Source organism: Platalea leucorodia (genome assembly GCF_965183815.1).
Source record: "Platalea leucorodia genome assembly, chromosome: 9".
Classification (NCBI taxonomy): domain Eukaryota; kingdom Metazoa; phylum Chordata; class Aves; order Pelecaniformes; family Threskiornithidae; genus Platalea; species Platalea leucorodia.
In genome coordinates, this window is record NC_138831.1 from 27,069,503 (window position 1) to 27,138,453 (window position 68,951).

Below are 68,951 nucleotides of genomic sequence, written 5' to 3' on the forward strand. Positions count from 1 at the left end.
CCAGGCAGATAGGATTGCACTTTGGGAGGCTGTAGAAAGAGGGCGCCGCAGCGTTTGTGGGGCTGTGAATGGGGTTGCCTGGACACTTGAAGAGCAGCAAGAGCTTCTGGTCGTGGCCCCTTTGCTGTGGGAGGAATCCCTGGACGTTCGCAATTGCTGAGTTGTGCTCTACTCATTGGCCCAGGTAGATAGTATTGAACTTTGGGAGGCTGTAGAAAGAGGGAGCCGCAGCGTTTGTGGGGCTGTGAATGGGGTTGCCTGGACACTTGAAGAGCAGCAAGAGCTTCTGGTCGTGGCCCCTTTGGGGTGGGAGGAATCCCCGGACGTTCGCAATTGCTGAGCCTGTCTATGGCTCTACTAATTGGCCCAGGCCGATAGTATTGCACTTTGGGAGGCTGTAGAAAGAGAGAGCCGCAGCGTTTGTGGGGCTGTGAATGGGGATGCCTGGACACTTGAAGACCAGCAAGAGCTTTTGTTTGTGGCCCCTTCACTGTGGGAGGAATCCCTGGAAGTTCGCAATTGCTGAGTTGTGCTCTACTCATCGGCCCAGGCAGATAGGATTGCACTTTGGAAGGCTGTAGAAAGAGAGAGCCGCAGCGTTTGTGGGGCTGTGAATGGGGATGCCTGGACACTTGAAGAGCAGCAAGAGCTTTTTGTCATGGCCCCTTTGGTGTGGGAGGAATCCCTGGACGTTCGCAATTGCTGAGTCTGTCTATGGCTTTACTCATTGGCCCAGGCCGATAGGATTGCACTTTGAGAGGCTGTAGAAAGAGAGAGCCGCAGCGTTTGTGGGGCTGTGAATGGGGATGCCTGGACACTTGAAGAGCAGCAAGAGCTTTTGTTTGTGGCCCCTTTGGGGTGGGAGGAATCCCTGGAAGTTCGCAATTGCTGAGTTGTGCTCTACTCATCGTCCCAGGCAGATAGTATTGCACTTTGGGAGGCTGTAGAAAGAGAGAGCCGCAGCGTTTGTGGGGCTGTGAATGGGGATGCCTGGACACTTGAAGAGCAGCAAGACCTTCTGGTCGTGGCCCCTTTGCTGTGGGAGGAATCCCCGGACGTTCGCAATTGCTGAGCCTGTCTATGGCTTTACTCATTGGCCCAGGCCGATAGGATTGCACTTTGAGAGGCTGTAGAAAGAGAGAGGCGCAGCGTTTGTGGGGCTGTGAATGGGGTTGCCTGGACACTTGAAGAGCAGCAAGAGCTTTTGGTCCTGGCCCCTTTGGTGTGGGAGGAATCCCTGGACGTTCGCAATTGCTGAGTTGTGCTCTACTCATTGGCCCAGGCCGATAGTATTGCACTTTGGGAGGCTGTAGAAAGAGAGAGCCGCAGTGTTTGTGGGGCTGTGAATGGGGTTGCCTGGACACTTGAAGAGCAGCAAGAGCTTCTGGTCGTGGCCCCTTTGGTGTGGGAGGAATCCCTGGACGTTCGCAGTTGCTGAGTTGTGCTCTACTCATTGGCCCAGGTAGATAGTATTGAACTTTGGGAGGCTGTAGAAAGAGGGAGCCGCAGCGTTTGTGGGGCTGTGAATGGGGTTGCCTGGACACTTGAAGAGCAGCAAGAGCTTCTGGTCGTGGCCCCTTTGCTGTGGGAGGAATCCCCGGACGTTCGCAATTGCTGAGCCTGTCTATGGCTCTACTAATTGGCCCAGGCCGATAGGATTGCACTTTGGGAGGCTGTAGAAAGAGAGAGCCGCAGCGTTTGTGGGGCTGAGAATGGGGTTGCCTGGACACTTGAAGAGCAGCAAGAGCTTCTGGTCGTGGCCCCTTTGGGGTGGGAGGAATCCCTGGACGTTCGCAATTGCTGAGTTGTGCTCTACTCATTGGCCCAGGTAGATAGTATTGCACTTTGGGAGGCTGTAGAAATAGGGAGCCGCAGCGTTTGTGGGGCTGTGAATGGGGTTGCCTGGACACTTGAAGAGCAGCAAGAGCTTTTGTTTGTGGCCCCTTTGGTGTGGGAGGAATCCCTGGACGTTCGCAGTTGCTGAGCTGGTCTCTGGCCCTACTCATCGGCCCAGGCCGATAGGATTGCACTTTGGGAGGCTGTAGAAAGAGAGAGCCGCAGCGTTTGTGGGGCTGTGAATGAGGTTGCCTGGACACTTGAAGAGCAGCAAGAGCTTTTGGTCGTGGCCCCTTTGGTGTGGGAAGAATCCCTGGAAGTTCGCAATTGCTGAGTTGTGCTCTACTCATTGGCCCAGGCAGATAGGATTGCACTTTGGGAGGCTGTAGAAAGAGAGAGCCGCAGCGTTTGTGGGGCTGTGAATGGGGATGCCTGGACACTTGAAGAGCAGCAAGAGCTTTTTTTTGTGGCCCCTTTGGTGTGGGAGGAATCCCTGGACGTTCGCAGTTGCTGAGCTGGTCTCTGGCCCTACTCATCGGCCCAGGCAGATAGTATTGCACTTTGGGAGGCTGTAGAAAGAGAGAGCCGCAGCGTTTGTGGTGCTGTGAATGGGGTTGCCTGGACACTTGAAGAGCAGCAAGAGCTTTTGGTCGTGGCCCCTTTGGGGTGGGAGGAATCCCTGCACGGTCGCAATTGCTGAGTTGGGCTCTACTCATTGGCCCAGGCAGATAGGATTGCACTTTGGGAGGCTGTAGAAAGAGACAGCTGCAGCGATTGTGGGGCTGAGAATGGGGATGCCTGGACACTTGAAGAGCAGCAAGAGCTTCTGGTCGTGGCCCCTTTGCTGTGGGAGGAATCCCAAAACGTTCGCAGTTGCTGAGCTTGGCTCTACTCATCGGCCCAGGCAGATAGTATTGCACTTTGGGAGGTTGTAGAAAGAGATAGCCGCAGCGTTTGTGGTGCTGTGAATGACGTTGCCGGGAAACTTGAAGAGCAGCAAGAGCTTCTGGTCGTGGCCCCTTTGGTGTGGGAGGAATCCCTGGACGTTCGCAATTGCTGAGCTGGTCTCTGGCCCTACTCATCGGCCCAGGCCGATAGGATTGCACTTTGGGAGGCTGTAGAAAGAGAGAGCCGCAGCGTTTGTGGGGCTGTGAATGGGGATGCCTGGACACTTGAAGAGCAGCAAGAGCTTTTGTTTGTGGCCCCTTTGGGGTGGGAGGAATCCCTGGAAGTTCGCAATTGCTGAGTTGTGCTCTACTCATCGTCCCAGGCAGATAGTATTGCACTTTGGAAGGCTGTAGAAACAGAGAGAGACGCAGCGTTTGTGGGGCTGTGAATGGGGATGCCTGGACACTTGAAGAGCAGCAAGAGCTTCTGGTCGTGGCCCCTTTGCTGTGGGAGGAATCCCCGGACGTTCGCAATTGCTGAGCCTGTCTATGGCTTTACTCATTGGCCCAGGCCGATAGGATTGCACTTTGAGAGGCTATAGAAAGAGAGAGGCGCAGCGTTTGTGGGGCTGTGAATGGGGTTGCCTGGACACTTGAAGAGCAGCAAGAGCTTTTGGTCCTGGCCCCTTTGGTGTGGGAGGAATCCCTGGACGTTCGCAATTGCTGAGTTGTGCTCTACTCATTGGCCCAGGCCGATAGTATTGCACTTTGGGAGGCTGTAGAAATAGGGAGCGGCAGCATTTGTGGGGCTGTGAATGGGGTTGCCTGGACACTTGAAGAGCAGCAAGAGCTTTTGTTTGTGGCCCCTTTGGTGTGGGAGGAATCCCTGGACGGTCGCAATTGCTGAGTGTGGCTGTACATATCGGCCCAGGCAGATAGTATTGCACTTTGGGAGGCTGTAGAAAGAGAGAGCCGCAGCGTTTGTGGGCCTGTGAATGGGGATGTCTCGACATTGAAGAGCAGCAAGAGCTTCTGGTCGTGGCCCCTTTGCTGTGGGAGGAATCCCTGGACGGTCGCAATTGCTGAGCTGGTCTCTGGTTCTACTCATTGGCCCCGGTAGATAGTATTGCACTTTGGGAGGGTGTAGAATGAGAGAGCTGCAGCGTTTGTGGGGCTGTGAATGGGGATGCCTGGACACTTGAAGAGCAGCAAGAGCTTTTGGTCGTGGCCCCTTTGGTGTGGGAGGAATCCCTGGACGTTCGCAATTGCTGAGTTGTGCTCTACTCATTGGCCCAGGTAGATAGTATTGCACTTTGGGAGGCTGTAGAAATAGGGAGACGCAGCGTTTGTGGGGCTGTGAATGGGGTTGCCTGGACACTTGAAGAGCAGCAAGAGCTTCTGGTCGTGGCCCCTTTGGTGTGGGAGGAATCCCTGGACTTTCTCAATTGCTGAGCCTGTCTATGGCTCTACTCATTGGCCCAGGCAGATAGGATTGCACTTTGGGAGGCTGTAGAAAGAGAGAGCCGCAGCGTTTGTGGGGCTGAGAATGGGGATGCCTGGACACTTGAAGAGCAGCAAGAGCTTTTTGTCGTGGCCCCTTTGGGGTGGGAGGAATCCCTGGACGTTCGCAATTGCTGAGGTGGTCTCTGGCCCTACTCATCGGCCCAGGCCGATAGGATTGCACTTTGGGAGGCTGTAGAAAGAGAGAGCCGCAGCGTTTGTGGGGCTGTGAATGTGGTTGCCTGGACACTTGAAGAGCAGCAAGACCTTTTGGTCGTGGCCCCTTTGGTGTGGGAGGAATCCCTGGACGTTCGCAGTTGCTGAGCTGGTCTCTGGCCCTACTCATCGGCCCAGGCCGATAGGATTGCACTTTGGGAGGCTGTAGAAAGAGAGAGCCGCAGCGTTTGTGGGGCTGTGAATGAGGTTGCCTGGACACTTGAAGAGCAGCAAGAGCTTTTGGTCGTGGCCCCTTTGGGGTGGGAGGAATCCCTGGACGGTCGCAATTGCTGAGTTGTGCTCTACTCATTGGCCCAGGCAGATAGGATTGCACTTTGGGAGGCTGTAGAAAGAGACAGCTGCAGCGATTGTGGGGCTGAGAATGGGGTTGCCTGGACACTTGAAGAGCAGCAAGAGCTTCTGGTCGTGGCCCCTTTGCTGTGGGAGGAATCCCCGGACGTTCGCAGTTGCTGAGCTTGGCTCTACTCATCGGCCCAGGCAGATAGTATTGCACTTTGGGAGGTTGTAGAAAGAGATAGCCGCAGCGTTTGTGGTGCTGTGAATGACGGTGCCGGGAAACCTGAAGAGCAGCAAGAGCTTCTGGTCGTGGCCCCTTTGGTGTGGGAGGAATCCCTGGACGTTCGCAATTGCTGAGCTGGTCTCTGGCCCTACTCATCGGCCCAGGCCGATAGGATTGCACTTTGGGAGGCTGTAGAAAGAGAGAGCCGCAGCGTTTGTGGGGCTGTGAATGAGGTTGCCTGGACACTTGAAGAGCAGCAAGAGCTTTTGGTCGTGGCCCCTTTGGTGTGGGAGGAATCCCTGGACGGTCGCAATTGCTGAGTTGGGCTCTACTCATCGGCCCAGGCAGATAGGATTGCACTTTGGGAGGCTGTAGAAAGAGACAGCTGCAGCGATTGTGGGGCTGAGAATGGGGTTGCCTGGACACTTGAAGAGCAGCAAGAGCTTCTGGTCGTGGCCCCTTTGGTGTGGGAGGAATCCCTGGATGGTCGCAATTGCTGAGCTTGGCTCTACTCATCGGCCCAGGCAGATAGTATTGCACTTTGGGAGGCTGTAGAAAGAGAGAGGCGCAGCGTTTGTGGGGCTGTGAATGGGGATGCCTGGACACTTGAAGAGCAGCAAGAGCTTTTGTTTGTGGCCCCTTTGGTGTGGGAGGAATCCCTGGACGTTCGCAATTGCTGAGTTGTGCTCTACTCATTGGCCCAGGCCGATAGTATTGCACTTTGGGAGGCTGTAGAAAGAGAGAGCCGCAGCGTTTGTGGGGCTGTGAATAGGGATGCCTGGACACTTGAAGAGCAGGAAGAGCTTTTTGTCGTGGTCCCTTTGGGGTGGGAGGAATCCCTGGACGTTCTCAATTGCTGAGCCTGTCTATGGCTCTACTCATCGGCCCAGGCAGATAGGATTGCACTTTGGGAGGCTGTAGAAAGAGAGAGCCGCAGCGTTTGTGGGGCTGTGAATGGGGATGCCTGGACACTTGAAGAGCAGCAAGAGCTTTTGTTTGTGGCCCCTTTGGGGTGGGAGGAATCCCTGGAAGTTCGCAATTGCTGAGTTGTGCTCTACTCATCGTCCCAGGCAGATAGTATTGCACTTTGGGAGGCTGTAGAAAGAGAGAGCCGCAGCGTTTGTGGGGCTGTGAATGGGGATGCCTGGACACTTGAAGAGCAGCAAGACCTTCTGGTCGTGGCCCCTTTGCTGTGGGAGGAATCCCCGGACGTTCGCAATTGCTGAGCCTGTCTATGGCTTTACTCATTGGCCCAGGCCGATAGGATTGCACTTTGAGAGGCTGTAGAAAGAGAGAGGCGCAGCGTTTGTGGGGCTGTGAATGGGGTTGCCTGGACACTTGAAGAGCAGCAAGAGCTTTTGGTCCTGGCCCCTTTGGTGTGGGAGGAATCCCTGGACGTTCGCAATTGCTGAGTTGTGCTCTACTCATTGGCCCAGGCCGATAGTATTGCACTTTGGGAGGCTGTAGAAAGAGAGAGCCGCAGTGTTTGTGGGGCTGTGAATGGGGTTGCCTGGACACTTGAAGAGCAGCAAGAGCTTCTGGTCGTGGCCCCTTTGGTGTGGGAGGAATCCCTGGACGTTCGCAGTTGCTGAGCTGGTCTCTGGCCCTACTCATCGGCCCAGGCCGATAGGATTGCACTTTGGGAGGCTGTAGAAAGAGAGAGCCGCAGCGTTTGTGGGGCTGTGAATGAGGTTGCCTGGACACTTGAAGAGCAGCAAGAGCTTCTGGTCGTGGCCCCTTTGGGGTGGGAGGAATCCCTGGACGTTCGCAATTGCTGAGTGTGCTCTACTCATCGGCCCAGGCCGATAGGATTGCACTTTGGGAGGCTGTAGAAAGAGACAGCCGCAGCGATTGTGGGGCTGAGAATGGGGTTGCCTGGACACTTGAAGAGCAGCAAGAGCTTCTGGTCATGGCCCCTTTGCTGTGGGAGGAATCCCTGGACGGTCGCAATTGCTGAGCTTGGCTCTACTCATCGGCCCAGGCAGATAGTATTGCACTTTGGGAGGCTGTAGAAAGAGAGAGGCGCAGCGTTTGTGGGGCTGTGAATGGGGATGCCTGGACACTTGAAGAGCAGCAAGAGCTTTTGTTTGCGGCCCCTTTGGTGTGGGAGGAATCCCTGGAAGTTCGCAATTGCTGAGTTGTGCTCTACTCATTGGCCCAGGCAGATAGTATTGCACTTTGGGAGGCTGTAGAAAGAGAGAGGCGCAGCGTTTGTGGGGCTGTGAATGGGGTTGCCTGGACACTTGAAGAGCAGGAAGAGCTTTTTGTCATGGCCCCTTTGGGGTGGGAGGAATCCCTGGACGTTCGCAATTGCTGAGTCTGTCTATGGCTTTACTCATTGGCCCAGGCCGATAGGATTGTACTTTGAGAGGCTGTAGAAAGAGAGAGGCGCAGCGTTTGTGGGGCTGTGAATGGGGTTGCCTGGACACTTGAAGAGCAGCAAGAGCTTCTGGTCGTGGCCCCTTTGGGGTGGGAGGAATCCCTGGACGTTTGCAATTGCTGAGTTGTTCTCTACTCATTGGCCCAGGTAGATAGTATTGCATTTTGGGAGGTTGTAGAAAGAGGGAGCCGCAGCGTTTGTGGGGCTGTGAATGGGGTTGCCTGGACACTTGAAGAGCAGCAAGACCTTTTGGTCGTAGCCCCTTTGGGGTGGGAGGAATCCCTGGACGGTCGCAATTGCTGAGCTGGGCTCTGGCCCTACTCATCGACCCAGGCCGATAGGATTGCACTTTGGGAGGCTGTAGAAAGAGAGAGACGCAGCGTTTGTGGGGCTGTGAATGGGGATGCCTGGACACTTGAAGAGCAGCAAGAGCTTCTGGTCGTGGCCCCTTTGGGGTGGGAGGAATCCCTGGACGGTCGCAATTGCTGAGTTGGGCTCTACTCATCGGCCCAGGCAGATAGGATTGCACTTTGGGAGGCTGTAGAAAGAGAGAGCCGCAGCGTTTGTGGGGCTGTGAATGGGGTTGCCTGGACACTTGAAGAGCAGCAAGAGCTTCTGGTCGTGGCCCCTTTGGTGTGGGAGGAATCCCTGGACGTTCGCAATTGCTGAGTTGTTCTCTACTCATTGGCCCAGGTAGATAGTATTGAACTTTGGGAGGCTGTAGAAAGAGGGAGCCGCAGCGTTTGTGGGGCTGTGAATGGGGTTGCCTGGACACTTGAAGAGCAGCAAGAGCTTCTGGTCGTGGCCCCTTTGCTGTGGGAGGAATCTCCGGACGTTCGCAATTGCTGAGCCTGTCTATGGCTCTACTAATTGGCCCAGGTAGATAGTATTGCACTTTGGGAGGCTGTAGAAAGAGAGAGCCGCAGCGTTTGTGGGGCTGTGAATGGGGATGCCTGGACACTTGAAGACCAGCAAGAGCTTTTGTTTGTGGCCCCTTTGGTGTGGGAGGAATCCCTGGAAGTTCGCAATTGCTGAGTTGTGCTCTACTCATCGGCCCAGGCAGATAGGATTGCACTTTGGAAGGCTGTAGAAAGAGAGAGCCGCAGCGTTTGTGGGGCTGTGAATGGGGATGCCTGGACACTTGAAGAGCAGCAAGAGCTTTTTGTCATGGCCCCTTTGGTGTGGGAGGAATCCCTGGACGTTCGCAATTGCTGAGTCTGTCTATGGCTTTACTCATTGGCCCAGGCCGATAGGATTGCACTTTGAGAGGCTGTAGAAAGAGAGAGCCGCAGCGTTTGTGGGGCTGAGAATGGGGTTGCCTGGACACTTGAAGAGCAGCAAGAGCTTTTTGTCATGGCCCCTTTGGGGTGGGAGGAATCCCTGGATGTTCGCAATTGCTGAGTTGTGCTCTACTCATTGGCCCAGGTAGATAGTATTGCACTTTGGGAGGCTGTAGAAATAGGGAGCCGCAGCGTTTGTGGGGCTGTGAATGGGGTTGCCTGGACACTTGAAGAGCAGCAAGACCTTTTGGTCGTGGCCCCTTTGGTGTGGGAGGAATCCCTGGACGTTCGCAGTTGCTGAGCTGGTCTCTGGCCCTACTCATCGGCCCAGGCCGATAGGATTGCACTTTGGGAGGCTGTAGAAAGAGAGAGCCGCAGCGATTGTGGGGCTGAGAATGGGGTTGCCTGGACACTTGAAGAGCAGCAAGAGCTTCTGGTCATGGCCCCTTTGCTGTGGGAGGAATCCCTGGACGGTCGCAATTGCTGAGCTTGGCTCTACTCATCGGCCCAGGCAGATAGTATTGCACTTTGAGAGGCTGTAGAAAGAGAGAGGCGCAGCGTTTGTGGGGCTGTGAATGGGGTTGCCTGGACACTTGAAGAGCAGCAAGACCTTTTGGTCGTGGCCCCTTTGGTGTGGGAGGAATCCCTGGACGGTCGCAATTGCTGAGCTGGGCTCTGGCCCTACTCATCGACCCAGGCCGATAGGATTGCACTTTGGGAGGCTGTAGAAAGAGAGAGCCGCAGCGTTTGTGGGGCTGTGAATGGGGATGCCTGGACACTTGAAGAGCAGCAAGAGCTTCTGGTCGTGGCCCCTTTGGGGTGGGAGGAATCCCTGGACGGTCGCAATTGCTGAGCTGGGCTCTACTCATCGGCCCAGGCCGATAGGATTGCACTTTGGGAGGCTGTAGAAAGAGGGCGCCGCAGCGTTTGTGGGGCTGTGAATGGGGTTGCCTGGACACTTGAAGAGCAGCAAGAGCTTCTGGTCGTGGCCCCTTTGGTGTGGGAGGAATCCCTGGACGTTCGCAATTGCTGAGTTGTGCTCTACTCATTGGCCCAGGTAGATAGTATTGAACTTTGGGAGGCTGTAGAAAGAGGGAGCCGCAGCGTTTGTGGGGCTGTGAATGGGGTTGCCTGGACACTTGAAGAGCAGCAAGAGCTTCTGGTCGTGGCCCCTTTGCTGTGGGAGGAATCCCCGGACGTTCGCAATTGCTGAGCCTGTCTATGGCTCTACTAATTGGCCCAGGCAGATAGTATTGCACTTTGGGAGGCTGTAGAAAGAGAGAGCCGCAGCGTTTGTGGGGCTGTGAATGGGGATGCCTGGACACTTGAAGACCAGCAAGAGCTTCTGGTCGTGGCCCCTTCGCTGTGGGAGGAATCCCTGGAAGTTCGCAATTGCTGAGTTGTGCTCTACTCATCGGCCCAGGCAGATAGGATTGCACTTTGGAAGGCTGTAGAAAGAGAGAGCCGCAGCGTTTGTGGGGCTGTGAATGGGGATGCCTGGACACTTGAAGAGCAGCAAGAGCTTTTTGTCATGGCCCCTTTGGTGTGGGAGGAATCCCTGGACGTTCGCAATTGCTGAGCCCGTCTATGGCTTTACTCATTGGCCCAGGCCGATAGGATTGCACTTTGAGAGGCTGTAGAAAGAGAGAGCCGCAGCGTTTGTGGGGCTGTGAATGGGGTTGCCTGGACACTTGAAGAGCAGCAAGAGCTTTTTGTCATGGCCCCTTTGGGGTGGGAGGAATCCGTGGATGTTCGCAATTGCTGAGTTGTGCTCTACTCATTGGCCCAGGTAGATAGGATTGCACTTTGGGAGGCTGTAGAAAGAGAGAGCCGCAGCGTTTGTGGGGCTGTGAATGGGGTTGCCTGGACACTTGAAGAGCAGCAAGACCTTTTGGTCGTGGCCCCTTTGGTGTGGGAGGAATCCCTGGACGTTCGCAGTTGCTGAGCTGGTCTCTGGCCCTACTCATCGGCCCAGGCCGATAGGATTGCACTTTGGGAGGCTGTAGAAAGAGAGAGCCGCAGCGTTTGTGGGGCTGTGAATGGGGTTGCCTGGACACTTGAAGAGCAGCAAGAGCTTTTGGTCGTGGCCCCTTTGGGGTGGGAGGAATCCCTGGACGGTCGCAATTGCTGAGTTGTGCTCTACTCATTGGCCCAGGCGGATAGGATTGCACTTTGGGAGGCTGTAGAAAGAGGGCGCCGCAGCGTTTGTGGGGCTGTGAATGGGGTTGCCTGGACACTTGAAGAGCAGCAAGAGCTTCTGGTCGTGGCCCCTTTGGTGTGGGAGGAATCCCTGGACGTTTGCAATTGCTGAGTTGTGCTCTACTCATTGGCCCAGGTAGATAGTATTGAACTTTGAGAGGCTGTAGAAAGAGGGAGCCGCAGCGTTTGTGGGGCTGAGAATGGGGTTGCCTGGACACTTGAAGAGCAGCAAGAGCTTCTGGTCGTGGCCCCTTTGCTGTGGGAGGAATCTCCGGACGTTCGCAATTGCTGAGCCTGTCTATGGCTCTACTAATTGGCCCAGGTAGATAGTATTGCACTTTGGGAGGCTGTAGAAAGAGAGAGCCGCAGCGTTTGTGGGGCTGTGAATGGGGATGCCTGGACACTTGAAGACCAGCAAGAGCTTTTGTTTGTGGCCCCTTTGGTGTGGGAGGAATCCCTGGAAGTTCGCAATTGCTGAGTTGTGCTCTACTCATCGGCCCAGGCAGATAGGATTGCACTTTGGAAGGCTGTAGAAAGAGAGAGCCGCAGCGTTTGTGGGGCTGTGAATGGGGATGCCTGGACACTTGAAGAGCAGCAAGAGCTTTTTGTCATGGCCCCTTTGGTGTGGGAGGAATCCCTGGACGTTCGCAATTGCTGAGTCTGTCTATGGCTTTACTCATTGGCCCAGGCCGATAGGATTGCACTTTGAGAGGCTGTAGAAAGAGAGAGCCGCAGCGTTTGTGGGGCTGAGAATGGGGTTGCCTGGACACTTGAAGAGCAGCAAGAGCTTTTTGTCATGGCCCCTTTGGGGTGGGAGGAATCCCTGGATGTTCGCAATTGCTGAGTTGTGCTCTACTCATTGGCCCAGGTAGATAGTATTGCACTTTGGGAGGCTGTAGAAATAGGGAGCCGCAGCGTTTGTGGGGCTGTGAATGGGGTTGCCTGGACACTTGAAGAGCAGCAAGACCTTTTGGTCGTGGCCCCTTTGGTGTGGGAGGAATCCCTGGACGTTCGCAGTTGCTGAGCTGGTCTCTGGCCCTACTCATCGGCCCAGGCCGATAGGATTGCACTTTGGGAGGCTGTAGAAAGAGAGAGCCGCAGCGATTGTGGGGCTGAGAATGGGGTTGCCTGGACACTTGAAGAGCAGCAAGAGCTTCTGGTCATGGCCCCTTTGCTGTGGGAGGAATCCCTGGACGGTCGCAATTGCTGAGCTTGGCTCTACTCATCGGCCCAGGCAGATAGTATTGCACTTTGAGAGGCTGTAGAAAGAGAGAGGCGCAGCGTTTGTGGGGCTGTGAATGGGGTTGCCTGGACACTTGAAGAGCAGCAAGACCTTTTGGTCGTGGCCCCTTTGGTGTGGGAGGAATCCCTGGACGGTCGCAATTGCTGAGCTGGGCTCTGGCCCTACTCATCGACCCAGGCCGATAGGATTGCACTTTGGGAGGCTGTAGAAAGAGAGAGCCGCAGCGTTTGTGGGGCTGTGAATGGGGATGCCTGGACACTTGAAGAGCAGCAAGAGCTTCTGGTCGTGGCCCCTTTGGGGTGGGAGGAATCCCTGGACGGTCGCAATTGCTGAGCTGGGCTCTACTCATCGGCCCAGGCCGATAGGATTGCACTTTGGGAGGCTGTAGAAAGAGGGCGCCGCAGCGTTTGTGGGGCTGTGAATGGGGTTGCCTGGACACTTGAAGAGCAGCAAGAGCTTCTGGTCGTGGCCCCTTTGGTGTGGGAGGAATCCCTGGACGTTCGCAATTGCTGAGTTGTGCTCTACTCATTGGCCCAGGTAGATAGTATTGAACTTTGGGAGGCTGTAGAAAGAGGGAGCCGCAGCGTTTGTGGGGCTGTGAATGGGGTTGCCTGGACACTTGAAGAGCAGCAAGAGCTTCTGGTCGTGGCCCCTTTGCTGTGGGAGGAATCCCCGGACGTTCGCAATTGCTGAGCCTGTCTATGGCTCTACTAATTGGCCCAGGCAGATAGTATTGCACTTTGGGAGGCTGTAGAAAGAGAGAGCCGCAGCGTTTGTGGGGCTGTGAATGGGGATGCCTGGACACTTGAAGACCAGCAAGAGCTTCTGGTCGTGGCCCCTTCGCTGTGGGAGGAATCCCTGGAAGTTCGCAATTGCTGAGTTGTGCTCTACTCATCGGCCCAGGCAGATAGGATTGCACTTTGGAAGGCTGTAGAAAGAGAGAGCCGCAGCGTTTGTGGGGCTGTGAATGGGGATGCCTGGACACTTGAAGAGCAGCAAGAGCTTTTTGTCATGGCCCCTTTGGTGTGGGAGGAATCCCTGGACGTTCGCAATTGCTGAGCCCGTCTATGGCTTTACTCATTGGCCCAGGCCGATAGGATTGCACTTTGAGAGGCTGTAGAAAGAGAGAGCCGCAGGGTTTGTGGGGCTGTGAATGGGGTTGCCTGGACACTTGAAGAGCAGCAAGAGCTTTTTGTCATGGCCCCTTTGGGGTGGGAGGAATCCGTGGATGTTCGCAATTGCTGAGTTGTGCTCTACTCATTGGCCCAGGTAGATAGGATTGCACTTTGGGAGGCTGTAGAAAGAGAGAGCCGCAGCGTTTGTGGGGCTGTGAATGGGGTTGCCTGGACACTTGAAGAGCAGCAAGACCTTTTGGTCGTGGCCCCTTTGGTGTGGGAGGAATCCCTGGACGTTCGCAGTTGCTGAGCTGGTCTCTGGCCCTACTCATCGGCCCAGGCCGATAGGATTGCACTTTGGGAGGCTGTAGAAAGAGAGAGCCGCAGCGTTTGTGGGGCTGTGAATGGGGTTGCCTGGACACTTGAAGAGCAGCAAGAGCTTTTGGTCGTGGCCCCTTTGGGGTGGGAGGAATCCCTGGACGGTCGCAATTGCTGAGTTGTGCTCTACTCATTGGCCCAGGCGGATAGGATTGCACTTTGGGAGGCTGTAGAAAGAGGGCGCCGCAGCGTTTGTGGGGCTGTGAATGGGGTTGCCTGGACACTTGAAGAGCAGCAAGAGCTTCTGGTCGTGGCCCCTTTGGTGTGGGAGGAATCCCTGGACGTTTGCAATTGCTGAGTTGTGCTCTACTCATTGGCCCAGGTAGATAGTATTGAACTTTGGGAGGCTGTAGAAAGAGGGAGCCGCAGCGTTTGTGGGGCTGTGAATGGGGTTGCCTGGACACTTGAAGAGCAGCAAGAGCTTCTGGTCGTGGCCCCTTTGCTGTGGGAGGAATCCCTGGACGGTCGCAATTGCTGAGCTTTTGTCTACTCATTGGCCCAGGCAGATAGTATTGCACTTTGGGAGGCTGTAGAAAGAGAGAGCCGCAGCGTTTGTGGGGCTGAGAATGGGGTTGCCTGGACACTTGAAGAGCAGCAAGAGCTTTTTGTCATGGCCCCTTTGGGGTGGGAGGAATCCCTGGATGTTCGCAATTGCTGAGTTGTGCTCTACTCATTGGCCCAGGTAGATAGTATTGCACTTTGGGAGGCTGTAGAAATAGGGAGCCGCAGCGTTTGTGGGGCTGTGAATGGGGTTGCCTGGACACTTGAAGAGCAGCAAGACCTTTTGGTCGTGGCCCCTTTGGTGTGGGAGGAATCCCTGGACGTTCGCAGTTGCTGAGCTGGTCTCTGGCCCTACTCATCGGCCCAGGCCGATAGGATTGCACTTTGGGAGGCTGTAGAAAGAGAGAGCCGCAGCGATTGTGGGGCTGAGAATGGGGTTGCCTGGACACTTGAAGAGCAGCAAGAGCTTCTGGTCATGGCCCCTTTGCTGTGGGAGGAATCCCTGGACGGTCGCAATTGCTGAGCTTGGCTCTACTCATCGGCCCAGGCCGATAGGATTGCACTTTGGGAGGCTGTAGAAAGAGAGAGGCGCAGCGTTTGTGGGGCTGTGAATGGGGTTGCCTGGACACTTGAAGAGCAGCAAGACCTTTTGGTCGTGGCCCCTTTGGTGTGGGAGGAATCCCTGGACGGTCGCAATTGCTGAGCTGGGCTCTGGCCCTACTCATCGACCCAGGCCGATAGGATTGCACTTTGGGAGGCTGTAGAAAGAGAGAGACGCAGCGTTTGTGGGGCTGTGAATGGGGATGCCTGGACACTTGAAGAGCAGCAAGAGCTTCTGGTCGTGGCCCCTTTGGGGTGGGAGGAATCCCTGGACGGTCGCAATTGCTGAGCTGGGCTCTACTCATCGGCCCAGGCAGATAGGATTGCACTTTGGGAGGCTGTAGAAAGAGGGCGCCGCAGCGTTTGTGGGGCTGTGAATGGGGTTGCCTGGACACTTGAAGAGCAGCAAGAGCTTCTGGTCGTGGCCCCTTTGGTGTGGGAGGAATCCCTGGACGTTCGCAATTGCTGAGTTGTGCTCTACTCATTGGCCCAGGTAGATAGTATTGAACTTTGGGAGGCTGTAGAAAGAGGGAGCCGCAGCGTTTGTGGGGCTGTGAATGGGGTTGCCTGGACACTTGAAGAGCAGCAAGAGCTTCTGGTCGTGGCCCCTTTGGGGTGGGAGGAATCCCCGGACGTTCGCAATTGCTGAGCCTGTCTATGGCTCTACTAATTGGCCCAGGCAGATAGTATTGCACTTTGGGAGGCTGTAGAAAGAGAGAGCCGCAGCGTTTGTGGGGCTGTGAATGGGGATGCCTGGACACTTGAAGACCAGCAAGAGCTTTTGTTTGTGGCCCCTTCGCTGTGGGAGGAATCCCTGGAAGTTCGCAATTGCTGAGTTGTGCTCTACTCATCGGCCCAGGCAGATAGGATTGCACTTTGGAAGGCTGTAGAAAGAGAGAGCCGCAGCGTTTGTGGGGCTGTGAATGGGGATGCCTGGACACTTGAAGAGCAGCAAGAGCTTTTTGTCATGGCCCCTTTGGTGTGGGAGGAATCCCTGGACGTTCGCAATTGCTGAGTCTGTCTATGGCTTTACTCATTGGCCCAGGCCGATAGGATTGCACTTTGAGAGGCTGTAGAAAGAGAGAGCCGCAGCGTTTGTGGGGCTGTGAATGGGGTTGCCTGGACACTTGAAGAGCAGCAAGAGCTTTTTGTCATGGCCCCTTTGGGGTGGGAGGAATCCGTGGATGTTCGCAATTGCTGAGTTGTGCTCTACTCATTGGCCCAGGTAGATAGTATTGCACTTTGGGAGGCTGTAGAAATAGGGAGCCGCAGCGTTTGTGGGGCTGTGAATGGGGTTGCCTGGACACTTGAAGAGCAGCAAGACCTTTTGGTCGTGGCCCCTTTGGTGTGGGAGGAATCCCTGGACGTTCGCAGTTGCTGAGCTGGTCTCTGGCCCTACTCATCGGCCCAGGCCGATAGGATTGCACTTTGGGAGGCTGTAGAAAGAGAGAGCCGCAGGGTTTGTGGGGCTGTGAATGAGGTTGCCTGGACACTTGAAGAGCAGCAAGAGCTTCTGGTCATGGCCCCTTTGGGGTGGGAGGAATCCCTGGACGGTCGCAATTGCTGAGTTGTGCTCTACTCATTGGCCCAGGCCGATAGGATTGCACTTTGGGAGGCTGTAGAAAGAGGGCGCCGCAGCGTTTGTGGGGCTGTGAATGGGGTTGCCTGGACACTTGAAGAGCAGCAAGAGCTTCTGGTCGTGGCCCCTTTGGGGTGGGAGGAATCCCTGGACGTTCGCAATTGCTGAGTTGTGCTCTACTCATTGGCCCAGGTAGATAGTATTGAACTTTGGGAGGCTGTAGAAAGAGGGAGCCGCAGCGTTTGTGGGGCTGTGAATGGGGTTGCCTGGACACTTGAAGAGCAGCAAGAGCTTCTGGTCGTGGCCCCTTTGGGGTGGGAGGAATCCCTGGAAGTTTGCAATTGCTGAGTTGTGCTCTACTCATCGGCCCAGGCAGATAGGATTGCACTTTGGAAGGCTGTAGAAAGAGAGAGGCGCAGCGTTTGTGGGGCTGTGAATGGGGATGCCTGGACACTTGAAGAGCAGCAAGAGCTTTTGTTTGTGGCCCCTTTGGGGTGGGAGGAATCCCTGGACGGTCGCAATTGCTGAGTTGGGCTCTACTCATCGGCCCAGGCAGATAGGATTGCACTTTGGGAGGCTGTAGAAAGAGGGCGCCGCAGCGTTTGTGGGGCTGTGAATGGGGTTGCCTGGACACTTGAAGAGCAGCAAGAGCTTCTGGTCGTGGCCCCTTTGGTGTGGGAGGAATCCCTGGACGTTCGCAATTGCTGAGTTGTGCTCTACTCATTGGCCCAGGTAGATAGTATTGCACTTTGGGAGGCTGTAGAAAGAGGGAGCCGCAGCGTTTGTGGGGCTGTGAATGGGGTTGCCTGGACACTTGAAGAGCAGCAAGAGCTTCTGGTCGTGGCCCCTTTGCTGTGGGAGGAATCCCCGGACGTTCGCAATTGCTGAGCCTGTCTATGGCTCTACTAATTGGCCCAGGCAGATAGTATTGCACTTTGGGAGGCTGTAGAAAGAGAGAGCCGCAGCGTTTGTTGGGCTGTGAATGGGGATGCCTGGACACTTGAAGAGCAGCAAGAGCTTTTGTTTGTGGCCCCTTTGGGGTGGGAGGAATCCCTGGAAGTTCGCAATTGCTGAGTTGTGCTCTACTCATCGGCCCAGGCAGATAGGATTGCACTTTGGAAGGCTGTAGAAAGAGAGAGCCGCAGCGTTTGTGGGGCTGTGAATGGGGATGCCTGGACACTTGAAGAGCAGCAAGAGCTTTTTGTCATGGCCCCTTTGGTGTGGGAGGAATCCCTGGACGTTCGCAATTGCTGAGTCTGTCTATGGCTTTACTCATTGGCCCAGGCCGATAGGATTGCACTTTGAGAGGCTGTAGAAAGAGAGAGCCGCAGCGTTTGTGGGGCTGAGAATGGGGTTGCCTGGACACTTGAAGAGCAGCAAGAGCTTTTTGTCATGGCCCCTTTGGGGTGGGAGGAATCCCTGGATGTTCGCAATTGCTGAGTTGTGCTCTACTCATTGGCCCAGGCCGATAGGATTGCACTTTGGGAGGCTGTAGAAATAGGGAGCCGCAGCGTTTGTGGGGCTGTGAATGGGGTTGCCTGGACACTTGAAGAGCAGCAAGACCTTTTGGTCGTGGCCCCTTTGGTGTGGGAGGAATCCCTGGACGTTCGCAGTTGCTGAGCTGGTCTCTGGCCCTACTCATCGGCCCAGGCCGATAGGATTGCACTTTGGGAGGCTGTAGAAAGAGAGAGCCGCAGGGTTTGTGGGGCTGTGAATGAGGTTGCCTGGACACTTGAAGAGCAGCAAGAGCTTCTGGTCATGGCCCCTTTGGGGTGGGAGGAATCCCTGGACGGTCGCAATTGCTGAGTTGTGCTCTACTCATTGGCCCAGGCCGATAGGATTGCACTTTGGGAGGCTGTAGAAAGAGGGCGCCGCAGCGTTTGTGGGGCTGTGAATGGGGTTGCCTGGACACTTGAAGAGCAGCAAGAGCTTCTGGTCGTGGCCCCTTTGGGGTGGGAGGAATCCCTGGACGTTCGCAATTGCTGAGTTGTGCTCTACTCATTGGCCCAGGTAGATAGTATTGCACTTTGGGAGGCTGTAGAAAGAGGGAGCCGCAGCGTTTGTGGGGCTGTGAATGGGGTTGCCTGGACACTTGAAGAGCAGCAAGAGCTTCTGGTCGTGGCCCCTTTGGGGTGGGAGGAATCCCTGGAAGTTTGCAATTGCTGAGTTGTGCTCTACTCATCGGCCCAGGCAGATAGGATTGCACTTTGGAAGGCTGTAGAAAGAGAGAGGCGCAGCGTTTGTGGGGCTGTGAATGGGGATGCCTGGACACTTGAAGACCAGAAAGAGCTTTTGTTTGTGGCCCCTTTGGGGTGGGAGGAATCCCTGGACGGTCGCAATTGCTGAGTTGGGCTCTACTCATCGGCCCAGGCAGATAGGATTGCACTTTGGGAGGCTGTAGAAAGAGGGCGCCGCAGCGTTTGTGGGGCTGTGAATGGGGTTGCCTGGACACTTGAAGAGCAGCAAGAGCTTCTGGTCGTGGCCCCTTTGGTGTGGGAGGAATCCCTGGACGTTCGCAATTGCTGAGTTGTGCTCTACTCATTGGCCCAGGTAGATAGTATTGCACTTTGGGAGGCTGTAGAAAGAGGGAGCCGCAGCGTTTGTGGGGCTGTGAATGGGGTTGCCTGGACACTTGAAGAGCAGCAAGAGCTTCTGGTCGTGGCCCCTTTGCTGTGGGAGGAATCCCCGGACGTTCGCAATTGCTGAGCCTGTCTATGGCTCTACTAATTGGCCCAGGCAGATAGTATTGCACTTTGGGAGGCTGTAGAAAGAGAGAGCCGCAGCGTTTGTGGGGCTGTGAATGGGGATGCCTGGACACTTGAAGAGCAGCAAGAGCTTTTGTTTGTGGCCCCTTTGGTGTGGGAGGAATCCCTGGAAGTTCGCAATTGCTGAGTTGTGCTCTACTCATCGGCCCAGGCAGATAGGATTGCACTTTGGAAGGCTGTAGAAAGAGAGAGCCGCAGCGTTTGTGGGGCTGTGAATGGGGTTGCCTGGACACTTGAAGAGCAGCAAGACCTTTTGGTCGTGGCCCCTTTGGTGTGGGAGGAATCCCTGGACGTTCGCAGTTGCTGAGCTGGTCTCTGGCCCTACTCATCGGCCCAGGCCGATAGGATTGCACTTTGGGAGGCTGTAGAAAGAGAGAGCCGCAGCGATTGTGGGGCTGAGAATGGGGTTGCCTGGACACTTGAAGAGCAGCAAGAGCTTCTGGTCATGGCCCCTTTGCTGTGGGAGGAATCCCTGGACGGTCGCAATTGCTGAGCTTGGCTCTACTCATCGGCCCAGGCCGATAGGATTGCACTTTGGGAGGCTGTAGAAAGAGAGAGGCGCAGCGTTTGTGGGGCTGTGAATGGGGTTGCCTGGACACTTGAAGAGCAGCAAGACCTTTTGGTCGTGGCCCCTTTGGTGTGGGAGGAATCCCTGGACGGTCGCAATTGCTGAGCTGGGCTCTGGCCCTACTCATCGACCCAGGCCGATAGGATTGCACTTTGGGAGGCTGTAGAAAGAGAGAGACGCAGCGTTTGTGGGGCTGTGAATGGGGATGCCTGGACACTTGAAGAGCAGCAAGAGCTTCTGGTCGTGGCCCCTTTGGGGTGGGAGGAATCCCTGGACGGTCGCAATTGCTGAGCTGGGCTCTACTCATCGGCCCAGGCAGATAGGATTGCACTTTGGGAGGCTGTAGAAAGAGGGCGCCGCAGCGTTTGTGGGGCTGTGAATGGGGTTGCCTGGACACTTGAAGAGCAGCAAGAGCTTCTGGTCGTGGCCCCTTTGGTGTGGGAGGAATCCCTGGACGTTCGCAATTGCTGAGTTGTGCTCTACTCATTGGCCCAGGTAGATAGTATTGAACTTTGGGAGGCTGTAGAAAGAGGGAGCCGCAGCGTTTGTGGGGCTGTGAATGGGGTTGCCTGGACACTTGAAGAGCAGCAAGAGCTTCTGGTCGTGGCCCCTTTGGGGTGGGAGGAATCCCCGGACGTTCGCAATTGCTGAGCCTGTCTATGGCTCTACTAATTGGCCCAGGCAGATAGTATTGCACTTTGGGAGGCTGTAGAAAGAGAGAGCCGCAGCGTTTGTGGGGCTGTGAATGGGGATGCCTGGACACTTGAAGACCAGCAAGAGCTTTTGTTTGTGGCCCCTTCGCTGTGGGAGGAATCCCTGGAAGTTCGCAATTGCTGAGTTGTGCTCTACTCATCGGCCCAGGCAGATAGGATTGCACTTTGGAAGGCTGTAGAAAGAGAGAGCCGCAGCGTTTGTGGGGCTGTGAATGGGGATGCCTGGACACTTGAAGAGCAGCAAGAGCTTTTTGTCATGGCCCCTTTGGTGTGGGAGGAATCCCTGGACGTTCGCAATTGCTGAGTCTGTCTATGGCTTTACTCATTGGCCCAGGCCGATAGGATTGCACTTTGAGAGGCTGTAGAAAGAGAGAGCCGCAGCGTTTGTGGGGCTGTGAATGGGGTTGCCTGGACACTTGAAGAGCAGCAAGAGCTTTTTGTCATGGCCCCTTTGGGGTGGGAGGAATCCGTGGATGTTCGCAATTGCTGAGTTGTGCTCTACTCATTGGCCCAGGTAGATAGTATTGCACTTTGGGAGGCTGTAGAAATAGGGAGCCGCAGCGTTTGTGGGGCTGTGAATGGGGTTGCCTGGACACTTGAAGAGCAGCAAGACCTTTTGGTCGTGGCCCCTTTGGTGTGGGAGGAATCCCTGGACGTTCGCAGTTGCTGAGCTGGTCTCTGGCCCTACTCATCGGCCCAGGCCGATAGGATTGCACTTTGGGAGGCTGTAGAAAGAGAGAGCCGCAGGGTTTGTGGGGCTGTGAATGAGGTTGCCTGGACACTTGAAGAGCAGCAAGAGCTTCTGGTCATGGCCCCTTTGGGGTGGGAGGAATCCCTGGACGGTCGCAATTGCTGAGTTGTGCTCTACTCATTGGCCCAGGCCGATAGGATTGCACTTTGGGAGGCTGTAGAAAGAGGGCGCCGCAGCGTTTGTGGGGCTGTGAATGGGGTTGCCTGGACACTTGAAGAGCAGCAAGAGCTTCTGGTCGTGGCCCCTTTGGGGTGGGAGGAATCCCTGGACGTTCGCAATTGCTGAGTTGTGCTCTACTCATTGGCCCAGGTAGATAGTATTGAACTTTGGGAGGCTGTAGAAAGAGGGAGCCGCAGCGTTTGTGGGGCTGTGAATGGGGTTGCCTGGACACTTGAAGAGCAGCAAGAGCTTCTGGTCGTGGCCCCTTTGGGGTGGGAGGAATCCCTGGAAGTTTGCAATTGCTGAGTTGTGCTCTACTCATCGGCCCAGGCAGATAGGATTGCACTTTGGAAGGCTGTAGAAAGAGAGAGGCGCAGCGTTTGTGGGGCTGTGAATGGGGATGCCTGGACACTTGAAGAGCAGCAAGAGCTTTTGTTTGTGGCCCCTTTGGGGTGGGAGGAATCCCTGGACGGTCGCAATTGCTGAGTTGGGCTCTACTCATCGGCCCAGGCAGATAGGATTGCACTTTGGGAGGCTGTAGAAAGAGGGCGCCGCAGCGTTTGTGGGGCTGTGAATGGGGTTGCCTGGACACTTGAAGAGCAGCAAGAGCTTCTGGTCGTGGCCCCTTTGGTGTGGGAGGAATCCCTGGACGTTCGCAATTGCTGAGTTGTGCTCTACTCATTGGCCCAGGTAGATAGTATTGCACTTTGGGAGGCTGTAGAAAGAGGGAGCCGCAGCGTTTGTGGGGCTGTGAATGGGGTTGCCTGGACACTTGAAGAGCAGCAAGAGCTTCTGGTCGTGGCCCCTTTGCTGTGGGAGGAATCCCCGGACGTTCGCAATTGCTGAGCCTGTCTATGGCTCTACTAATTGGCCCAGGCAGATAGTATTGCACTTTGGGAGGCTGTAGAAAGAGAGAGCCGCAGCGTTTGTTGGGCTGTGAATGGGGATGCCTGGACACTTGAAGAGCAGCAAGAGCTTTTGTTTGTGGCCCCTTTGGGGTGGGAGGAATCCCTGGAAGTTCGCAATTGCTGAGTTGTGCTCTACTCATCGGCCCAGGCAGATAGGATTGCACTTTGGAAGGCTGTAGAAAGAGAGAGCCGCAGCGTTTGTGGGGCTGTGAATGGGGATGCCTGGACACTTGAAGAGCAGCAAGAGCTTTTTGTCATGGCCCCTTTGGTGTGGGAGGAATCCCTGGACGTTCGCAATTGCTGAGTCTGTCTATGGCTTTACTCATTGGCCCAGGCCGATAGTATTGCACTTTGAGAGGCTGTAGAAAGAGAGAGCCGCAGCGTTTGTGGGGCTGAGAATGGGGTTGCCTGGACACTTGAAGAGCAGCAAGAGCTTTTTGTCATGGCCCCTTTGGGGTGGGAGGAATCCCTGGATGTTCGCAATTGCTGAGTTGTGCTCTACTCATTGGCCCAGGCCGATAGGATTGCACTTTGGGAGGCTGTAGAAATAGGGAGCCGCAGCGTTTGTGGGGCTGTGAATGGGGTTGCCTGGACACTTGAAGAGCAGCAAGACCTTTTGGTCGTGGCCCCTTTGGTGTGGGAGGAATCCCTGGACGTTCGCAGTTGCTGAGCTGGTCTCTGGCCCTACTCATCGGCCCAGGCCGATAGGATTGCACTTTGGGAGGCTGTAGAAAGAGAGAGCCGCAGGGTTTGTGGGGCTGTGAATGAGGTTGCCTGGACACTTGAAGAGCAGCAAGAGCTTCTGGTCATGGCCCCTTTGGGGTGGGAGGAATCCCTGGACGGTCGCAATTGCTGAGTTGTGCTCTACTCATTGGCCCAGGCCGATAGGATTGCACTTTGGGAGGCTGTAGAAAGAGGGCGCCGCAGCGTTTGTGGGGCTGTGAATGGGGTTGCCTGGACACTTGAAGAGCAGCAAGAGCTTCTGGTCGTGGCCCCTTTGGGGTGGGAGGAATCCCTGGACGTTCGCAATTGCTGAGTTGTGCTCTACTCATTGGCCCAGGTAGATAGTATTGCACTTTGGGAGGCTGTAGAAAGAGGGAGCCGCAGCGTTTGTGGGGCTGTGAATGGGGTTGCCTGGACACTTGAAGAGCAGCAAGAGCTTCTGGTCGTGGCCCCTTTGGGGTGGGAGGAATCCCTGGAAGTTTGCAATTGCTGAGTTGTGCTCTACTCATCGGCCCAGGCAGATAGGATTGCACTTTGGAAGGCTGTAGAAAGAGAGAGGCGCAGCGTTTGTGGGGCTGTGAATGGGGATGCCTGGACACTTGAAGACCAGAAAGAGCTTTTGTTTGTGGCCCCTTTGGGGTGGGAGGAATCCCTGGACGGTCGCAATTGCTGAGTTGGGCTCTACTCATCGGCCCAGGCAGATAGGATTGCACTTTGGGAGGCTGTAGAAAGAGGGCGCCGCAGCGTTTGTGGGGCTGTGAATGGGGTTGCCTGGACACTTGAAGAGCAGCAAGAGCTTCTGGTCGTGGCCCCTTTGGTGTGGGAGGAATCCCTGGACGTTCGCAATTGCTGAGTTGTGCTCTACTCATTGGCCCAGGTAGATAGTATTGCACTTTGGGAGGCTGTAGAAAGAGGGAGCCGCAGCGTTTGTGGGGCTGTGAATGGGGTTGCCTGGACACTTGAAGAGCAGCAAGAGCTTCTGGTCGTGGCCCCTTTGCTGTGGGAGGAATCCCCGGACGTTCGCAATTGCTGAGCCTGTCTATGGCTCTACTAATTGGCCCAGGCAGATAGTATTGCACTTTGGGAGGCTGTAGAAAGAGAGAGCCGCAGCGTTTGTGGGGCTGTGAATGGGGATGCCTGGACACTTGAAGAGCAGCAAGAGCTTTTGTTTGTGGCCCCTTTGGTGTGGGAGGAATCCCTGGAAGTTCGCAATTGCTGAGTTGTGCTCTACTCATCGGCCCAGGCAGATAGGATTGCACTTTGGAAGGCTGTAGAAAGAGAGAGCCGCAGCGTTTGTGGGGCTGTGAATGGGGATGCCTGGACACTTGAAGAGCAGCAAGAGCTTTTTGTCATGGCCCCTTTGGTGTGGGAGGAATCCCTGGACGTTCGCAATTGCTGAGTCTGTCTATGGCTTTACTCATTGGCCCAGGCCGATAGGATTGCACTTTGAGAGGCTGTAGAAAGAGAGAGCCGCAGCGTTTGTGGGGCTGAGAATGGGGTTGCCTGGACACTTGAAGAGCAGCAAGAGCTTTTTGTCATGGCCCCTTTGGGGTGGGAGGAATCCCTGGATGTTCGCAATTGCTGAGTTGTGCTCTACTCATTGGCCCAGGTAGATAGTATTGCACTTTGGGAGGCTGTAGAAATAGGGAGCCGCAGCGTTTGTGGGGCTGTGAATGGGGTTGTCTGGACACTTGAAGAGCAGCAAGACCTTTTGGTCGTGGCCCCTTTGGTGTGGGAGGAATCCCTGGACGTTCGCAGTTGCTGAGCTGGTCTCTGGCTCTACTCATCGGCCCAGGCCGATAGGATTGCACTTTGGGAGGCTGTAGAAAGAGAGAGCCGCAGCGATTGTGGGGCTGAGAATGGGGTTGCCTGGACACTTGAAGAGCAGCAAGAGCTTCTGGTCATGGCCCCTTTGCTGTGGGAGGAATCCCTGGACGGTCGCAATTGCTGAGCTTGGCTCTACTCATCGGCCCAGGCAGATAGTATTGCACTTTGAGAGGCTGTAGAAAGAGAGAGGCGCAGCGTTTGTGGGGCTGTGAATGGGGTTGCCTGGACACTTGAAGAGCAGCAAGACCTTTTGGTCGTGGCCCCTTTGGTGTGGGAGGAATCCCTGGACGGTCGCAATTGCTGAGCTGGGCTCTGGCCCTACTCATCGACCCAGGCCGATAGGATTGCACTTTGGGAGGCTGTAGAAAGAGAGAGCCGCAGCGTTTGTGGGGCTGTGAATGGGGATGCCTGGACACTTGAAGAGCAGCAAGAGCTTCTGGTCGTGGCCCCTTTGGGGTGGGAGGAATCCCTGGACGGTCGCAATTGCTGAGCTGGGCTCTACTCATCGGCCCAGGCCGATAGGATTGCACTTTGGGAGGCTGTAGAAAGAGGGCGCCGCAGCGTTTGTGGGGCTGTGAATGGGGTTGCCTGGACACTTGAAGAGCAGCAAGAGCTTCTGGTCGTGGCCCCTTTGGTGTGGGAGGAATCCCTGGACGTTCGCAATTGCTGAGTTGTGCTCTACTCATTGGCCCAGGTAGATAGTATTGAACTTTGGGAGGCTGTAGAAAGAGGGAGCCGCAGCGTTTGTGGGGCTGTGAATGGGGTTGCCTGGACACTTGAAGAGCAGCAAGAGCTTCTGGTCGTGGCCCCTTTGGGGTGGGAGGAATCCCCGGACGTTCGCAATTGCTGAGCCTGTCTATGGCTCTACTAATTGGCCCAGGCAGATAGTATTGCACTTTGGGAGGCTGTAGAAAGAGAGAGCCGCAGCGTTTGTGGGGCTGTGAATGGGGATGCCTGGACACTTGAAGACCAGCAAGAGCTTCTGGTCGTGGCCCCTTCGCTGTGGGAGGAATCCCTGGAAGTTCGCAATTGCTGAGTTGTGCTCTACTCATCGGCCCAGGCAGATAGGATTGCACTTTGGAAGGCTGTAGAAAGAGAGAGCCGCAGCGTTTGTGGGGCTGTGAATGGGGATGCCTGGACACTTGAAGAGCAGCAAGAGCTTTTTGTCATGGCCCCTTTGGTGTGGGAGGAATCCCTGGACGTTCGCAATTGCTGAGCCCGTCTATGGCTTTACTCATTGGCCCAGGCCGATAGGATTGCACTTTGAGAGGCTGTAGAAAGAGAGAGCCGCAGCGTTTGTGGGGCTGTGAATGGGGTTGCCTGGACACTTGAAGAGCAGCAAGAGCTTTTTGTCATGGCCCCTTTGGGGTGGGAGGAATCCGTGGATGTTCGCAATTGCTGAGTTGTGCTCTACTCATTGGCCCAGGTAGATAGGATTGCACTTTGGGAGGCTGTAGAAAGAGAGAGCCGCAGCGTTTGTGGGGCTTTGAATGGGGTTGCCTGGACACTTGAAGAGCAGCAAGAGCTTTTGGTCGTGGCCCCTTTGGTGTGGGAGGAATCCCTGGACGTTCGCAGTTGCTGAGCTGGTCTCTGGCCCTACTCATCGGCCCAGGCCGATAGGATTGCACTTTGGGAGGCTGTAGAAAGAGAGAGCCGCAGCGTTTGTGGGGCTGTGAATGAGGTTGCCTGGACACTTGAAGAGCAGCAAGAGCTTTTGGTCGTGGCCCCTTTGGGGTGGGAGGAATCCCTGGACGGTCGCAATTGCTGAGTTGTGCTCTACTCATTGGCCCAGGTAGATAGTATTGAACTTTTGGAGGCTGTAGAAAGAGGGAGCCGCAGCGTTTGTGGGGCTGTGAATGGGGTTGCCTGGACACTTGAAGAGCAGCAAGAGCTTCTGGTCGTGGCCCCTTTGCTGTAAGAGGAATCCCTGGACGGTCGCAATTGCTGAGCTTTTGTCTACTCATTGGCCCAGGCAGATAGTATTGCACTTTGGGAGGCTGTAGAAAGAGAGAGCCGCAGCGTTTGTGGGGCTGAGAATGGGGTTGCCTGGACACTTGAAGAGCAGCAAGAGCTTTTTGTCATGGCCCCTTTGGGGTGGGAGGAATCCCTGGATGTTCGCAATTGCTGAGTTGTGCTCTACTCATTGGCCCAGGTAGATAGTATTGCACTTTGGGAGGCTGTAGAAATAGGGAGCCGCAGCGTTTGTGGGGCTGTGAATGGGGTTGCCTGGACACTTGAAGAGCAGCAAGACCTTTTGGTCGTGGCCCCTTTGGTGTGGGAGGAATCCCTGGACGTTCGCAGTTGCTGAGCTGGTCTCTGGCCCTACTCATCGGCCCAGGCCGATAGGATTGCACTTTGGGAGGCTGTAGAAAGAGAGAGCCGCAGCGATTGTGGGGCTGAGAATGGGGTTGCCTGGACACTTGAAGAGCAGCAAGAGCTTCTGGTCATGGCCCCTTTGCTGTGGGAGGAATCCCTGGACGGTCGCAATTGCTGAGCTTGGCTCTACTCATCGGCCCAGGCAGATAGTATTGCACTTTGGGAAGCTGTAGAAAGAGAGAGGCGCAGCGTTTGTGGGGCTGTGAATGGGGTTGCCTGGACACTTGAAGAGCAGCAAGACCTTTTGGTCGTGGCCCCTTTGGTGTGGGAGGAATCCCTGGACGGTCGCAATTGCTGAGCTGGGCTCTGGCCCTACTCATCGACCCAGGCCGATAGGATTGCACTTTGGGAGGCTGTAGAAAGAGAGAGCCGCAGCGTTTGTGGGGCTGTGAATGGGGATGCCTGGACACTTGAAGAGCAGCAAGAGCTTCTGGTCGTGGCCCCTTTGGGGTGGGAGGAATCCCTGGACGGTCGCAATTGCTGAGCTGGGCTCTACTCATCGGCCCAGGCAGATAGGATTGCACTTTGGGAGGCTGTAGAAAGAGGGCGCCGCAGCGTTTGTGGGGCTGTGAATGGGGTTGCCTGGACACTTGAAGAGCAGCAAGAGCTTCTGGTCGTGGCCCCTTTGCTGTGGGAGGAATCCCTGGACGTTCGCAATTGCTGAGTTGTGCTCTACTCATTGGCCCAGGTAGATAGTATTGAACTTTGGGAGGCTGTAGAAAGAGGGAGCCGCAGCGTTTGTGGGGCTGTGAATGGGGTTGCCTGGACACTTGAAGAGCAGCAAGAGCTTCTGGTCGTGGCCCCTTTGGGGTGGGAGGAATCCCCGGACGTTCGCAATTGCTGAGCCTGTCTATGGCTCTACTAATTGGCCCAGGCCGATAGTATTGCACTTTGGGAGGCTGTAGAAAGAGAGAGCCGCAGCGTTTGTGGGGCTGTGAATGGGGATGCCTGGACACTTGAAGACCAGCAAGAGCTTTTGTTTGTGGCCCCTTCACTGTGGGAGGAATCCCTGGAAGTTCGCAATTGCTGAGTTGTGCTCTACTCATCGGCCCAGGCAGATAGGATTGCACTTTGGAAGGCTGTAGAAAGAGAGAGCCGCAGCGTTTGTGGGGCTGTGAATGGGGATGCCTGGACACTTGAAGAGCAGCAAGAGCTTTTTGTCATGGCCCCTTTGGTGTGGGAGGAATCCCTGGACGTTCGCAATTGCTGAGCCCGTCTATGGCTTTACTCATTGGCCCAGGCCGATAGGATTGCACTTTGAGAGGCTGTAGAAAGAGAGAGCCGCAGCGTTTGTGGGGCTGTGAATGGGGTTGCCTGGACACTTGAAGAGCAGCAAGAGCTTTTTGTCATGGCCCCTTTGGGGTGGGAGGAATCCGTGGATGTTCGCAATTGCTGAGTTGTGCTCTACTCATTGGCCCAGGTAGATAGGATTGCACTTTGGGAGGCTGTAGAAAGAGAGAGCCGCAGCGTTTGTGGGGCTTTGAATGGGGTTGCCTGGACACTTGAAGAGCAGCAAGAGCTTTTGGTCGTGGCCCCTTTGGTGTGGGAGGAATCCCTGGACGTTCGCAGTTGCTGAGCTGGTCTCTGGCCCTACTCATCGGCCCAGGCCGATAGGATTGCACTTTGGGAGGCTGTAGAAAGAGAGAGCCGCAGCGTTTGTGGGGCTGTGAATGAGGTTGCCTGGACACTTGAAGAGCAGCAAGAGCTTTTGGTCGTGGCCCCTTTGGGGTGGGAGGAATCCCTGGACGGTCGCAATTGCTGAGTTGTGCTCTACTCATTGGCCCAGGTAGATAGTATTGAACTTTGGGAGGCTGTAGAAAGAGGGAGCCGCAGCGTTTGTGGGGCTGTGAATGGGGTTGCCTGGACACTTGAAGAGCAGCAAGAGCTTCTGGTCGTGGCCCCTTTGCTGTGGGAGGAATCCCTGGACGGTCGCAATTGCTGAGCTTTTGTCTACTCATTGGCCCAGGCAGATAGTATTGCACTTTGGGAGGCTGTAGAAAGAGAGAGCCGCAGCGTTTGTGGGGCTGAGAATGGGGTTGCCTGGACACTTGAAGAGCAGCAAGAGCTTTTTGTCATGGCCCCTTTGGGGTGGGAGGAATCCCTGGATGTTCGCAATTGCTGAGTTGTGCTCTACTCATTGGCCCAGGTAGATAGTATTGCACTTTGGGAGGCTGTAGAAATAGGGAGCCGCAGCGTTTGTGGGGCTGTGAATGGGGTTGCCTGGACACTTGAAGAGCAGCAAGACCTTTTGGTCGTGGCCCCTTTGGTGTGGGAGGAATCCCTGGACGTTCGCAGTTGCTGAGCTGGTCTCTGGCCCTACTCATCGGCCCAGGCCGATAGGATTGCACTTTGGGAGGCTGTAGAAAGAGAGAGCCGCAGCGATTGTGGGGCTGAGAATGGGGTTGCCTGGACACTTGAAGAGCAGCAAGAGCTTCTGGTCATGGCCCCTTTGCTGTGGGAGGAATCCCTGGACGGTCGCAATTGCTGAGCTTGGCTCTACTCATCGGCCCAGGCAGATAGTATTGCACTTTGGGAAGCTGTAGAAAGAGAGAGGCGCAGCGTTTGTGGGGCTGTGAATGGGGTTGCCTGGACACTTGAAGAGCAGCAAGAGCTTCTGGTCGTGGCCCCTTTGGTGTGGGAGGAATCCCTGGACGGTCGCAATTGCTGAGCTGGGCTCTGGCCCTACTCATCGACCCAGGCCGATAGGATTGCACTTTGGGAGGCTGTAGAAAGAGAGAGCCGCAGCGTTTGTGGGGCTGTGAATGGGGATGCCTGGACACTTGAAGAGCAGCAAGAGCTTCTGGTCGTGGCCCCTTTGGGGTGGGAGGAATCCCTGGACGTTCGCAATTGCTGAGCTGGGCTCTACTCATCGGCCCAGGCAGATAGGATTGCACTTTGGGAGGCTGTAGAAAGAGGGCGCCGCAGCGTTTGTGGGGCTGTGAATGGGGTTGCCTGGACACTTGAAGAGCAGCAAGAGCTTCTGGTCGTGGCCCCTTTGCTGTGGGAGGAATCCCTGGACGTTCGCAATTGCTGAGTTGTGCTCTACTCATTGGCCCAGGTAGATAGTATTGAACTTTGGGAGGCTGTAGAAAGAGGGAGCCGCAGCGTTTGTGGGGCTGTGAATGGGGTTGCCTGGACACTTGAAGAGCAGCAAGAGCTTCTGGTCGTGGCCCCTTTGGGGTGGGAGGAATCCCCGGACGTTCGCAATTGCTGAGCCTGTCTATGGCTCTACTAATTGGCCCAGGCCGATAGTATTGCACTTTGGGAGGCTGTAGAAAGAGAGAGCCGCAGCGTTTGTGGGGCTGTGAATGGGGATGCCTGGACACTTGAAGACCAGCAAGAGCTTTTGTTTGTGGCCCCTTCACTGTGGGAGGAATCCCTGGAAGTTCGCAATTGCTGAGTTGTGCTCTACTCATCGGCCCAGGCAGATAGGATTGCACTTTGGAAGGCTGTAGAAAGAGAGAGCCGCAGCGTTTGTGGGGCTGTGAATGGGGATGCCTGGACACTTGAAGAGCAGCAAGAGCTTTTTGTCATGGCCCCTTTGGTGTGGGAGGAATCCCTGGACGTTCGCAATTGCTGAGCCCGTCTATGGCTTTACTCATTGGCCCAGGCCGATAGGATTGCACTTTGAGAGGCTGTAGAAAGAGAGAGCCGCAGCGTTTGTGGGGCTGTGAATGGGGTTGCCTGGACACTTGAAGAGCAGCAAGAGCTTTTTGTCATGGCCCCTTTGGGGTGGGAGGAATCCGTGGATGTTCGCAATTGCTGAGTTGTGCTCTACTCATTGGCCCAGGTAGATAGGATTGCACTTTGGGAGGCTGTAGAAAGAGAGAGCCGCAGCGTTTGTGGGGCTTTGAATGGGGTTGCCTGGACACTTGAAGAGCAGCAAGAGCTTTTGGTCGTGGCCCCTTTGGTGTGGGAGGAATCCCTGGACGTTCGCAGTTGCTGAGCTGGTCTCTGGCCCTACTCATCGGCCCAGGCCGATAGGATTGCACTTTGGGAGGCTGTAGAAAGAGAGAGCCGCAGCGTTTGTGGTGCTGTGAATGAGGTTGCCTGGACACTTGAAGAGCAGCAAGAGCTTTTGGTCGTGGCCCCTTTGGGGTGGGAGGAATCCCTGGACGGTCGCAATTGCTGAGTTGTGCTCTACTCATTGGCCCAGGTAGATAGTATTGAACTTTGGGAGGCTGTAGAAAGAGGGAGCCGCAGCGTTTGTGGGGCTGTGAATGGGGTTGCCTGGACACTTGAAGAGCAGCAAGAGCTTCTGGTCGTGGCCCCTTTGCTGTGGGAGGAATCCCTGGACGGTCGCAATTGCTGAGCTTTTGTCTACTCATTGGCCCAGGCCGATAGGATTGCACTTTGGGAGGCTGTAGAAAGAGAGAGCCGCAGCGTTTGTGGGGCTGTGAATGGGGTTGCCTGGACACTTGAAGAGCAGCAAGAGCTTTTTGTCATGGCCCCTTTGGGGTGGGAGGAATCCCTGGATGTTCGCAATTGCTGAGTTGTGCTCTACTCATTGGCCCAGGTAGATAGTATTGCACTTTGGGAGGCTGTAGAAATAGGGAGCCGCAGCGTTTGTGGGGCTGTGAATGGGGTTGCCTGGACACTTGAAGAGCAGCAAGACCTTTTGGTCGTGGCCCCTTTGGTGTGGGAGGAATCCCTGGACGTTCGCAGTTGCTGAGCTGGTCTCTGGCCCTACTCATCGGCCCAGGCCGATAGGATTGCACTTTGGGAGGCTGTAGAAAGAGAGAGCCGCAGCGATTGTGGGGCTGAGAATGGGGTTGCCTGGACACTTGAAGAGCAGCAAGAGCTTCTGGTCATGGCCCCTTTGCTGTGGGAGGAATCCCTGGACGGTCGCAATTGCTGAGCTTGGCTCTACTCATCGGCCCAGGCAGATAGTATTGCACTTTGGGAAGCTGTAGAAAGAGAGAGGCGCAGCGTTTGTGGGGCTGTGAATGGGGTTGCCTGGACACTTGAAGAGCAGCAAGACCTTTTGGTCGTGGCCCCTTTGGTGTGGGAGGAATCCCTGGACGGTCGCAATTGCTGAGCTGGGCTCTGGCCCTACTCATCGACCCAGGCCGATAGGATTGCACTTTGGGAGGCTGTAGAAAGAGAGAGCCGCAGCGTTTGTGGGGCTGTGAATGGGGATGCCTGGACACTTGAAGAGCAGCAAGAGCTTCTGGTCGTGGCCCCTTTGGGGTGGGAGGAATCCCTGGACGGTCGCAATTGCTGAGCTGGGCTCTACTCATCGGCCCAGGCAGATAGGATTGCACTTTGGGAGGCTGTAGAAAGAGGGCGCCGCAGCGTTTGTGGGGCTGTGAATGGGGTTGCCTGGACACTTGAAGAGCAGCAAGAGCTTCTGGTCGTGGCCCCTTTGCTGTGGGAGGAATCCCTGGACGTTCGCAATTGCTGAGTTGTGCTCTACTCATTGGCCCAGGTAGATAGTATTGAACTTTGGGAGGCTGTAGAAAGAGGGAGCCGCAGCGTTTGTGGGGCTGTGAATGGGGTTGCCTGGACACTTGAAGAGCAGCAAGAGCTTCTGGTCGTGGCCCCTTTGGGGTGGGAGGAATCCCCGGACGTTCGCAATTGCTGAGCCTGTCTATGGCTCTACTAATTGGCCCAGGCCGATAGTATTGCACTTTGGGAGGCTGTAGAAAGAGAGAGCCGCAGCGTTTGTGGGGCTGTGAATGGGGATGCCTGGACACTTGAAGACCAGCAAGAGCTTTTGTTTGTGGCCCCTTCACTGTGGGAGGAATCCCTGGAAGTTCGCAATTGCTGAGTTGTGCTCTACTCATCGGCCCAGGCAGATAGGATTGCACTTTGGAAGGCTGTAGAAAGAGAGAGCCGCAGCGTTTGTGGGGCTGTGAATGGGGATGCCTGGACACTTGAAGAGCAGCAAGAGCTTTTTGTCATGGCCCCTTTGGTGTGGGAGGAATCCCTGGACGTTCGCAATTGCTGAGTCTGTCTATGGCTTTACTCATTGGCCCAGGCCGATAGGATTGCACTTTGAGAGGCTGTAGAAAGAGAGAGCCGCAGCGTTTGTGGGGCTGTGAATGGGGTTGCCTGGACAATTGAAGAGCAGCAAGAGCTTTTTGTCATGGCCCCTTTGGGGTGGGAGGAATCCGTGGATGTTCGCAATTGCTGAGTTGTGCTCTACTCATTGGCCCAGGTAGATAGTATTGCACTTTGGGAGGCTGTAGAAATAGGGAGCCGCAGCGTTTGTGGGGCTGTGAATGGGGTTGCCTGGACACTTGAAGAGCAGCAAGACCTTTTGGTCGTGGCCCCTTTGGTGTGGGAGGAATCCCTGGACGTTCGCAGTTGCTGAGCTGGTCTCTGGCCCTACTCATCGGCCCAGGCCGATAGGATTGCACTTTGGGAGGCTGTAGAAAGAGAGAGCCGCAGGGTTTGTGGGGCTGTGAATGAGGTTGCCTGGACACTTGAAGAGCAGCAAGAGCTTTTGGTCGTGGCCCCTTTGGGGTGGGAGGAATCCCTGGACGGTCGCAATTGCTGAGTTGTGCTCTACTCATCGGCCCAGGCCGATAGGATTGCACTTTGGGAGGCTGTAGAAAGAGAGAGCCGCAGGGTTTGTGGGGCTGTGAATGAGGTTGCCTGGACACTTGAAGAGCAGCAAGAGCTTTTGGTCGTGGCCCCTTTGGGGTGGGAGGAATCCCTGGACGGTCGCAATTGCTGAGTTGTGCTCTACTCATTGGCCCAGGCCGATAGGATTGCACTTTGGGAGGCTGTAGAAAGAGGGCGCCGCAGCATTTGTGGGGCTGTGAATGGGGTTGCCTGGACACTTGAAGAGCAGCAAGAGCTTCTGGTCGTGGCCCCTTTGGTGTGGGAGGAATCCCTGGACGTTCGCAATTGCTGAGTTGTGCTCTACTCATTGGCCCAGGTAGATAGTATTGAACTTTGGGAGGCTGTAGAAAGAGGGAGCCGCAGCGTTTGTGGGGCTGTGAATGGGGTTGCCTGGACACTTGAAGAGCAGCAAGAGCTTCTGGTCGTGGCCCCTTTGCTGTGGGAGGAATCCCCGGACGTTCGCAATTGCTGAGCCTGTCTATGGCTCTACTAATTGGCCCAGGCAGATAGTATTGCACTTTGGGAGGCTGTAGAAAGAGAGAGCCGCAGCGTTTGTGGGGCTGTGAATGGGGATGCCTGGACACTTGAAGAGCAGCAAGAGCTTTTGTTTGTGGCCCCTTTGGGGTGGGAGGAATCCCTGGAAGTTTGCAATTGCTGAGTTGGGCTCTACTCATCGGCCCAGGCAGATAGGATTGCACTTTGGAAGGCTGTAGAAAGAGAGAGGCGCAGCGTTTGTGGGGCTTTGAATGGGGATGCCTGGACACTTGAAGAGCAGCAAGAGCTTTTTGTCATGGCCCCTTTGGTGTGGGAGGAATCCCTGGACGTTCGCAATTGCTGAGTCTGTCTATGGCTTTACTCATTGGCCCAGGCCGATAGGATTGCACTTTGAGAGGCTGTAGAAAGAGAGAGCCGCAGCGTTTGTGGGGCTGTGAATGGGGTTGCCTGGACACTTGAAGAGCAGCAAGAGCTTTTTGTCATGGCCCCTTTGGGGTGGGAGGAATCCCTGGATGTTCGCAATTGCTGAGTTGTGCTCTACTCATTGGCCCAGGTAGATAGTATTGCACTTTGGGAGGCTGTAGAAATAGGGAGCCGCAGCGTTTGTGGGGCTGTGAATGGGGTTGCCTGGACACTTGAAGAGCAGCAAGACCTTTTGGTCGTGGCCCCTTTGGTGTGGGAGGAATCCCTGGACGTTCGCAGTTGCTGAGCTGGTCTCTGGCCCTACTCATCGGCCCAGGCCGATAGGATTGCACTTTGGGAGGCTGTAGAAAGAGAGAGCCGCAGCGATTGTGGGGCTGAGAATGGGGTTGCCTGGACACTTGAAGAGCAGCAAGAGCTTCTGGTCATGGCCCCTTTGCTGTGGGAGGAATCCCTGGACGGTCGCAATTGCTGAGCTTGGCTCTACTCATCGGCCCAGGCAGATAGTATTGCACTTTGGGAGCCTGTAGAAAGAGAGAGGCGCAGCGTTTGTGGGGCTGTGAATGGGGTTGCCTGGACACTTGAAGAGCAGCAAGACCTTTTGGTCGTGGCCCCTTTGCTGTGGGAGGAATCCCTGGACGGTCGCAATTGCTGAGCTGGGCTCTGGCCCTACTCATCGACCCAGGCCGATAGGATTGCACTTTGGGAGGCTGTAGAAAGAGAGAGCCGCAGCGTTTGTGGGGCTGTGAATGGGGATGCCTGGACACTTGAAGAGCAGCAAGAGCTTCTGGTCGTGGCCCCTTTGGGGTGGGAGGAATCCGTGGATGTTCGCAATTGCTGAGTTGTGCTCTACTCATTGGCCCAGGTAGATAGTATTGCACTTTGGGAGGCTGTAGAAATAGGGAGCCGCAGCGTTTGTGGGGCTGTGAATGGGGATGCCTGGACACTTGAAGAGCAGCAAGAGCTTTTGGTCGTGGCCCCTTTGGGGTGGGAGGAATCCCTGGAAGTTCGCAATTGCTGAGTTGTGCTCTACTCATCGGCCCAGGCAGATAGGATTGCACTTTGGAAGGCTGTAGAAAGAGAGAGCCGCAGCGTTTGTGGGGCTGTGAATGGGGATGCCTGGACACTTGAAGAGCAGCAAGAGCTTTTTGTCATGGCCCCTTTGGTGTGGGAGGAATCCCTGGACGTTCGCAATTGCTGAGTCTGTCTATGGCTTTACTCATTGGCCCAGGCCGATAGGATTGCACTTTGAGAGGCTGTAGAAAGAGAGAGCCGCAGCGTTTGTGGGGCTGTGAATGGGGTTGCCTGGACACTTGAAGATCAGCAAGAGCTTTTTGTCATGGCCCCTTTGGGGTGGGAGGAATCCGTGGATGTTCGCAATTGCTGAGTTGTGCTCTACTCATTGGCCCAGGTAGATAGTATTGCACTTTGGGAGGCTGTAGAAATAGGGAGCCGCAGCGTTTGTGGGGCTGTGAATGGGGTTGCCTGGACACTTGAAGAGCAGCAAGAGCTTTTGGTCGTGGCCCCTTTGGTGTGGGAGGAATCCCTGGACGTTCGCAGTTGCTGAGCTGGTCTCTGGCCCTACTCATCGGCCCAGGCCGATAGGATTGCACTTTGGGAGGCTGTAGAAAGAGAGAGCCGCAGCGATTGTGGGGCTGAGAATGGAGTTGCCTGGACACTTGAAGAGCAGCAAGAGCTTCTGGTCATGGCCCCTTTGCTGTGGGAGGAATCCCTGGACGGTCGCAATTGCTGAGCTTGGCTCTACTCATCGGCCCAGGCAGATAGTATTGCACTTTGGGAGGCTGTAGAAAGAGAGAGGCGCAGCGTTTGTGGGGCTGTGAATGGGGTTGCCTGGACACTTGAAGAGCAGCAAGAGCTTTTGGTCGTGTCCCCTTTGGTGTGGGAGGAATCCCTAGACGGTCGCAATTGCTGAGCTGGGCTCTGGCCCTACTCATCGACCCAGGCCGATAGGATTGCACTTTGGGAGGCTGTAGAAAGAGAGAGCCGCAGCGTTTGTGGGGCTGTGAATGGGGATGCCTGGACACTTGAAGAGCAGCAAGAGCTTCTGGTCGTGGCCCCTTTGGGGTGGGAGGAATCCTTGGACGTTCGCAATTGCTGAGCTGGGCTCTACTCATCGGCCCAGGCAGATAGGATTGCACTTTGGGAGGCTGTAGAAAGAGGGCGCCGCAGCGTTTGTGGGGCTGTGAATGGGGTTGCCTGGACACTTGAAGAGCAGCAAGAGCTTCTGGTCGTGGCCCCTTTGGTGTGGGAGGAATCCCTGGACGTTTGCAATTGCTGAGTTGTGCTCTACTCATTGGCCCAGGTAGATAGTATTGCACTTTGGGAGGCTGTAGAAAGAGGGAGCCGCAGCGTTTGTGGGGCTGTGAATGGGGTTGCCTGGACACTTGAAGAGCAGCAAGAGCTTCTGGTCGTGGCCCCTTTGCTGTGGGAGGAATCCCTGGACGTTCGCAATTGCTGAGCCTGTCTATGGCTCTACTAATTGGCCCAGGCAGATAGTATTGCACTTTGGGAGGCTGTAGAAAGAGAGAGCCGCAGCGTTTGTGGGGCTGTGAATGGGGATGCCTGGACACTTGAAGACCAGCAAGAGCTTTTGTTTGTGGCCCCTTCGCTGTGGGAGGAATCCCTGGAAGTTCGCAATTGCTGAGTTGTGCTCTACTCATCGGCCCAGGCAGATAGGATTGCACTTTGGAAGGCTGTAGAAAGAGAGAGCCGCAGCGTTTGTGGGGCTGTGAATGGGGATGCCTGGACACTTGAAGAGCAGCAAGAGCTTTTTGTCATGGCCCCTTTGGTGTGGGAGGAATCCCTGGACGTTCGCAATTGCTGAGTCTGTCTATGGCTTTACTCATTGGCCCAGGCCGATAGGATTGCACTTTGAGAGGCTGTAGAAAGAGAGAGCCGCAGCGTTTGTGGGGCTGTGAATGGGGTTGCCTGGACACTTGAAGAGCAGCAAGAGCTTTTTTTCATGGCCCCTTTGGGGTGGGAGGAATCCGTGGATGTTCGCAATTGCTGAGTTGTGCTCTACTCATTGGCCCAGGTAGATAGTATTGCACTTTGGGAGGCTGTAGAAATAGGGAGCCGCAGCGTTTGTGGGGCTGTGAATGGGGTTGCCTGGACACTTGAAGAGCAGCAAGACCTTTTGGTCGTGGCCCCTTTGGTGTGGGAGGAATCCCTGGACGTTCGCAGTTGCGGAGCTGGTCTCTGGCCCTACTCATCGGCCCAGGCCGATAGGATTGCACTTTGGGAGGCTGTAGAAAGAGAGAGCCGCAGGGTTTGTGGGGCTGTGAATGAGGTTGCCTGGACACTTGAAGAGCAGCAAGAGCTTTTGGTCGTGGCCCCTTTGGTGTGGGAGGAATCCCTGGACGGTCGCAATTGCTGAGTTGTGCTCTACTCATTGGCCCAGGCCGATAGGATTGCACTTTGGGAGGCTGTAGAAAGAGACAGCTGCAGCGATTGTGGGGCTGAGAATGGGGTTGCCTGGACACTTGAAGAGCAGCAAGAGCTTCTGGTCGTGGCCCCTTTGCTGTGGGAGGAATCCCTGGACGTTCGCAGTTGCTGAGCTGGTCTCTGGCCCTACTCATCGGCCCAGGCCGATAGGATTGCACTTTGGGAGGCTGTAGAAAGAGGGCGACGCAGCGTTTGTGGGGCTGAGAATGGGGTTCCCTGGACACTTGAAGAGCAGCAAGAGCTTCTGGTCGTGGCCCCTTTGGTGTGGGAGGAATCCCTGGACGTTCGCAATTGCTGAGCTTGGCTCTACTCATCAGCCCAGGCAGATAGTATTGCACTTTGGGAGGCTGTAGAAAGAGAGAGGCGCAGCGTTTGTGGGGCTGTGAATGGGGTTGCCTGGACACTTGAAGAGCAGCAAGAGCTTCTGGTCGTGGCCCCTTTGGTGTGGGAGGAATCCCTGGACGGTCTCAATTGCTGAGTTGTGCTCTACTCATCGGCCCAGGGAGATAGTATTGCACTTTGGTAGGCTGTAGAAAGAGAGAGCCGCAGCGTTTGTGGGGCTGTGAATGGGGATGCCTGGACACTTGAAGAGCAGCAAGAGCTTTTTGTCATGGCCCCTTAGGGGTGGGAGGAATCCCTGGACGTTCGCAATTGCTGAGTCTGACTATGGCTTTACTCATTGGCCCAGGCCGATAGGATTGCACTTTGAGAGGCTGTAGAAAGAGAGAGGCGCAGCGTTTGTGAGGCTGTGAATGGGGTTGCTTGGACACTTGAAGAGCAGCAAGAGCTTCTGGTCGTGGCCCCTTTGGTGTGGGAGGAATCCCTGGACGTTCGCAATTGCTGAGCTGGTCTCTGGCCCTACTCATCTACCCAGGCCGATAGGATTGCACTTTGGGAGGCTGTAGAAAGAGAGAGCCGCAGCGTTTGTGGGGCTGTGAATGGGGAAGTCTGGACACTTGAAGAGCAGCAAGAGCTCTTGGTCGTGGCCCCTTTGGTGTGGGAGGAATCCCTGGACGGTCGCAATTGCTGAGTTGTGCTCTACTCATCGGCCCAGGCCGATAGGATTGCACTTTGGGAGGCTGTAGAAAGAGAGAGCCGCAGCGATTGTGGTGCTCTGAATGGGGTTGCCTGGACGCTTGAAGAGCAGCAAGAGCTCTTGGTCGTGGCCCCTTTGGGGTGGGAGGAATCCCTGGACGTTCGCAATTCCTGAGCTTGGCTCTGGCCCTACTTATCGGCCCAGGCAGACAGGATTGCACTTTGGGATGCTGTAAAAAGAGAGAGCCGCAGCTTTTGTCAGGCTTTGAATGGGGTTGCCTGGACACTTGAAGAGCAGCAAGACCTTTTGGTCGTGGCCCCTTTGGTGTGGGAGGAATCCCTGGACGTTCGCAGTTGCTGAGCTGGTCTCTGGCCCTACTCATCGGCCCAGGCCGATAGGATTGCACTTTGGGAGGCTGTAGAAAGAGAGAGCCGCAGCGTTTGTGGGGCTGTGAATGAGGTTGCCTGGACACTTGAAGAGCAGCAAGAGCTTTTGGTCGTGGCCCATTTGGTGTGGGAGGAATCCCTGGACGTTCGCAATTGCTGAGTTGTGCTCTACTCATTGGCCCAGGCCGATAGGATTGCACTTTGGGAGGCTGTAGAAAGAGACAGCTGCAGCGATTGTGGGGCTGAGAATGGGGTTGCCTGGACACTTGAAGAGCAGCAAGAGCTTCTGGTCGTGGCCCCTTTGCTGTGGGAGGAATCCCCGGACGTTCGCAGTTGCTGAGCTTTGCTCTACTCATTGGCCCAGGCAGATAGTATTGCACTTTGGGAGGTTGTAGAAAGAGAGAGCCGCAGCATTTGTGGTGCTGTGAATGACGTTGCCGGGAAACTTGAAGAGCAGCAAGAGCTTCTGGTCGTGGCCCCTTTGGTGTGGGAGGAATCCCTGGACGTTCGCAATTGCTGAGCTGGTCTCTGGCCCTACTCATCGGCCCAGGCCGATAGGATTGCACTTTGGGAGGCTGTAGAAAGAGAGAGCTGCAGCATTTGTGGGGCTGTTAATGGGGATGCCTGGACACTTGAAGAGCAGCAAGAGCTTTTGGTCGTGGCCCCTTTGGGGTGGGAGGAATCCCTGGACAGTCGCAAGTGCTGAGTTGTGCTCTACTCATCGGCCCAGGCAGATAGGATTGAACTTTGGGAGGCTGTAGAAAGAGGGCGACGCAGCGTTTGTGGGGCTGAGAATGGGGTTGCCTGGACACTTGAAGAGCAGCAAGAGCTTTTGTTTGTGGCCCCTTTGGTGTGGGAGGAATCCCTGGACGTTCGCAATTGCTGAGCTTGGCTCTACTCATCAGCCCAGGCAGATAGTATTGCACTTTGGGAGGCTGTAGAAAGAGAGAGGCGCAGCGTTTGTGGGGCTGTGAATGAGGTTGCCTGGACACTTGAAGAGCAGCAAGAGCTTTTGTTTGTGGCCCCTTTGGTGTGGGAGGAATCCCTGGACGGTCGCAATTGCTGAGTTGTGCTCTACTCATTGGCCCAGGCCGATAGGATTGCACTTTGGGAGGCTGTAGAAAGAGACAGCTGCAGCGATTGTGGGGCTGAGAATGGGGTTGCCTGGACACTTGAAGAGCAGCAAGAGCTTTTGGTCGTGGCCCCTTTGCTGTGGGAGGAATCCCTGGACGTTCGCAGTTGCTGAGCTGGTCTCTGGCCCTACTCATCGGCCCAGGCCGATAGGATTGCACTTTGGGAGGCTGTAGAAAGAGAGAGGCGCAGCGTTTGTGGGGCTGAGAATGGGGTTCCCTGGACACTTGAAGAGCAGCAAGAGCTTCTGGTCGTGGCCCCTTTGGTGTGGGAGGAATCCCTGGACGTTCGCAATTGCTGAGCTTGGCTCTACTCATCAGCCCAGGCAGATAGTATTGCACTTTGGGAGGCTGTAGAAAGAGAGAGGCGCAGCGTTTGTGGGGCTGTGAATGGGGTTGCCTGGACACTTGAAGAGCAGCAAGAGCTTCTGGTCGTGGCCCCTTTGGTGTGGGAGGAATCCCTGGACGGTCGCAATTGCTGAGTTGTGCTCTACTCATCGGCCCAGGGAGATAGTATTGCACTTTGGTAGGCTGTAGAAAGAGAGAGCCGCAGCGTTTGTGGGGCTGTGAATGGGGATGCCTGGACACTTGAAGAGCAGCAAGAGCTTTTTGTCATGGCCCCTTAGGGGTGGGAGGAATCCCTGGAAGTTCGCAATTGCTGAGTCTGACTATGGCTTTACTCATTGGCCCAGGCCGATAGGATTGCACTTTGAGAGGCTGTAGAAAGAGAGAGGCGCAGCGTTTGTGAGGCTGTGAATGGGGTTGCTTGGACACTTGAAGAGCAGCAAGAGCTTTTGGTCGTGGCCCCTTTGGTGTGGGAGGAATCCCTGGACGTTCGCAATTGCTGAGCTGGTCTCTGGCCCTACTCATCTACCCAGGCCGATAGGATTGCACTTTGGGAGGCTGTAGAAAGAGAGAGCCGCAGCGTTTGTGGGGCTGTGAATGGGGATGCCTGGACACTGGAAGAGCAGCAAGAGCTCTTGGTCGTGGCCCCTTTGGTGTGGGAGGAATCCCTGGACGGTCGCAATTGCTGAGTTGTGCTCTACTCATCGGCCCAGGCAGATAGGATTGCACTTTGGGAGGCTGTAGAAAGAGTGAGGCACAGCGTTTGTGGTGCTCTGAATGGGGTTGCCTGGACGCTTGAAGAGCAGCAAGAGCTCTTGGTCGTGGCCCCTTTGGGGTGGGAGGAATCCCTGGACGTTCGCAATTCCTGAGCTTGGCTCTGGCCCTACTTATCGGCCCAGGCAGACAGGATTGCACTTTGGGATGCTGTAAAAAGAGAGAGCCGCAGCTTTTGTCAGGCTTTGAATGGGGTTGCCTGGACACTTGAAGAGCAGCAAGAGCTTCTAGTCATGGCCCCTTTGGTGTGGGAGGAATCCCTGGACGTTCGCAATTGCTGAGCCTGTCTATGGCTCTACTCATTGGCCCAGGTAGATAGTATTGCACTTTGGGAGGGTGTAGAAAGAGAGAGCCGCAGCGTTTTTGGGGCTGTGAATGGGGTTGCCTGGACACTTGAAGAGCAGCAACACCTTTTGGTCGTGGCCCCTTTGGTGTGGGAGGAATCCCTGGACGTTCGCAGTTGCTGAGCTGGTCTCTGGCCCTACTCATCGGCCCAGGCCGATAGGATTGCACTTTGGGAGGCTGTAGAAAGAGAGAGCCGCAGCGTTTGTGGGGCTGTGAATGAGGTTGCCTGGACACTTGAAGAGCAGCAAGAGCTTTTGGTCGTGGCCCATTTGGGGTGGGAGGAATCCCTGGACGGTCGCAATTGCTGAGTTGTGCTCTACTCATTGGCCCAGGCCGATAGGATTGCACTTTGGGAGGCTGTAGAAAGAGACAGCTGCTGCGATTGTGGGGCTGAGAATGGGGTTGCCTGGACACTTGAAGAGCAGCAAGAGCTTCTGGTCGTGGCCCCTTTGCTGTGGGAGGAATCCCCGGACGTTCGCAGTTGCTGAGCTTGGCTCTACTCATTGGCCCAGGCAGATAGTATTGCACTTTGGGAGGTTGTAGAAAGAGATAGCCGCAGCATTTGTGGTGCTGTGAATGACGTTGCCGGGAAACTTGAAGAGCAGCAAGAGCTTCTGGTCGTGGCCCCTTTGGTGTGGGAGGAATCCCTGGACGTTCGCAATTGCTGAGCTGGTCTCTGGCCCTACTCATCGGCCCAGGCCGATAGGATTGCACTTTGGGAGGCTGTAGAAAGAGAGAGCCGCAGCATTTGTGGGGCTGTTAATGGGGATGCCTGGACACTTGAAGAGCAGCAAGAGCTTTTGGTCGTGGCCCCTTTGGGGTGGGAGGAATCCCTGGACGGTCGCAAGTGCTGAGTTGTGCTCTACTCATCGGCCCAGGCAGATAGGATTGAACTTTGGGAGGCTGTAGAAAGAGGGCGACGCAGCGTTTGTGGGGCTGAGAATGGGGTTGCCTGGACACTTGAAGAGCAGCAAGAGCTTTTGTTTGTGGCCCCTTTGGTGTGGGAGGAATCCCTGGACGTTCGCAATTGCTGAGCTTGGCTCTACTCATCAGCCCAGGCAGATAGTATTGCACTTTGGGAGGCTGTAGAAAGAGAGAGGCGCAGCGTTTGTGGGGCTGTGAATGAGGTTGCCTGGACACTTGAAGAGCAGCAAGAGCTTTTGTTTGTGGCCCCTTTGGTGTGGGAGGAATCCCTGGACGTTCGCAATTGCTGAGTTGTGCTCTACTCATTGGCCCAGGCCGATAGGATTGCACTTTGGGAGGCTGTAGAAAGAGACAGCTGCAGCGATTGTGGGGCTGAGAATGGGGTTGCCTGGACACTTGAAGAGCAGCAAGAGCTTCTGGTCGTGGCCCCTTTGCTGTGGGAGGAATCCCTGGACGTTCGCAGTTGCTGAGCTGGTCTCTGGCCCTACTCATCGGCCCAGGCCGATAGGATTGCACTTTGAGAGGCTGTAGAAAGAGAGAGGCGCAGCGTTTGTGAGGCTGTGAATGGGGTTGCTTGGACACTTGAAGAGCAGCAAGAGCTTTTGGTCGTGGCCCCTTTGGTGTGGGAGGAATCCCTGGACGTTCGCAATTGCTGAGCTGGTCTCTGGCCCTACTCATCTACCCAGGCCGATAGGATTGCACTTTGGGAGGCTGTAGAAAGAGAGAGCCGCAGCGTTTGTGGGGCTGTGAATGGGGATGCCTGGACACTTGAAGAGCAGCAAGAGCTCTTGGTCGTGGCCCCTTTGGTGTGGGAGGAATCCCTGGACGGTCGCAATTGCTGAGTTGTGCTCTACTCATCGGCCCAGGCAGATAGGATTGCACTTTGGGAGGCTGTAGAAAGAGTGAGGCACAGCGTTTGTGGTGCTCTGAATGGGGTTGCCTGGACGCTTGAAGAGCAGCAAGAGCTCTTGGTCGTGGCCCCTTTGGGGTGGGAGGAATCCCTGGACGTTCGCAATTCCTGAGCTTGGCTCTGGCCCTACTTATCGGCCCAGGCAGACAGGATTGCACTTTGGGATGCTGTAAAAAGAGAGAGCCGCAGCTTTTGTCAGGCTTTGAATGGGGTTGCCTGGACACTTGAAGAGCAGCAAGAGCTTCTAGTCATGGCCCCTTTGGTGTGGGAGGAATCCCTGGACGTTCGCAATTGCTGAGCCTGTCTATGGCTCTACTCATTGTCCCAGGCAGATAGTATTGCACTTTGGGAGGGTGTAGAAAGAGAGAGCCGCAGCGTTTTTGGGGCTGTGAATGGGGTTGCCTGGACACTTGAAGAGCAGCAAGACCTTTTGGTCGTGGCCCCTTTGGTGTGGGAGGAATCCCTGGACGTTCGCAGTTGCTGAGCTGGTCTCTGGCCCTACTCATCGGCCCAGGCCGATAGGATTGCACTTTGGGAGGCTGTAGAAAGAGAGAGCCGCAGCGTTTGTGGGGCTGTGAATGAGGTTGCCTGGACACTTGAAGAGCAGCAAGAGCTTTTGGTCGTGGCCCATTTGGGGTGGGAGGAATCCCTGGACGGTCGCAATTGCTGAGTTGTGCTCTACTCATTGGCCCAGGCCGATAGGATTGCACTTTGGGAGGCTGTAGAAAGAGACAGCTGCAGCGATTGTGGGGCTGAGAATGGGGTTGCCTGGACACTTGAAGAGCAGCAAGAGCTTCTGGTCGTGGCCCCTTTGGTGTGGGAGGAATCCCCGGACGTTCGCAGTTGCTGAGCTTGGCTCTACTCATTGGCCCAGGCAGATAGTATTGCACTTTGGGAGGTTGTAGAAAGAGATAGCCGCAGCATTTGTGGTGCTGTGAATGACGTTGCCGGGAAACTTGAAGAGCAGCAAGAGCTTCTGGTCGTGGCCCCTTTGGTGTGGGAGGAATCCCTGGACGTTCGCAATTGCTGAGCTGGTCTCTGGCCCTACTCATCGGCCCAGGCCGATAGGATTGCACTTTGGGAGGCTGTAGAAAGAGAGAGCCGCAGCATTTGTGGGGTTGTTAATGGGGATGCCTGGACACTTGAAGAGCAGCAAGAGCTTTTGGTCGTGGCCCCTTTGGGGTGGGAGGAATCCCTGGACGTTCACAATTCCTGAGCTTGGCTCTGGCCTTACTTATCGGCCCAGGCAGACAGGATTGCACTTTGGGATGCTGTAAAAAGAGAGAGCCGCAGCTTTTGTCAGGCTTTGAATGGGGTTGCCTGTATACTTGAAGAGCAGCAAGAGCTTCTAGTCATGGCCCCTTTGGTGTGGGAGGAATCCCTGGACGTTCGCAATTGCTGAGCCTGTCTATGGCTCTACTCATTGGCCCAGGTAGATAGTATTGCATTTTGGGAGGGTGTAGAAAGAGAGAGCCGCAGCGTTTTTGGGGCTGTGAATGGGGATGCCTGGACACTTGAAGAGCAGCAAGAGCTTTTGTTTGTGGCCCCTTTGGGGTGGGAGGAATCCCTGGACGTTCGCAATTGCTGAGTTGTGCTCTACTCATCGGCCCAGGTAGATAGGATTGCACTTTGGGAGGCTGTAGAAAGATGGAGCCGCAGCGTTTGTGGGGCTGTGAATGGGGTTGCCTGGACACTTGAAGAGCAGCAAGAGCTTCTGGTCCTGGCCCCTTTGGTGTGGGAGGAATCCCTGGATGGTCGCAATTGCTGAGCTTGGCTCTACTCATCGGCCCAGGCAGATAGTATTGCACTTTGGGAGGCTGTAGAAAGAGAGAGGCGCAGCGTTTGTGGGGCTGTGAATGGGGATGCCTGGACACTTGAAGAGCAGCAAGAGCTTTTGTTTGTGGCCCCTTTGGTGTGGGAGGAATCCCTGGAAGTTCGCAATTGCTGAGTTGTGCTCTACTCATCGGCCCAGGCAGATAGTATTGCACTTTGGGAGGCTGTAGAAAGAGAGAGCCGCAGCGTTTGTGGGGCTGTGTATAGGGATGCCTGGACACTTGAAGAGCAGGAAAAGCTTTTTGTCGTGGTCCCTTTGGGGTGGGAGGAAGCCCTGGACGTTCGCAATTGCTGAGCCTGTCTCTGGCCCTACTCATCGGCCCCAGCAGATAGGATTGCACTTTGGGAGGCTGTAGAAATAGGGAGCGGCAGCGTTTGTGGGGCTGTGAATGGGGTTGCCTGGACACTTGAAGAGCAGCAAGAGCTTCTGGTCGTGGCCCCTTTGGGGTGGGAGGAATCCCTGGACGGTCGCAATTGCTGGGTGTGGCAGTACATATAGGCCCAGGCAGATAGTATTGCACTTTGGGAGGCTGTAGAAAGAGGGCGACGCAGCGTTTGTGGTGCTGTGAATGAGGTTGCCTGGACACTTGAAGAGCAGCAAGAGCTTCTGGTCGTGGCCCCTTTGGTGTGGGAGGAATCCCTGGACGTTTGCAATTTCTGAGTTGTGCTCTACTCATTGGCCCAGGTAGATAGTATTGCACTTTGGGAGGCTGTAGAAATAGGGAGCCGCAGCGTTTGTGGGGCTGTGAATGGGGATGCCTGGACACTTGAAGACCAGCAAGACCTTTTGGTCGTGGCCCCTTTGGTGTGGGAGGAATCCCTGGACGGTCGCAATTGCTGAGCTGGGCTCTGGCCCTACTCATCGGCCCAGGCCGATAGGATTGCATTTGGGAGGCTGTAGAAAGAGAGAGCCGCAGCGTTTGTGGTGCTGTGAATGAGGTTGCCTGGACACTTGAAGAGCAGCAAGAGCTTTTGGTCGTGGCCCCTTTGCTGTGGGAGGAATCCCCGGACGTTCGCAGTTGCTCAGCTGGTCTCTGGTTCTACTCATTGGCCCAGGCAGATAGTATTGCACTTTGGGAGGCTGTAGAAAGAGAGAGCCGCAGCGTTTGTGGTGCTGTGAATGAGGTTGCCTGGACACTTGAAGAGCAGCAAGAGCTTCTGGTCGTGGCCCCTTTGCTGTGGGAGGAATCCCCGGACGTTCGCAGTTGCTGAGCTGGTCTCTGGTTCTACTCATTGGCCCAGGTAGATAGTATTGCACTTTGGGAGGCTGTAGAAAGAGAGAGCCGCAGCGTTTGTGGGGCTGTGAATGGGGATGCCTGGACACTTGAAGAGCAGCAAGAGCTTTTGTTTGTGGCCCCTTTGGTGTGGGAGGAATCCCTGGACGTTCGCAATTGCTGAGCTTGGCTCTACTCATCGGCCCAGGCAGATAATATTGCACTTTGGGAGGCTGTAGAAAGAGAGAGGCGCAGCGTTTGTGGGGCTGAGAATGGGGTTGCCTGGACACTTGAAGAGCAGCAAGAGCTTCTGGTCGTGGCCCCTTTGGTGTGGGAGGAATCCCTGGATGGTCGCAATTGCTGAGCTTGGCTCTACTCATTGGCCCAGGCAGATAGTATTGCACTTTGGGAGGCTGTAGTAAGAGAGAGCCGCAGCGTTTGTGGGGCTGTGAATGAGGTTGCCTGGACACTTGAAGAGCAGCAAGAGCTTCTGGTCGTGGCCCCTTTGGAGTGGGAGGAATCCCTGGACGTTCGCAATTGCTGAGTCTGTCTCTGGCTCTACTCATTGGCCCAGGCCGACAGGATTGCACTTTGGGAGGCTGTAGAAAGAGAGAGCCGCAGCGTTTGTGGGGCTGTGAATGGGGTTGCCTGGACACTTGAAGACCAGCAAGAGCTTCTGGTCGTGGCCCCTTTGGTGTGGGAGGAATCCCTGGAAGTTCGCAGTTGCTGAGCTTGGCTCTACTCATTGGCCCAGGCAGATAGTATTGCACTTTGGGAGGTTGTAGAAAGAGAGAGCCGCAGCGTTTGTGGTGCTGTGAATGAGGTTGCCTGGACACTTGAAGAGCAGCAAGAGCTTTTGGTCGTGGCCCCTTTGCTGTGGGAGGAATCCCTGGACGTTTGCAATTGCTGAGCTGGTCTCTGGTTCTACTCATTGGCCCAGGCCGATAGTATTGCACTTTGGGAGGCTGTAGAAAGAGAGAGCCGCAGCGTTTGTGGGGCTGTGAATGGGGATGCCTGGACACCTGAAGAGCAGCAAGAGCTTTTGTTTGTGGCCCCTTTGCTGTGGGAGGAATCCCTGGAAGTTCGCAATTGCTGAGTTGGGCTCTACTCATTGGCCCAGGCCGACAGTATTGCACTTTGGGAGGCTGAAGAAAGAGAGAGCCGCAGCGTTTGTGGGGCTGTGAATGGGGTTTCCTGGACACTTGAAGAGCAGCAAGAGCTTCTGGTCGTGGCCCCTTTGGTGTGGGAGGAATCCCTGGACGTTCGCAATTGCTGAGCCTGTGTATGGCTTTACTCATTGGCCCAGGCCGATAGTATTGCACTTTGGCAGGCTGTAGAAATAGGGAGCCGCAGCGTTTGTGGGGCTGTGAATGGGGTTGCCTGGACACTTGAAGAGCACCAAGAGCTTCTGGTCGTGGCCCCTTTGCTGTGGGAGGAATCCCCGGACGTTCGCAATTGCTGAGCCTGTCTATGGCTCTACTAATTGGCCCAGACCGATAGGATTGCACTTTGGGAGGCTGTAGAAAGAGAGAGCCGCAGCGTTTGTGGGGCTGAGAATGGGGTTGCCTGGACACTTGAAGAGCAGCAAGAGCTTCTGGTCGTGGCCCCTTTGGTGTGGGAGGAATCCCTAGACGTTCGCAAATATCTGAGCTGGTCTGTGGCTGTATTCATTGGCCCAGGCAGATAGGATTGGACTTTGGGAGACTGTAGAAAGAGAGAGCCGCAGCGTTTGTGGGGCTGTGAATGGGGTTGCCTGGACACTTGAAGACCAGCAAGAGCTTCTGGTCGTGGCCCCTTTGGTGTGGGAGGAATCCCTGGACTTTCGCAATTGCTGAGCCTGTCTATGGCTCTACTCATTGGCCCAGGCAGATAGGATTGCACTTTGGGAGGCTGTAGAAAGAGAGAGCCGCAGCGTTTGTGGGGCTGTGAATGGGGATGCCTGGACACTTGAAGAGCAGCAAGAGCTTTTGTTTGTGGCCCCTTTGGGGTGGGAGGAATCCCTGGACGGTCGCAATTGCTGAGCCTGTCTATGGCTCTACTCATTGGCCCAGGCCGATAGGATTGCACTTTGAGAGGCTGTAGAAAGAGAGAGGCGCAGCGTTTGTGGGGCTGAGAATGGGGTTGCCTGGACACTTGAAGACCAGCAAGAGCTTCTGGTCATGGCCCCTTTGGTGTGGGAGGAAACCCTGGAAGTTCTCAGTTGCTGAGCTTGGCTCTACTCATTGGCCCAGGCAGATAGTATTGCACTTTGGGAAGTTGTAGAAAGAGAGAGCCGCAGCGTTTGTGGTGCTGTGAATGGGGTTGCCTGGACACTTGAAGAGCAGCAAGACCTTTTGGTCGTGGCCCCTTTGGTGTGGGAGGAATCCCTGGACGTTCGCAATTGCTGAGCTGGTCTCTGCCCCTACTCATCGGCCCAGGCCGATAGGATTGCACTTTGGGAGGCTGTAGAAAGAGAGAGCCGCAGCGTTTGTGGGGCTGTGAATGGGGATGCCTGGACACTTGAAGAGCAGCAAGAGCTTCTGGTCGTGGCCCCTTTGGAGTGGGAGGAATCCCTGGACGTTTGCAATTGCTGAGCCTGTCTATGGCTCTACTAATTGGCCCAGGCCGATAGGATTGCACTTTGGGAGGCTGTAGAAAGAGAGAGCCGCAGCGTTTGTGGGGCTGTGAATGGGGTTGCCTGGACACTTGAAGACCAGCAAGAGCTTCTGGTCGTGGCCCCTTTGGTGTGGGAGGAATCCCTGGAAGTTCGCAGTTGCTGAGCTTGGCTCTACTCATTGGCCCAGGCAGATAGTATTGCACTTTGGGAGGTTGTAGAAAGAGAGAGCCGCAGCGTTTGTGGTGCTGTGAATGAGGTTGCCTGGACACTTGAAGAGCAGCAAGAGCTTCTGGTCGTGGCCCCTTTGCTGTGGGAGGAATCCCTGGACGTTCGCAATTGCTGAGCCTGTCTATGGCTCTACTCATTGGCCCAGGCTGATAGGATTGCACTTTGAGAGGCTGTAGAAAGAGAGAGCCGCAGTGTTTGTGGGGCTGTGAATGGGGATGCCTGGACACTTGAAGAGCAGCAAGAGCTTTTGTTTGTGGCCCCTTTGCTGTGGGAGGAATCCCTGGAAGTTCGCAGTTGCTGAGTTGTGCTCTACTCATTGGCCCAGGCAGATAGTATTGCACTTTGGGAGGCTGTAGAAAGAGAGAGCCGCAGCGTTTGTGGGGCTGTGAATGGGGTTGCCTGGACACTTGAAGAGCAGCAAGAGCTTCTGGTCGTGGCCCCTTTGGGGTGGGAGGAATCCCTGGACGTTCGCAATTGCTGAGCCTGTCTATGGCTTTACTCATTGGCCCAGGCCGATAGGATTGCACTTTGAGAGGCTGTAGAAAGAGAGAGCCGCAGCGTTTGTGGGGCTGTGAATGGGGTTGCCTGGACACTTGAAGAGCAGCAAGAGCTTCTGGTCGTGGCCCCTTTGGTGTGGGAAGAATCCCTGGACGTTCGCAATTGCTGAGTTGTGCTCTACTCATTGGCCCAGGCCGATAGTATTGCACTTTGGGAGGCTGTAGAAATAGGGAGCCGCAGCGTTTGTGGGGCTGTGAATGGGGTTGCCTGGACACTTGAAGAGCAGCAAGAGCTTCTGGTCGTGGCCCCTTTGGTGTGGGAGGAATCCCTGGAAGTTCGCAGTTGCTGAGCTTGGCTCTACTCATTGGCCCAGGCAGATAGTATTGCACTTTGGGAGGTTGTAGAAAGAGAGAGCCGCAGCGTTTGTGGTGCTGTGAATGAGGTTGCCTGGACACTTGAAGAGCAGCAAGAGCTTTTGGTCGTGGCCCCTTTGCTGTGGGAGGAATCCCTGGACGTTTGCAATTGCTGAGTTTTGCTCTACTCATTGGCCCAGGTAGATAGTATTGCACTTTGGGAGGCTGTAGAAAGAGGGAGCCGCAGCGTTTGTGGGGCTGTGAATGGGGTTGCCTGGACACTTGAAGAGCAGCAAGACCTTTTGGTCGTGGCCCCTTTGGAGTGGGAGGAATCCCTGGACGTTCGCAATTGCTGAGCTTGTCTATGGCTCTACTATTTGGCCCAGGCCGATAGGATTGCACTTTGGGAGGCTGTAGAAAGAGAGAGCCGCAGCGTTTGTTGGGCTGTGAATGGGGTTGCCTGGACACTTGAAGAGCAGCAAGAGCTTCTGGTCGTGGCCCCTTTGGTGTGGGAGGAATCCGTGGAAGTTCGCAGTTGCTGAGCTTGGCTCTACTCATTGGCCCAGGCAGATAGTATTGCACTTTGGGAGGCTGTAGAAAGAGAGAGCCGCAGCGTTTGTGGTGCTGTGAATGAGGTTGCCTGGACACTTGAAGAGCAGCAAGAGCTTCTGGTCGTGGCCCCTTTGCTGTGGGAGGAATCCCTGGACGTTCGCAGTTGCTGAGCTGGTCTCTGGTTCTACTCATTGGCCCAGGCCGATAGTATTGCACTTTGGGAGCCTGTAGAAAGAGGGCGCCGCAGAGTTTGTGGGGCTGTGAATGGGGATGCCTGGACACTTGAAGAGCAGCAAGAGCTTTTGGTCGTGGCCCCTTTGCTGTGGGAGGAATCCCTGGACGTTCGCAATTGCTGAGCTTGGCTCTACTCATCGGCCCAGGCAGATAATATTGCACTTTGGGAGGCTGTAGAAAGAGAGAGGCGCAGCGTTTGTGGGGCTGAGAATGGGGTTGCCTGGACACTTGAAGAGCAGCAAGAGCTTCTGGTCGTGGCCCCTTTGGTGTGGGAGGAATCCCTGGAAGTTCTCAGTTGCTGAGCTTGGCTCTACTCATTGGCCCAGGCAGATAGTATTGCACTTTGGGAGGCTGTAGAAAGAGAGAGCTGCAGCGTTTGTGGGGCTGTGAATGGGGATGCCTGGACACTTGAAGAGCAGCAAGAGCTTCTGGTCGTGGCCCCTTTGGAGTGGGAGGAATCCCTGGACTTTCGCAATTGCTGAGCCTGTCTATGGCTCTACTAATTGGCCCAGGCCGATAGGATTGCACTTTGGGAGGCTGTAGAAAGAGAGAGCCGCAGCGTTTGTGGGGCTGTGAATGGGGTTGCCTGGACACTTGAAGACCAGCAAGAGCTTCTGGTCGTGGCCCCTTTGGTGTGGGAGGAATCCCTGGAAGTTCACAGTTGCTGAGCTTGGCTCTACTCATTGGCCCAGGCAGATAGTATTGCACTTTGGGAGGTTGTAGAAAGAGAGAGCTGCAGCGTTTGTGGTGCTGTGAATGAGGTTGCCTGGACACTTGAAGAGCAGCAAGAGCTTTTGGTCGTGGCCCCTTTGCTGTGGGAGGAATCCCCGGACGTTCGCAGTTGCTGAGCTGGTCTCTGGTTCTACTCATTGGCCCAGGCCAATAGTATTGCACTTTGGGAGGCTGTAGAAAGAGAGAGCCGCAGCGTTTGTGGGGCTGTGAATGGGGTTGCCTGGACACTTGAAGAGCAGCAAGAGCTTCTGGTCGTGGCCCCTTTGGGGTGGGAGGAATCCCTGGACGTTCGCAATTGCTGAGCCTGTCTATGGCTCTACTAATTGGCCCAGACCGATAGGATTGCACTTTGGGAGGCTGTAGAAAGAGAGAGCCGCAGCGTTTGTGGGGCTGAGAATGGGGTTGCCTGGACACTTGAAGAGCAGCAAGAGCTTCTGGTCGTGGCCCCTTTCGTGTGGGAGGAATCCCTAGACGTTCGCAAATATCTGAGCAGGTCTCTGGCTGTATTCATTGGCCCAGGCAGATAGGATTGGACTTTGGGAGACTGTAGAAAGAGAGAGCCGCAGCGTTTGTGGGGCTGTGAATGGGGTTGCCTGGACACTTGAAGAGCAGCAAGAGCTTTTGTTTGTGGCCCCTTTGCTGTGGGAGGAATCCCTGGACTTTCGCAATTGCTGAGCCTGTCTATGGCTCTACTCATTGGCCCAGGCAGATAGGATTGCACTTTGGGAGGCTGTAGAAAGAGAGAGGCGCAGGGTTTGTGGGGCTGTGAATGGGGATGCCTGGACACTTGAAGAGCAGCAAGAGCTTTTGTTTGTGGCCCCTTTGGGGTGGGAGGAATCCCTGGACGGTCGCAATTGCTGAGCCTGTCTATGGCTCTACTCATAGGCCCAGGCCGATAGGATTGCACTTTGAGAGGCTGTAGAAAGAGAGAGGCGCAGCGTTTGTGGGGCTGAGAATGGGGTTGCCTGGACACTTGAAGAGCAGCAAGAGCTTCTGGTCATGGCCCCTTTGGTGTGGGAGGAATCCCTGGAAGTTCGCAGTTGCTGAGCTTGGCTCTACTCATTGGCCCAGGCAGATAGTATTGCACTTTGGGAGGCTGTAGAAAGAGAGAGCCGCAGCGTTTGTGGTGCTGTGAATGAGGTTGCCTGGACACTTGAAGAGCAGCAAGAGCTTTTGGTCGTGGCCCCTTTGGTGTGGGAGGAATCCCTGGACGTCTGCAATTGCTGAGTTGTGCTCTACTCATTGGCCCAGGTAGATAGTATTGCACTTTGGGAGGCTCTAGAAAGACAGAGGCGCAGCGTTTGTGGGGCTGTGAATGGGGTTGCCTGGACACTTGAAGAGCAGCAAGACCTTTTGGTCGTGGCCCCTTTGGTGTGGGAGGAATCCCTGGACGTTCGCAATTGCTGAGCTGGTCTCTGCCCTTACTCATCGGCCCAGGCCGATAGGATTGCACTTTGGGAGGCTGTAGAAAGAGAGAGCCGCAGCGTTTGTGGGGCTGTGAATGGGGATGCCTGGACACTTGAAGAGCAGCAAGAGCTTCTGGTCGTGGCCCCTTTGGAGTGGGAGGAATCCCTGGACGTTTGCAATTGCTGAGCCTGTCTATGGCTCTACTCATTGGCCCAGGCCGATAGGATTGCACTTTGGGAGGCTGTAGAAAGAGAGAGGCGCAGCGTTTGTGGGGCTGTGAATGGGGTTGCCTGGACACTTGAAGACCAGCAAGAGCTTCTGGTCGTGGCCCCTTTGGTGTGGGAGGAATCCCTGGAAGTTCGCAGTTGCTGAGCTTGGCTCTACTCATTGGCCCAGGCCGATAGTATTGCACTTTGGGAGGTTGTAGAAAGAGAGAGCCGCAGCGTTTGTGGGGCTGTGAATGAGGTTGCCTGGACACTTGAAGAGCAGCAAGAGCTTCTGGTCGTGGCCCCTTTGCTGTGGGAGGAATCCCCGGACGTTCGCAGTTGCTGAGCTGGTCTCTGGTTCTACTCATTGGCCCAGGCCGATAGTATTGCACTTTGGGAGGCTGTAGAAAGAGGGCGCCGCAGCGTTTGTGGGGCTGTGAATGGGGATGCCTGGACACTTGAAGAGCAGCAAGAGCTTCTGGTCGTGGCCCCTTTGCTGTGGGAGGAATCCCTGGAAGTTCGCAATTGCTGAGTTGTGCTCTACTCATTGGCCCAGGCAGATAGGATTGCACTTTGGGAGGCTGTAGAAAGAGAGAGCCGCAGCGTTTGTGGGGCTGTGAATGGGATTGCCTGGACACTTGAAGAGCAGCAAGAGCTTCTGGTCGTGGCCCCTTTGGGGTGGGAGGAATCCCTGGACGTTCGCAATTGCTGAGCCTGTCTATGGCTTTACTCATTGGCCCAGGCCGATAGGATTGCACTTTGGGAGGCTGTAGAAAGAGAGAGCCGCAGCGTTTGTGGGGCTGTGAATGGGGTTGCCTGGACACTTGAAGAGCAGCAAGAGCTTCTGGTCGTGGCCCCTTTGGTGTGGGAAGAATCCCTGGACGTTTGCAATTGCTGAGTTGTGCTCTACTCATTGGCCCAGGCCGATAGTATTGCACTTTGGGAGGCTGTAGAAATAGGGAGCCGCAGCGTTTGTGGGGCTGTGAATGGGGTTGCCTGGACACTTGAAGAGCAGCAAGAGCTTCTGGTCGTGGCCCCTTTGCTGTGGGAGGAATCCCCGGACGTTCGCAATTGCTGAGCCTGTCTATGGCTCTACTAATTGGCCCAGACCGATAGGATTGCACTTTGGGAGGCTGTAGAAAGAGAGAGCCGCAGCGTTTGTGGGGCTGAGAATGGGGTTGCCTGGACACTTGAAGAGCAGCAAGAGCTTTTGTTTGTGGCCCCTTTGGTGTGGGAGGAATCCCTGGACGGTCGCAATTGCTGAGCCTGTCTATGGCTCTACTCATTGGCCCAGGCCGATAGGATTGCACTTTGAGAGGCTGTAGAAAGAGAGAGGCGCAGCGTTTGTGGGGCTGAGAATGGGGTTGCCTGGACACTTGAAGAGCAGCAAGAGCTTCTGGTCGTGGCCCCTTTGGTGTGGGAGGAATCCCTGGAAGTTCGCAGTTGCTGAGCTTGGCTCTACTCATCGGCCCAGGCAGATAGTATTGCACTTTGGGAGGCTGTAGAAAGAGAGAGCCGCAGCGTTTGTGGTGCTGTGAATGAGGTTGCCTGGACACTTGAAGAGCAGCAAGAGCTTCTGGTCGTGGCCCCTTTGGTGTGGGAGGAATCCCTGGACGTTTGCAATTGCTGAGTTGTGCTCTACTCATTGGCCCAGGTAGATAGTATTGCACTTTGGGAGGCTGTAGAAATAGGGAGCCGCAGCGTTTGTGGGGCTGTGAATGGGGTTGCCTGGACACTTGAAGAGCAGCAAGAGCTTTTGGTCGTGGCCCCTTTGGTGTGGGAGGAATCCCTGGACGTTCGCAATTGCTGAGCTGGTCTCTGGCCCTACTCATCGGCCCAGGCCGATAGGATTGCACTTTGGGAGGCTGTAGAAAGAGAGAGGCGCAGCGTTTGTGGGGCTGAGAATGGGGTTGCCTGGACACTTGAAGAGCAGCAAGAGCTTTTGGTCGTGGCCCCTTTGGTGTGGGAGGAATCCCTGGACGTCTGCAATTGCTGAGTTGTGCTCTACTCATTGGCCCAGGCCGATAGTATTGCACTTTGGGAGGCTGTAGAAAGAGAGAGGCGCAGCGTTTGTGGGGCTGTGAATGGGGTTGCCTGGACACTTGAAGAGCAGCAAGACCTTTTGGTCGTGGCCCCTTTGGTGTGGGAGGAATCCCTGGACGTTCGCAATTGCTGAGCTGGTCTCTGCCCTTACTCATCGGCCCAGGCCGATAGGATTGCACTTTGGGAGGCTGTAGAAAGAGAGAGCCGCAGCGTTTGTGGGGCTGTGAATGGGGATGCCTGGACACTTGAAGAGCAGCAAGAGCTTCTGGTCGTGGCCCCTTTGGAGTGGGAGGAATCCCTGGACGTTTGCAATTGCTGAGCCTGTCTATGGCTCTACTCATTGGCCCAGGCCGATAGGATTGCACTTTGGGAGGCTGTAGAAAGAGAGAGCCGCAGCGTTTGTGGGGCTGTGAATGGGGTTGCCTGGACACTTGAAGACCAGCAAGAGCTTCTGGTCGTGGCCCCTTTGGTGTGGGAGGAATCCCTGGAAGTTCGCAGTTGCTGAGCTTGGCTCTACTCATTGGCCCAGGCAGATAGTATTGCACTTTGGGAGGTTGTAGAAAGAGAGAGCCGCAGCGTTTGTGGGGCTGTGAATGAGGTTGCCTGGACACTTGAAGAGCAGCAAGAGCTTCTGGTCGTGGCCCCTTTGCTGTGGGAGGAATCCCCGGACGTTCGCAGTTGCTGAGCTGGTCTCTGGTTCTACTCATTGGCCCAGGCCGATAGTATTGCACTTTGGGAGGCTGTAGAAAGAGGGCGCCGCAGCGTTTGTGGGGCTGTGAATGGGGATGCCTGGACACTTGAAGAGCAGCAAGAGCTTTTGTTTGTGGCCCCTTTGCTGTGGGAGGAATCCCTGGAAGTTCGCAATTGCTGAGTTGTGCTCTACTCATTGGCCCAGGCAGATAGGATTGCACTTTGGGAGGCTGTAGAAAGAGAGAGCCGCAGCGTTTGTGGGGCTGTGAATGGGATTGCCTGGACACTTGAAGAGCAGCAAGAGCTTCTGGTCGTGGCCCCTTTGGGGTGGGAGGAATCCCTGGACGTTCGCAATTGCTGAGCCTGTCTATGGCTTTACTCATTGGCCCAGGCCGATAGGATTGCACTTTGGGAGGCTGTAGAAAGAGAGAGCCGCAGCGTTTGTGGGGCTGTGAATGGGGTTGCCTGGACACTTGAAGAGCAGCAAGAGCTTCTGGTCGTGGCCCCTTTGGTGTGGGAAGAATCCCTGGACGTTTGCAATTGCTGAGTTGTGCTCTACTCATTGGCCCAGGCCGATAGTATTGCACTTTGGGAGGCTGTAGAAATAGGGAGCCGCAGCGTTTGTGGGGCTGTGAATGGGGTTGCCTGGACACTTGAAGAGCAGCAAGAGCTTCTGGTCGTGGCCCCTTTGCTGTGGGAGGAATCCCCGGACGTTCGCAATTGCTGAGCCTGTCTATGGCTCTACTAATTGGCCCAGACCGATAGGATTGCTCTTTGGGAAGCTGTAGAAAGAGAGAGCCGCAGCGTTTGTGGGGCTGAGAATGGGGTTGCCTGGACACTTGAAGAGCAGCAAGAGCTTCTGGTCGTGGCCCCTTTGGTGTGGGAGGAATCCCTAGACGTTCGCAAATATCTGAGCTGGTCTCTGGCTCTATTCATTGGCCCAGGCAGATAGGATTGGACTTTGGGAGCCTGTAGAAAGAGAGAGCCGCAGCGTTTGTGGGGCTGTGAATGGGGTTGCCTGGACACTTGAAGAGCAGCAAGAGCTTTTGTTTGTGGCCCCTTTGGTGTGGGAGGAATCCCTGGACGGTCGCAATTGCTGAGCCTGTCTATGGCTCTACTCATTGGCCCAGGCCGATAGGATTGCACTTTGAGAGGCTGTAGAAAGAGAGAGGCGCAGCGTTTGTGGGGCTGAGAATGGGGTTGCCTGGACACTTGAAGAGCAGCAAGAGCTTCTGGTCGTGGCCCCTTTGGTGTGGGAGGAATCCCTGGAAGTTCGCAGTTGCTGAGCTTGGCTCTACTCATCGGCCCAGGCAGATAGTATTGCACTTTGGGAGGCTGTAGAAAGAGAGAGCCGCAGCGTTTGTGGTGCTGTGAATGAGGTTGCCTGGACACTTGAAGAGCAGCAAGAGCTTCTGGTCGTGGCCCCTTTGGTGTGGGAGGAATCCCTGGACGTTTGCAATTGCTGAGTTGTGCTCTACTCATTGGCCCAGGTAGATAGTATTGCACTTTGGGAGGCTGTAGAAATAGGGAGCCGCAGCGTTTGTGGGGCTGTGAATGGGGTTGCCTGGACACTTGAAGAGCAGCAAGAGCTTTTGGTCGTGGCCCCTTTGGTGTGGGAGGAATCCCTGGACGTTCGCAATTGCTGAGCTGGTCTCTGGCCCTACTCATCGGCCCAGGCCGATAGGATTGCACTTTGGGAGGCTGTAGAAAGAGAGAGCCGCAGCGTTTGTGGGGCTGTGAATGGGGATGCCTGGACACTTGAAGAGCAGCAAGAGCTTCTGGTCGTGGCCCCTTTGCTGTGGGAGGAATCCCTGGAAGTTCGCAATTGCTGAGTTGGGCTCTACTCATCGGCCCAGGCAGATAGTATTGCACTTTGGGAGGCTGTAGAAAGAGAGAGCCGCAGCGTTTGTGGGGCTGTGAATGGGGTTGCCTGGACACTTGAAGACCAGCAAGAGCTTCTGGTCGTGGCCCCTTTGGGGTGGGAGGAATCCCTGGACGGTCGCAATTGCTGAGCCTGTCTATGGCTCTACTATTTGGCCCAGGCCGATAGGATTGCACTTTGGGAGGCTGTAGAAAGAGAAAGCCGCAGCGTTTGTGGGGCTGTGAATGGGGTTGCCTGGACACTTGAAGAGCAGCAAGAGCTTCTGGTCGTGGCCCCTTTGGTGTGGGAGGAATCCCTAGACGTTCGCAAATATCTGAGCTGGTCTCTGGCTCTATTCATTGGCCCAGGCAGATAGGATTGGACTTTGGGAGCCTGTAGAAAGAGAGAGCCGCAGCGTTTGTGGGGCTGTGAATGGGGTTGCCTGGACACTTGAAGAGCAGCAAGAGCTTTTGTTTGTGGCCCCTTTGGTGTGGGAGGAATCCCTGGACGGTCGCAATTGCTGAGCCTGTCTATGGCTCTACTCATTGGCCCAGGCCGATAGGATTGCACTTTGAGAGGCTGTAGAAAGAGAGAGGCGCAGCGTTTGTGGGGCTGAGAATGGGGTTGCCTGGACACTTGAAGAGCAGCAAGAGCTTCTGGTCGTGGCCCCTTTGGTGTGGGAGGAATCCCTGGAAGTTCGCAGTTGCTGAGCTTGGCTCTACTCATCGGCCCAGGCAGATAGTATTGCACTTTGGGAGGCTGTAGAAAGAGAGAGCCGCAGCGTTTGTGGTGCTGTGAATGAGGTTGCCTGGACACTTGAAGAGCAGCAAGAGCTTCTGGTCGTGGCCCCTTTGGTGTGGGAGGAATCCCTGGACGTTTGCAATTGCTGAGTTGTGCTCTACTCATTGGCCCAGGTAGATAGTATTGCACTTTGGGAGGCTGTAGAAATAGGGAGCCGCAGCGTTTGTGGGGCTGTGAATGGGGTTGCCTGGACACTTGAAGAGCAGCAAGAGCTTTTGGTCGTGGCCCCTTTGGTGTGGGAGGAATCCCTGGACGTTCGCAATTGCTGAGCTGGTCTCTGGCCCTACTCATCGGCCCAGGCCGATAGGATTGCACTTTGGGAGGCTGTAGAAAGAGAGAGCCGCAGCGTTTGTGGGGCTGTGAATGGGGATGCCTGGACACTTGAAGAGCAGCAAGAGCTTCTGGTCGTGGCCCCTTTGCTGTGGGAGGAATCCCTGGAAGTTCGCAATTGCTGAGTTGGGCTCTACTCATCGGCCCAGGCAGATAGTATTGCACTTTGGGAGGCTGTAGAAAGAGAGAGCCGCAGCGTTTGTGGGGCTGTGAATGGGGTTGCCTGGACACTTGAAGACCAGCAAGAGCTTCTGGTCGTGGCCCCTTTGGGGTGGGAGGAATCCCTGGACGGTCGCAATTGCTGAGCCTGTCTATGGCTCTACTATTTGGCCCAGGCCGATAGGATTGCACTTTGGGAGGCTGTAGAAAGAGAAAGCCGCAGCGTTTGTGGGGCTGTGAATGGGGTTGCCTGGACACTTGAAGAGCAGCAAGAGCTTCTGGTCGTGGCCCCTTTGGTGTGGGAGGAATCCGTGGAAGTTCGCAGTTGCTGAGCTTGGCTCTACTCATTGGCCCAGGCAGATAGTATTGCACTTTGGGAGGTTGTAGAAAGAGAGAGCCGCAGCGTTTGTGGTGCTGTGAATGAGGTTGCCTGGACACTTGAAGAGCAGCAAGAGCTTCTGGTCGTGGCCCCTTTGCTGTGGGAGGAATCCCCGGACGTTCGCAGTTGCTGAGCTGGTCTCTGGTTCTACTCATTGGCCCAGGTAGATAGTATTGCACTTTGGGAGGCTGTAGAAAGAGAGAGCCGCAGCGTTTGTGGGGCTGTGAATGGGGATGCCTGGACACTTGAAGAGCAGCAAGAGCTTTTGGTCGTGGCCCCTTTGGTGTGGGAGGAATCCCTGGACGTTCGCAATTGCTGAGCTTGGCTCTACTCATCGGCCCAGGCAGATAATATTGCACTTTGGGAGACTGTAGAAAGAGAGAGGCGCAGCGTTTGTGGGTTGAGAATGGGGTTGCCTGGACACTTGAAGAGCAGCAAGAGCTTCTGGTCGTGGCCCCTTTGGTGTGGGAGGAATCCCTGGAAGTTCTCAGTTGCTGAGCTTGGCTCTACTCATCGGCCCAGGCAGATCATATTGCACTTTGGGAGGCTGTAGAAAGAGAGAGCCGCAGCGTTTGTGGTGCTGTGAATGAGGTTGCCTGGACACTTGAAGAGCAGCAAGAGCTTCTGGTCGTGGCCCCTTTGGTGTGGGAGGAATCCCTGGAAGTCTGCAATTGCTGAGTTGTGCTCTACTCATTGGCCCAGGTAGATAGTATTGTACTTTGGGAGGCTGTAGAAAGAGAGAGCCGCAGCGTTTGTGGGGCTGTGAATGGGGTTGCCTGGACACTTGAAGAGCAGCAAGACCTTTTGGTCGTGGCCCCTTTGGTGTGGGAGGAATCCCTGGACGTTCGCAATTGCTGAGCTTGGCTCTGGCTCTACTCATCGGCTCAGGCAGATAGTATTGCACTTTGGGAGGCTGTAGAAAGAGAGCGCCGCAGGGTTTGTGGTGCTGTGAATGGGGATGCCTGGACACTTGAAGAGCAGCAAGAGCTTCTGGTCGTGGCCCCTTTGGGGTGGGAGGAATCCCTGGACGTTCGCAATTGCTGAGCCTGTCTATGGCTCTACTCATTGGCCCAGGCCGATAGGATTGCACTTTGGGAGGCTGTAGAAAGAGAGAGCCGCAGCGTTTGTGGGGCTGTGAATGGGGTTGCCTGGACACTTGAAGACCAACAAGAGCTTCTGGTCGTGGCCCCTTTGGTGTGGGAGGAATCCCTGGAAGTTCGCAGTTGCTGAGCTTGGCTCTACTCATCGGCCCAGGCAGATAGTATTGCACTTTGGGAGGTTGTAGAAAGAGAGAGCCGCAGCGTTTGTGGTGCTGTGAATGAGGTTGCCTGGACACTTGAAGAGCAGCAAGAGCTTTTGGTCGTGGCCCCTTTGCTGTGGGAGGAATCCCCGGACGTTCGCAGTTGCTGAGCTGGTCTCTGGTTCTACTCATTGGCCCAGGCCGATAGTATTGCACTTTGGGAGGCTGTAGGAAGAGAGAGGCGCAGCGTTTGTGGGGCTGTGAATGGGGATGCCTGGACACTTGAAGAGCAGCAAGAGCTTTTGTTTGTGGCCCCTTTGCTGTGGGAGGAATCCCTGGAAGTTCGCAATTGCTGAGTTGTGCTCTACTCATTGGCCCAGGTAGACAGTATTGCACTTTGGGAGGCTGTAGAAATAGGGAGCCGCAGCGTTTGTGGGGCTGTGAATGGGGTTGCCTGGACACTTGAAGAGCAGCAAGAGCTTCTGGTCGTGGCCCCTTTGGTGTGGGAGGAATCCCTAGACGTTCGCAAATATCTGAGCTGGTCTCTGGCTGTATTCATTGGCCCAGGCAGATAGGATTGCACTTTGGGAGGCTGTAGAAAGAGAGAGCCGCAGCGTTTGTGGGGCTGTGAATGGGGTTGCCTGGACACTTGAAGAGCAGCAAGAGCTTTTGGTCGTGGCCCCTTTGCTGTGGGAGGAATCCCTGGACTTTCGCAATTGCTGAGCCTGTCTATGGCTCTACTCATTGGCCCAGGCAGATAGGATTGCACTTTGGGAGGCTGTAGAAAGAGAGAGCCGCAGCGTTTGTGGGGCTGTGAATGGGGATGCCTGGACACTTGAAGAGCAGCAAGAGCTTCTGGTCGTGGCCCCTTTGGGGTGGGAGGAATCTCTGGACGGTCGCAATTGCTGAGCCTGTCTATGGCTCTACTCATTGGCCCAGGCCGATAGGATTGCACTTTGAGAGGCTGTAGAAAGAGAGAGGCGCAGCGTTTGTGGGGCTGAGAATGGGGTTGCCTGGACACTTGAAGAGCAGCAAGAGCTTCTGGTCGTGGCCCCTTTGGTGTGGGAGAAATCCCCGGACGTTCGCAGTTGCTGAGCTTGGCTCTACTCATCGGCCCAGGCAGATAATATTGCACTTTGGGAGGCTGTAGAAAGAGAGAGCCGCAGCGTTTGTGGTGCTGTGAATGAGGTTGCCTGGACACTTGAAGAGCAGCAAGAGCTTCTGGTCGTGGCCCCTTTGGTGTGGGAGGAATCCCTGGACGTCTGCAATTGCTGAGTTGTGCTCTACTCATTGGCCCAGGTAGATAGTATTGCACTTTGGGAGGCTGTAGAAAGAGAAAGGCGCAGCGTTTGTGGGGCTGTGAATGGGGTTGCCTGGACACTTGAAGAGCAGCAAGACCTTTTGGTCGTGGCCCCTTTGGTGTGGGAGGAATCCCTGGACGTTCGCAATTGCTGAGCTGGTCTCTGGCCCTACTCATCGGCCCAGGCCGATAGGATTGCACTTTGGGAGGCTGTAGAAAGAGAGAGGCGCAGCGTTTGTGGGGCTGTGAATGGGGATGCCTGGACACTTGAAGAGCAGCAAGAGCTTCTGGTCGTGGCCCCTTTGGAGTGGGAGGAATCCCTGGACGTTTGCAATTGCTGAGCCTGTCTATGGCTCTACTAATTGGCCCAGGCCGATAGGATTGCACTTTGGGAGGCTGTAGAAAGAGAGAGCCGCAGCGTTTGTGGGGCTGTGAATGGGGTTGCCTGGACACTTGAAGAGCAGCAAGAGCTTCTGGTCGTGGCCCCTTTGGTGTGGGAGGAATCCCTGGAAGTTCGCAGTTGCTGAGCTTGGCTCTACTCATTGGCCCAGGCAGATATTATTGCACTTTGGGAGGTTGTAGAAAGAGAGAGCCGCAGCGTTTGTGGGGCTGTGAATGAGGTTGCCTGGACACTTGAAGAGCAGCAAGAGCTTCTGGTCGTGGCCCCTTTGGGGTGGGAGGAATCCCCGGACGTTCGCAGTTGCTGAGCTGGTCTCTGGTTCTACTCATTGGCCCAGGCCGATAGGATTGCACTTTGGGAGGCTGTAGAAAGAGAGAGCCGCAGCGTTTGTGGTGCTGTGAATGAGGTTGCTTGGACACTTGAAGAGCAGCAAGAGCTTCTGGTCGTGGCCCCTTTGGTGTGGGAGGAATCCCTGGACGTTTGCAATTGCTGAGTTGTGCTCTACTCATTGGCCGAGGCAGATAGTATTGCACTTTGGGAGGCTGTAGAAATAGGGAGCCGCAGCGTTTGTGGGGCTGTGAATGGGGTTGCCTGGACACTTGAAGAGCAGCAAGAGCTTTTGTTTGTGGCCCCTTTGGGGTGGGAGGAATCCCCGGACGGTCGCAATTGCTGAGCCTGTCTATGGCTCTACTAATTGGCCCAGGCCGATAGGATTGCACTTTGAGAGGCTGTAGAAAGAGAGAGGCGCAGCGTTTGTGGGGCTGAGAATGGGGTTGCCTGGACACTTGAAGACCAGCAAGAGCTTCTGGTCGTGGCCCCTTTGGTGTGGGAGGAATCCCTGGAAGTTCGCAGTTGCTGAGCTTGGCTCTACTCATCGGCCCAGGCAGATAGTATTGCACTTTGGGAGGCTGTAGAAAGAGAGAGCCGCAGCGTTTGTGGTGCTGTGAATGAGGTTGCCTGGACACTTGAAGAGCAGCAAGAGCTTCTGGTCGTGGCCCCTTTGGTGTGGGAGGAATCCCTGGACGTTTGCAATTGCTGAGTTGTGCTCTACTCATTGGCCCAGGTAGATAGTATTGCACTTTGGGAGGCTGTAGAAAGAGAAAGGCGCAGCGTTTGTGGGGCTGTGAATGGGGTTGCCTGGACACTTGAAGAGCAGCAAGACCTTTTGGTCGTGGCCCCTTTGGTGTGGGAGGAATCCCTGGACGTTCGCAATTGCTGAGCTGGTCTCTGCCCCTACTCATCGGCCCAGGCCGATAGGATTGCACTTTGGGAGGCTGTAGAAAGAGAGAGCCGCAGCGTTTGTGGGGCTGTGAATGGGGATGCCTGGACACTTGAAGAGCAGCAAGAGCTTCTGGTCGTGGCCCCTTTGGAGTGGGAGGAATCCCTGGACGTTTGCAATTGCTGAGCCTGTCTATGGCTCTACTAATTGGCCCAGGCCGATAGGATTGCACTTTGGGAGGCTGTAGAAAGAGAGAGCCGCAGCGTTTGTGGGGCTGTGAATGGGGTTGCCTGGACACTTGAAGACCAGCAAGAGCTTCTGGTCGTGGCCCCTTTGGTGTGGGAGGAAACCCTGGAAGTTCGCAGTTGCTGAGCTTGGCTCTACTCATTGGCCCAGGCAGATAGTATTGCACTTTGGGAGGTTGTAGAAAGAGAGAGCCGCAGCGTTTGTGGTGCTGTGAATGAGGTTGCCTGGACACTTGAAGAGCAGCAAGAGCTTCTGGTCGTGGCCCCTTTGCTGTGGGAGGAATCCCTGGACGTTCGCAGTTGCTGAGCTGGTCTCTGGTTCTACTCATTGGCCCAGGCCGATAGTATTGCACTTTGGGAGGCTGTAGAAAGAGAGAGCCGCAGCGTTTGTGGTGCTGTGAATGAGGTTGCCTGGACACTTGAAGAGCAGCAAGAGCTTCTGGTCGTGGCCCCTTTGGTGTGGGAGGAATCCCTGGACGTCTGCAATTGCTGAGTTGTGCTCTACTCATTGGCCCAGGTAGATAGTATTGCACTTTGGGAGGCTGTAGAAAGAGAAAGGTGCAGCGTTTGTGGGGCTGTGAATGGGGTTGCCTGGACACTTGAAGAGCAGCAAGACCTTTTGGTCGTGGCCCCTTTGGTGTGGGAGGAATCCCTGGACGTTCGCAATTGCTGAGCTGGTCTCTGGCCCTACTCATCGGCCCAGGCCGATAGGATTGCACTTTGGGAGGCTGTAGAAAGAGAGAGCCGCAGCGTTTGTGGGGCTGTGAATGGGGTTGCCTGGACACTTGAAGACCAACAAGAGCTTCTGGTCGTGGCCCCTTTGGTGTGGGAGGAATCCCTGGAAGTTCGCAGTTGCTGAGCTTGGCTCTACTCATCGGCCCAGGCAGATAGTATTGCACTTTGGGAGGTTGTAGAAAGAGAGAGCCGCAGCGTTTGTGGTGCTGTGAATGAGGTTGCCTGGACACTTGAAGAGCAGCAAGAGCTTTTGGTCGTGGCCCCTTTGCTGTGGGAGGAATCCCCGGACGTTCGCAGTTGCTGAGCTGGTCTCTGGTTCTACTCATTGGCCCAGGCCGATAGTATTGCACTTTGGGAGGCTGTAGGAAGAGAGAGCCGCAGCGTTTGTGGGGCTGTGAATGGGGATGCCTGGACACTTGAAGAGCAGCAAGAGCTTTTGTTTGTGGCCCCTTTGCTGTGGGAGGAATCCCTGGAAGTTCGCAATTGCTGAGTTGTGCTCTACTCATTGGCCCAGGTAGATAGTATTGCACTTTGGGAGGCTGTAGAAATAGGGAGCCGCAGCGTTTGTGGGGCTGTGAATGGGGTTGCCTGGACACTTGAAGAGCAGCAAGAGCTTCTGGTCGTGGCCCCTTTGGTGTGGGAGGAATCCCTAGACGTTCGCAAATATCTGAGCTGGTCTCTGGCTGTATTCATTGGCCCAGGCAGATAGGATTGCACTTTGGGAGGCTGTAGAAAGAGAGAGCCGCAGCGTTTGTGGGGCTGTGAATGGGGTTGCCTGGACACTTGAAGAGCAGCAAGAGCTTTTGGTCGTGGCCCCTTTGCTGTGGGAGGAATCCCTGGACTTTCGCAATTGCTGAGCCTGTCTATGGCTCTACTCATTGGCCCAGGCAGATAGGATTGCACTTTGGGAGGCTGTAGAAAGAGAGAGCCGCAGCGTTTGTGGGGCTGTGAATGGGGATGCCTGGACACTTGAAGAGCAGCAAGAGCTTCTGGTCGTGGCCCCTTTGGGGTGGGAGGAATCTCTGGACGGTCGCAATTGCTGAGCCTGTCTATGGCTCTACTCATTGGCCCAGGCCGATAGGATTGCACTTTGAGAGGCTGTAGAAAGAGAGAGGCGCAGCGTTTGTGGGGCTGAGAATGGGGTTGCCTGGACACTTGAAGAGCAGCAAGAGCTTCTGGTCGTGGCCCCTTTGGTGTGGGAGAAATCCCCGGACGTTCGCAGTTGCTGAGCTTGGCTCTACTCATCGGCCCAGGCAGATAATATTGCACTTTGGGAGGCTGTAGAAAGAGAGAGCCGCAGCGTTTGTGGTGCTGTGAATGAGGTTGCCTGGACACTTGAAGAGCAGCAAGAGCTTCTGGTCGTGGCCCCTTTGGTGTGGGAGGAATCCCTGGACGTCTGCAATTGCTGAGTTGTGCTCTACTCATTGGCCCAGGTAGATAGTATTGCACTTTGGGAGGCTGTAGAAAGAGAAAGGCGCAGCGTTTGTGGGGCTGTGAATGGGGTTGCCTGGACACTTGAAGAGCAGCAAGACCTTTTGGTCGTGGCCCCTTTGGTGTGGGAGGAATCCCTGGACGTTCGCAATTGCTGAGCTGGTCTCTGGCCCTACTCATCGGCCCAGGCCGATAGGATTGCACTTTGGGAGGCTGTAGAAAGAGAGAGGCGCAGCGTTTGTGGGGCTGTGAATGGGGATGCCTGGACACTTGAAGAGCAGCAAGAGCTTCTGGTCGTGGCCCCTTTGGAGTGGGAGGAATCCCTGGACGTTTGCAATTGCTGAGCCTGTCTATGGCTCTACTAATTGGCCCAGGCCGATAGGATTGCACTTTGGGAGGCTGTAGAAAGAGAGAGCCGCAGCGTTTGTGGGGCTGTGAATGGGGTTGCCTGGACACTTGAAGAGCAGCAAGAGCTTCTGGTCGTGGCCCCTTTGGTGTGGGAGGAATCCCTGGAAGTTCTCAGTTGCTGAGCTTGGCTCTACTTATTGGCCCAGGCAGATATTATTGCACTTTGGGAGGTTGTAGAAAGAGAGAGCCGCAGCGTTTGTGGGGCTGTGAATGAGGTTGCCTGGACACTTGAAGAGCAGCAAGAGCTTCTGGTCGTGGCCCCTTTGGGGTGGGAGGAATCCCCGGACGTTCGCAGTTGCTGAGCTGGTCTCTGGTTCTACTCATTGGCCCAGGCCGATAGGATTGCACTTTGGGAGGCTGTAGAAAGAGAGAGCCGCAGCGTTTGTGGTGCTGTGAATGAGGTTGCTTGGACACTTGAAGAGCAGCAAGAGCTTCTGGTCGTGGCCCCTTTGGTGTGGGAGGAATCCGTGGAAGTTCGCAATTGCTGAGTTGTGCTCTACTCATTGGCCCAGGCAGATAGTATTGCACTTTGGGAGGCTGTAGAAATAGGGAGCCGCAGCGTTTGTGGGGCTGTGAATGGGGTTGCCTGGACACTTGAAGAGCAGCAAGAGCTTTTGTTTGTGGCCCCTTTGGGGTGGGAGGAATCCCCGGACGGTCGCAATTGCTGAGCCTGTCTATGGCTCTACTAATTGGCCCAGGCCGATAGGATTGCACTTTGAGAGGCTGTAGAAAGAGAGAGGCGCAGCGTTTGTGGGGCTGAGAATGGGGTTGCCTGGACACTTGAAGACCAGCAAGAGCTTCTGGTCGTGGCCCCTTTGGTGTGGGAGGAATCCCTGGAAGTTCGCAGTTGCTGAGCTTGGCTCTACTCATCGGCCCAGGCAGATAGTATTGCACTTTGGGAGGCTGTAGAAAGAGAGAGCCGCAGCGTTTGTGGTGCTGTGAATGAGGTTGCCTGGACACTTGAAGAGCAGCAAGAGCTTCTGGTCGTGGCCCCTTTGGTGTGGGAGGAATCCCTGGACGTTTGCAATTGCTGAGTTGTGCTCTACTCATTGGCCCAGGTAGATAGTATTGCACTTTGGGAGGCTGTAGAAAGAGAAAGGCGCAGCGTTTGTGGGGCTGTGAATGGGGTTGCCTGGACACTTGAAGAGCAGCAAGACCTTTTGGTCGTGGCCCCTTTGGTGTGGGAGGAATCCCTGGACGTTCGCAATTGCTGAGCTGGTCTCTGGCCCTACTCATCGGCCCAGGCCGATAGGATTGCACTTTGGGGGGCTGTAGAAAGAGAGAGGCGCAGCGTTTGTGGGGCTGTGAATGGGGATGCCTGGACACTTGAAGAGCAGCAAGAGCTTCTGGTCGTGGCCCCTTTGGAGTGGGAGGAATCCCTGGACGTTTGCAATTGCTGAGCCTGTCTATGGCTCTACTAATTGGCCCAGGCCGATAGGATTGCACTTTGGGAGGCTGTAGAAAGAGAGAGCCGCAGCGTTTGTGGGGCTGTGAATGGGGTTGCCTGGACACTTGAAGACCAGCAAGAGCTTCTGGTCGTGGCCCCTTTGGTGTGGGAGGAAACCCTGGAAGTTCGCAGTTGCTGAGCTTGGCTCTACTCATTGGCCCAGGCAGATAGTATTGCACTTTGGGAGGTTGTAGAAAGAGAGAGCCGCAGCGTTTGTGGTGCTGTGAATGAGGTTGCCTGGACACTTGAAGAGCAGCAAGAGCTTCTGGTCGTGGCCCCTTTGCTGTGGGAGGAATCCCTGGACGTTCGCAGTTGCTGAGCTGGTCTCTGGTTCTACTCATTGGCCCAGGCCGATAGTATTGCACTTTGGGAGGCTGTAGAAAGAGAGAGCCGCAGCGTTTGTGGTGCTGTGAATGAGGTTGCCTGGACACTTGAAGAGCAGCAAGAGCTTCTGGTCGTGGCCCCTTTGGTGTGGGAGGAATCCCTGGACGTCTGCAATTGCTGAGTTGTGCTCTACTCATTGGCCCAGGTAGATAGTATTGCACTTTGGGAGGCTGTAGAAAGAGAAAGGCGCAGCGTTTGTGGG